General features: G+C 44.5%; 8 protein-coding genes across 8 annotated transcripts; all 8 read right to left on the reverse strand.

The window, feature by feature from the left end:
- Positions 1 to 6,521: 6,521 nt before the first annotated feature.
- LOC108050143 (apolipoprotein D) lies at positions 6,522 to 7,635 on the reverse strand. The gene is made up of 2 exons (XM_017131656.2): positions 7,432 to 7,635; positions 6,522 to 7,128 (listed from the first exon to the last, which is right to left on the reverse strand). The coding sequence occupies exons 1-2, from the start codon at positions 7,594 to 7,596 to the stop codon at positions 6,607 to 6,609; spliced, it is 687 nt and encodes a 228-aa protein (XP_016987145.1). The 5' UTR covers positions 7,597 to 7,635; the 3' UTR covers positions 6,522 to 6,606.
- A 393-nt stretch (positions 7,636 to 8,028) lies between these two features.
- On the reverse strand, positions 8,029 to 8,783 carry LOC108037397. Its single transcript, XM_044458680.1, has 2 exons — positions 8,621 to 8,783; positions 8,029 to 8,549 (listed from the first exon to the last, which is right to left on the reverse strand). The coding sequence occupies exons 1-2, from the start codon at positions 8,780 to 8,782 to the stop codon at positions 8,034 to 8,036; spliced, it is 678 nt and encodes a 225-aa protein (XP_044314615.1). The 5' UTR covers position 8,783; the 3' UTR covers positions 8,029 to 8,033.
- A 22,104-nt stretch (positions 8,784 to 30,887) lies between these two features.
- On the reverse strand, positions 30,888 to 32,390 carry LOC108050146 (allergen Tab y 5.0101). Its single transcript, XM_044458527.1, has 3 exons — positions 32,108 to 32,390; positions 31,652 to 32,052; positions 30,888 to 31,558 (listed from the first exon to the last, which is right to left on the reverse strand). The coding sequence occupies exons 1-3, from the start codon at positions 32,231 to 32,233 to the stop codon at positions 31,243 to 31,245; spliced, it is 843 nt and encodes a 280-aa protein (XP_044314462.1). The 5' UTR covers positions 32,234 to 32,390; the 3' UTR covers positions 30,888 to 31,242.
- A 577-nt stretch (positions 32,391 to 32,967) lies between these two features.
- On the reverse strand, positions 32,968 to 38,906 carry LOC108050145 (indole-3-acetaldehyde oxidase). Its single transcript, XM_044458526.1, has 6 exons — positions 38,674 to 38,906; positions 36,317 to 37,245; positions 35,967 to 36,200; positions 34,085 to 35,900; positions 33,405 to 34,025; positions 32,968 to 33,343 (listed from the first exon to the last, which is right to left on the reverse strand). Exons 1-6 carry the CDS (start codon positions 38,711 to 38,713, stop codon positions 33,162 to 33,164), a joined length of 3,822 nt encoding a protein of 1,273 aa, XP_044314461.1. The 5' UTR covers positions 38,714 to 38,906; the 3' UTR covers positions 32,968 to 33,161.
- Positions 38,907 to 39,691: 785 nt separating this feature from the next.
- LOC108050144 (indole-3-acetaldehyde oxidase-like) lies at positions 39,692 to 44,264 on the reverse strand. Its single transcript, XM_017131657.2, has 6 exons — positions 44,052 to 44,264; positions 43,184 to 43,918; positions 42,518 to 42,751; positions 42,012 to 42,456; positions 40,896 to 41,933; positions 39,692 to 40,824 (listed from the first exon to the last, which is right to left on the reverse strand). Exons 1-6 carry the CDS (start codon positions 44,262 to 44,264, stop codon positions 39,692 to 39,694), a joined length of 3,798 nt encoding a protein of 1,265 aa, XP_016987146.2.
- Positions 44,265 to 44,628: 364 nt separating this feature from the next.
- LOC108050141 (indole-3-acetaldehyde oxidase) lies at positions 44,629 to 49,280 on the reverse strand. The gene is made up of 6 exons (XM_044458636.1): positions 49,068 to 49,280; positions 48,197 to 48,931; positions 47,486 to 47,719; positions 46,981 to 47,425; positions 45,890 to 46,927; positions 44,629 to 45,761 (listed from the first exon to the last, which is right to left on the reverse strand). The coding sequence occupies exons 1-6, from the start codon at positions 49,278 to 49,280 to the stop codon at positions 44,629 to 44,631; spliced, it is 3,798 nt and encodes a 1,265-aa protein (XP_044314571.1).
- Positions 49,281 to 49,758: 478 nt separating this feature from the next.
- On the reverse strand, positions 49,759 to 54,587 carry LOC108050147 (abscisic-aldehyde oxidase). Its single transcript, XM_017131660.2, has 8 exons — positions 54,488 to 54,587; positions 54,318 to 54,421; positions 53,707 to 53,861; positions 52,910 to 53,644; positions 52,620 to 52,853; positions 51,472 to 52,563; positions 50,708 to 51,416; positions 49,759 to 50,650 (listed from the first exon to the last, which is right to left on the reverse strand). The coding sequence occupies exons 2-8, from the start codon at positions 54,355 to 54,357 to the stop codon at positions 49,851 to 49,853; spliced, it is 3,765 nt and encodes a 1,254-aa protein (XP_016987149.1). The 5' UTR covers positions 54,358 to 54,421; positions 54,488 to 54,587; the 3' UTR covers positions 49,759 to 49,850.
- A 1,523-nt stretch (positions 54,588 to 56,110) lies between these two features.
- On the reverse strand, positions 56,111 to 60,274 carry LOC108050142 (indole-3-acetaldehyde oxidase). The gene is given in 8 exon segments (XM_017131655.2): positions 56,111 to 56,910; positions 56,977 to 57,685; positions 57,743 to 58,252; positions 58,254 to 58,835; positions 58,886 to 59,119; positions 59,168 to 59,908; positions 59,969 to 60,123; positions 60,189 to 60,274. Coding segments are annotated over 8 exon segments (3,771 nt in total). The 5' UTR covers positions 60,229 to 60,274.
- Positions 60,275 to 60,948: the final 674 nt, after the last annotated feature.

Genomic DNA, 60,948 nt, shown 5'->3' on the forward strand with positions numbered 1-60,948 from the left:
TCGCTTTAATGGGCCCAGCGGATGAGTTATGTCTTAGTCGGACTTAGTTTGGGCTAATTAGGTTAACGCTGTGGGAGGAGTCAAAGTAGGGGATAGTTTTGACATTTAGTTTCTGCTTTCTTCATCCGGCTGAGTATGCTTACGGAATTTAAACATTTTAAGAGAAAATCATTCTTACATTTTGTTTTCGTACTTATATTATTATTATGTATTTTCAAAATAATGATATTAAATATTTTCATAGCTTTTAAGTTCCTAATCTTTTACACTTGATGTAAACCGATTTTAAAGTTGTAACAAGTTGAAGTTTAGTTAAAGTCTTGGTCTAATCTTCGACACTCAAAATATTCCAATATTTTTTCATAAGCTAAAGGTAAGGTAACTATAAAAAACATGTGAAGAGCAAATTCAAACTAGATCAGCATCAGAAATCAAGGCCTATCACATTCACTCTCCCTCTTCACCAACACAGTGCCTCTCCATAAAAGTATTCCTCAATTAGCCAGACTCCCACTCATTTAGACCTAGGACGTAGTGAAACTTAACTTCTTTTCTGGTAAATGGCAGGCATTTGTTCCCACATCCAGGACAGTCGGATCGTCAGTCAGTCAGCCAGTCTGGCAGTCTTTGGGAGACCAAAGAGCTGGAGCTGCGGTCGTTCATTTCACGGGCCGAATCATCAATAACTCATGCCAGGCCAATTTGTATACTTTGGACAGTTTTGTGTTCGGCGTTCCCTTCTTGACTTTTGGCCAGCAGTGGAGCAATGAGCGGGGAATAGGCTCGCCTGCCGAGACTGAAGCCACATTTCAAAAACAGTTTCCAGGGCATAAATCACTGGGGTGCTCTAGGAGTCTGAAGATTTCGGAGTGGAAACGGGAACAGTTCGATTTGCCGGCTTCAAAAGTTTCCTCCATCCTCTGCCGCTGTCTTCATTTCGACGGATTGTTTTTTTTTCGGCTCCTGTTGGTTCTTTATCATAGGGTAAATTGATTTTTTGTTTGGGCCTGGCCAAAAATAACGATAAATTGAGCAGATGTCACCGAGCGAGAAGAGTGGCCGAAACTACCGAGTTGAGTTGAGTTGAGTTATAGTTGGGCTTGATGTGTGGCTTTTAGTTACCTGCTTCCGAATTTGGCCCGGTCTTTCAATTTGGCCGGCTTGGCATATCGTCGCCTAATTTGTGGAAAATTGAGATTTATGGCCAGCAATTCGATTCGTCTAGTTCTTAAAGTTGCCTACCAAATTAAAGAAATCGAGGGCTAAGCGGGTTGAGCTGAGCCCTGTTAATTATGATTAATGACCGACTAATGACTGTTTTCGCCCTTCGCTGGCGTATCAATGTCACACATCAGCAGATTTCGCAGCTCGGCAAAGTTGCAAATTTATTGAAATTTTCTCTAAAGCAGAAAGCAATCAATATTCGATACTTTTTCTGTGCACACATTTAAATCCTAACATATTGCTGCTTAAAAAAGGAGGACAAACATAACGACAATTTCACGCTACAAATGTTTCGATTAAAAATGTTGCTTTATTTTTTTGCCAATGTCGTTATGGGGTTGCCAATAAAGCAACCACACCCCCACATCCTCGTCAATCCGCATCCACATCCACATCCGTCCCGGTCATATGTGCAAAGTGTAAGTAACAGGGAAAACAAAATACGGCGAATGGCGAAGCGGAAAGAGCAGGGAATAAGAATCCCCGGCAGCAACTCGCCGGACTCCATTTGATATTTGCTGAAGCACGACAATGAATAATAACTACACGGAATGCATATGCTGGCAAAAAAGGAAGCACCCATGGAAAACCTAGAAGGGTTGAGCGAAGCTCGCTTTGCAATTTAAAGATTTTCCCCTCACTCTTTTATTATTTGCCATTTGATTGAGGGTGAGATGGCAATGAACATCAAATAAATATTATTATTATCACATAGATAAGAAATCAAACGTATAAAGAAATATTTAATATTAAACAAGAAAGAGGAAGGATTTCTTATCCAAAATCAGACTATCCCAAAATCTGATGGTCACTTTTCTACCGCACAGCAATTACTTAAAGCGACCTGAACAGAAATTGCAATAAAACTTTGTCAAATATTTCATATAGGAGACAAAGTCCCTAACCTTTCTGCGCCTTTTCGTGTTGGTGTTTCTGTATTTATTTGCCACTTGCCAGAGACTTGTTTCATATTTATCAACGTCTGTGGCAAATAATTTTATTAACTTTTGCGCAAAACTTCAGCGATGCAATATTTGGCATTGGGAGGGGGGGGGATAGAGTCAGACTGTGAACTGTTCGCGAAAAGTTGCAGTAGGTACAGTTTCGTTGGCTCTTAAAGGACTTGGGGTCCAAGGGGGCAAAAGGACGAAGTCGGACATTGGAGCAGGGACAACTTTGCAATACTGGCGCAACACTATCTAGAGCGCATATTTTATTATTATCCTTTCGCACAAATAAATATACTTCTGTGCAAATTACAAAAGAGCGCAACTAACTGGTGACTTTAAGTTGGAAAGGCAACTATATCTATGGCCGTTACCCTTCGTTTCCCCTCCCTTCCCCACCTCCACTTACCGGACTGTGCGACAAAAAAGTTTCGTCCAGATCTAATCAAAAATTCACTTAAAAAGTTTGCACTGCCAGTACGAGGCTGAATGACTTCAAGTGCAACCTTCGTGTTGGTGTTGCTGTTGGTCGGGCATTGTTGCAGCTCCTTTGTTGCATGTTGCAGGAGTGGCGGATGGCGGCAGGACTTCCACGGCCGGCACTTAATGAAATCTTCCTTGGGCCTAGTTCTTTTGGCGAAGGAGTGGAGGGTTGTAGTAAATAAAGACGACATACTGGGAGGTGGGTGAACATCAAGGTATTTCCTTCGTCGAGAACAATAAACGAAATGCTTATGACGGATCCGAAGATTTTGCGATGTGTTTGAACTGCAAAAAATCTTAGAAAAACCATTTAAAAATAAGTCACAAATTCTTAAAACAAAGCTTATAATGTTTCAAACTTTAACATATATATATCGCCGTTTAATAAACCGAGTATCAATAAGCCGGAATTTGGCAAGAACTTTTCAATTCTTCCATTACCGAAACATTCTATTAAATTGCACTTCCACCGCCCGATTTAACACTCTGCGTTCGGAAAATGCAGCACTCAACTCAGCTTAAGTCAAATCCGCAACCACAACAAGGACTCCACTCTGATTCCTTCAATGCAAATTGCTGCACAATCAACGACAATCGACAACAATGCAGCAGCTTGAAAATCATATAAAATCCGTTAAACTTCGCTGCCACAGTGAGTGACACAAATGAAGTGTCAATTTTAATATCCCGAATGCAAAAAAAAAAAACCAGTAAATTGAGCAGACGGAGGAGGAGTCAGCCAATCTCCTGGGCACAACAATGGCCCACCCGACCCTTCACTTTTCCCCGCGCTTTTCCACTTTTCCTGCTTTTCCGGCACAAATTGCATAAAAAATTTCGCGCACTCTTAAAAAATTTTCAAGTGCAGTGCCAAAGTCACCGACTGGAGGTTGAGGGCCGTCTGGCTGGATTCTCCTTCATTTTGGTCCCTTTTCTGCTTTTAAATTTGCACAAAATTGCAAATAACTTGCAATCAAGGTGCAAGGAGTGCCGCAAGGGGATGGGGCATCCAGTGACTTTGGAGTCACAACAAAATGGCGAAGACTGAGTTGAGTTTCATTTCGCTGCGAAAGTCTGGGAATCAATTTAAGTTAACTCAAGTCTATTGTTTCAGCGCTGTTTGGTTCGCTTTAAGCTCTTCACATCTCCACATCCCCCCACATCCCCCAACTCCCCGTAATCTCCTCCAGTGTCCTGGGCTTTTGTCGTCAACTAAGGAATTTTTATGAGCTGCCTTGCCGTCGTCCTTCTGTCTTTCGGCTTTCCGTCGCGCCAACTTTAGTCCCGACTCCCGCTTGTTAATATTTCACCTAGATTGATACTGCAAAAAAGCAGAGTGGGCACACCAGGGGTATATGTACATATAGATATGCATATAGATATAGAAGGGGGGAGTGGATCAGGGATCGGGACATCTCGCCAAGTGGCTTCGTTGTGGGCACAAAGCAGCTAGGAATTTCATTATATGCACCCCGGGCCAAAGGACAAAGACATGTTTTTAATAGTTTCGCATGTTTGTGCAGCAGGCTTTCCTTTTTTTTGGCTGCCTCCTTGTTGGAGGCTCCTTTTCTCCTTGTTTTTAGTGCCGATTGTGTGCAGTATGCGCAAAGTTTGGCCAGATTTTTCCGCTTGCATTTTGAATAGTTGCATTTTTGAGCAGTTCGTGGTGCAGAGCATAAATTGTGGGCCTGCCAGGGGTTAATCGTAATGAGTTGGGGATTGTGTAGGTTGAAAAACTATCCGCAGATTGCCCAACAAGATACAAGCAGACTTTAGAGAAAGGTTGACAAAGGGTTGAAATTTTTGAATTTAAAAATTGTAAAAACTGGTATGAAAAAATATTGCAGTCTGCTCTGGAAAGGACAACAAACAAATACCTTGATTATTTATTCCATTATTTATTCGCATAAGTATTTTTGTTATCTCTCCACATTTCAAACCCGAAAGCTTGCCATTATTTATTCGCATAACTATTTTTATAATCTCTCCACATTTCAATCCCCAAAATAGGCAGTAAATTGGTTAACCTTTTTATTAAGCATTCCGATCGACTTATCTTAGTGAGTCCATCCAACCAATAACTTACGAGAGGGAGAACATTATTTATGAACACAATTTGGGGGCGTAACTCAATCGAAATCGAAACCTTGTTGCACATCTATTAAGAGCAAATGTCAAAATTAATTGGAACACGTACGCTGGGGTTCACTTGTTGGCTCCGTTTAACCCTTCCACCGATGTGCCACATTAACTTTCGTTTTCAGCTGGCTTTCCCTCGACTTATTTTCCGTTCCTTCAACTATGTTTTGTGTGTGTGCTGTTTTGGGGGCGTGGCCGGGCGTCTGGCGAGGCTGCGGATACTTTTGCAGCGTCATCGCATGATTACGTCGATTTCGGGGCCGAGTAATCATGTGGTGCACGAACACACACCCCAATCCCAGTATCCCATTACCCAGGGACGAGGAGCAGGAGCGGAATCGGTGGCAGGACCGGACACAATTATCGGGGCCAAAAGGGCTTTCAATTTCACTTGGTTAGCTGCAAGTAAACAGCTTTGCAGCTCCTCCTCGTCCAGTTGGCTTTGGGTGGCGCTCAAGTCAAGCATGCAACCACCGCAAGCGGCACGCAAACGCATCAAATCAATGAAAGTGCCCGGCCATCGAGGACTTTCCAGGACTCCCAACTCCGGCTCATTTGACCACGGTTTGCACTTCATTGATTCGCCCAAGAACGGAGGCAATTGAGAGCCAAATGGCACAGAGGAAAAAATGTTTTCCTTTTACAAATATTGCTTTGAAGGCGAAAGAACGTCGAATACAAATTCTGCTTAATAGGGAAGGTCCAAGAAGTGTATACCACTTTTGAAAGCAATAAGATTAAAACTATTGTTGCAAAATAAATTTCATTGATATCTTTATTTTTTTTAATATGGAAATACAAATTAAATACATTGTTCTTTAGGCGGTATAAATAAAATGTTCCAAGCTATCTAATAAAAGTCGTTCAATTCTATTTTAAAAATTTATTATAATAATTCATAACTTTATTATATTTAACCAAATATTTCTCAAGCTCTAATTTACCAGAATAAATACCAAAGCTGCATTTTAAAATTCTCCTTCTCGCAGTGAAAGCAACAATAGTTCGATCGCTACTTGAAGCATTTTCCATTTACTTTATTTTCCAGCCACTTTGCTGCATTGAGCTTATGAAAATGAAAATTGCCAAGAAAATCGAGCAACCAACAAAATTCTTTAGCCCGAGCTCCGTTCATATTTCACAGTATTTTCCTTTGGAATTTTGGGCTTCGTAATTGCTCTTGTATGAGCTTATTGGGGCATGTGCCCTTACTGCACCCTTCCATCTACGTCAAAAAGTGTATGAAATGCGATTGCATGACCTAATCGGAATACAAACCGCTTTTCAGCCCGAAGAGAGGATTCTACAACAGCTAAGAGAATGGAAAACAAAATAAACAAAGCTAGAGTAAAACAAGAAAGGAAATATAGTTCGGCAAGCCGAAGTTAATATACCCCTATAAGTCTAATTGTGGGTCACCTTTTTACAAGTCATCGGAAACATAGAATGGGTCAAAAAATTAATCTACCGACACAACGTTGAAATCACAAATTTAATTCTTAATTCTTAAATTTAATTTTTTGATCGTATGATATATTCTCCGATTTTAATATATTTAAAAAACCTTTAAATATTAATAATAATATAAGGGTATCCGACAAAAGTGGCTTAGAAGCTATTTAATTTTAATTACGTCTCAAATTATCTCATAATTTGTTTGGCCTGACCAAAAAGATAACAAATGTCGACAATATTTTTTTATAATGACCCCAAATAAAACAAAGTTCGTTTGAAATAAAAAAGACAATTATGATAAGAGTTTTTACTGATAGTTGTAGTAAAAAATGAATACTCAGTAAGTAAATAATATAGCCTAAGTACAAATTCGTATTCCCAAGCTGAGACCCCAGAGTAGAGTGATTGAGCCCACGAGAATTGCCAGAGGAGCTTGAGCCCTGGATGCATTGCACTCATCCGGGGACTGCTTGTCCCACGCAATCTGGGAAGCAACGCCGTTTTCCTCGGCCACAGACTGGACAAAGTCAATCATCTCCTGGCTGATCTCCCGCCTCCGAGTGAAGAGCTTGAAGAGGGGGACGGGCGAAATGCTTCCGAATCCGCAGATGAGTGCCAAGTTATCGTAGTCCGTGTACATCAACTTGTATGTGACCATAACTTTATCGTACTGCAGATTAAAGACGCCCAGCTGTGTGGAGTCGTCCCAGGGAAATTTGACCGATTCATTGGTGAACTGCCAATCATTGTTGACTGTGCTGATGAAGTTCAAGTCCAGCGAAAGGGTGTTGTTCTCGATCTCAGCGGGAACGGAGACATTCAGGCACTCCAGTACCTGGAGATTGGGCACTCGGGCAGCCTCATACCAGTAGCCAGATAGCTTAAATAAAGTTAGGGAATATTAGCGGACTTGAGACAAATCAATTTTTGATGATTAAGAATAAAGGATCGAACTCCTGAAATGAGAAATTATCCATCGACGATTGGCACAGCTGAACAAGCAGAAGCCATAGCGAAAATAGTAATTTCAATTGATAATTATTCAGCAGTTAATGTTACAATAAAGAGTTGTCTGGTTTATTTTTAAAGACATAAGCTATTTATGCCAACATACTTTCAATTCTAACTGCACCGATAGTAGCCAATTTTATTGTTTAATATAAATCTGATATTTTCTACTCACTCGTGTCAGGTTAAAGTTGAATCCGATGCTCTCGTTCCGGCAGTTAAAGCCTTCTACCGCCGCCGGCAACTTGGGCATTCTCATGCGACTACCAGCAACCATCAGTGGATTTCCACTGCAGCATACGATTAGCAAAATCGTAGAAATATATGTTTCAGCCCGCATTTCGATCCGTTCGCGGTTCCGATGTCCAGACAACTAAACGCTGTGTCAATCCCTCACAAGCATTTGCTTCTCTAATGACGTGCTTATCAGTTGCGTCGAAATATTAATGAAAAAATAGTAAATAAACATTCGAGTTTCTATATGCTATGAGTCACATTCGCTGATAGGATTTAGACTGCTATCAGACTATCAGACTATCTTATCGATAGTTGCACGTGCACTTTTTATGGAGATGTCCTTTTTCTTCGAAATCGCATTTAAAGCCATTTATTTTGTTGACACTTCTTCAGGCAAAGTTCGGTTTTCCAGTCTGAGCTTTTCATAAGAAACGCAAATTGAATGAATTTTTGGTTAGATATTTTTATACACACTTAAATAAAGATTTGACATAATTTTTTTAGTAAGGTAAGTTAAAGCTTTTTAATGGAACAGTCTATTTAGAAGCCAGCTTGAAACAAAACTGAAAAACCACAGCAAAAAGTGATGAGAACCATTAGAGCAGCCAAAGGAGCTTGCCCACTGGATCCACCGCACTCCTCAAGCGATTGCTTCTCCCACGAAATCAGGGATTCATATCCATATTGCTCGGCCTGGGTATTGATCAGTTCGTAGATCTCCTGGCTAACCTCGCGAGTTCGAGTGAAGAGCTTGAAGATCGGGATGACCGAGGAGCTACCGTAGCCGCAGAGTACGGCGATGGAAACGTAGTCCGTGGTGACCAGCTTGTAAGATACGCTGCCCGCGTCAAGATTGAAGATGCCGTACTGGGTGGAGTTGGTCCAGGGAAAGCTGACCTCCTCCTTGGTGAAATTCCAACCGCTGTTAACCGTGCTGACGTAGTTCAATTCCAGCGATAGGTTGTTTCTCTCGATCGTAGAGGGAACTGAGACATTGAGACACTCCATCACCTGGACGTTGGGCATTCGGGCAGCCTCATACCAGTATCCAGCCAGCTAAACAATTAAGGGATTTAGATGTAAATTTTACGGGAGAAGATACTTTGAACATATATTTTGTATATTACCTCTGTCAGGTTGAATTGATATCCAACGTCTTCCTCCTCACATTTAAAATCTGTTAAGTTTTCTGGGAGCCTGGGCGTCTTAATGGCAGTAGCTTTAACCTGTGCACATCCACAAAAGCAGATGGCCAGCAAAATAATCCAAGTAAATTTTTGAGTCTGCATTTCGATCCGTTCGCGTTCTTAGCTTGATGAGAACTGAAGACCCATAATTTTGTTCATGCTTTTTATTCATCATTAAATAAACAACATATAACTACATATAACTGTAGCTGATAAGATTTTCATTCCACTATGGGTATCTTAACAATATTTGCACGTTTCGCAAAGAAATTGGTTCTGAGTTCGTAATTTTATGGTCTATAGGAATGTAACGCTTTCTCATCCTAAGCCCAAAATAGTAAAATGCCAGCCAGCACTCCCTTAGCTTTTAAAATACGTCAGCATTGTCAAGACTGAAATCGTATTTTTTTTTCTTGATGACTGCAATATTGGTGAGTATTGCTTTGTGTAAATAATTTTTTTAAATTTTGGCAAATAAATAGTAATCTAGTTAGATAAAAAATCAAAAAGAACCGAAGTCGTACTTGAATGAGAAACTAAACCAAAAACAATGATGAACCAGTCATGTTACTTTAGAAATTAAAAACTTGCCGATCCCATTTTGCAACAAGGATAGAAACAAAAATCATTTTGCGGACTTTGAAGAGAAGTAAAAAGTTTGCCAGACAATAAGAAAAACTGATTGTAAAAATCACATGAAATTCGATTGTCGCTTAAAGTGAAATTGCACAATGTTTGCGATGAAATGTTGTCGCAGTAAAATATCGCTGCAGCCCCTTTCCTTTCAGAGTTGCAGTTGCACTTCCTCTGCACTTGCAACTCGTCCTGTTTTCCAGATTCAGGCACTGCTGAACTGACGAAGATAAAAACGCAATCAAACAACAACAAGCAAAGGCAAAAATGGCAACGGCATCTGTTTGTATTTGAGCCAGTGTGTGAGTGTGTGTAAATGCACTCGAGCACGCCCATCCAAGAAATCCAAAAATATTCCGAAATACGGATGCTTTCAATACCCTCGGATAAGAAGAAAGCAGTGCGAATTTCCAAATATTATTGATAATATATGAGTGTATTCAGCAAAGAGTAGATCGGATATAAATGTTTATATTTAATTGATCACATTGTAAGCAGTTTATTTAATCAACATTTATTTGCATCTTTGATAAGATAAGAAAACCAATTGAAATCCATCAGACAGCGGTTTCCCCGAGTTATTTGGTTTAATCAGCTATGAACCTCTTGCTAATCATAATCACTAATATCAGCAAATAGCAGATAGACTGGTAAGCCATAAAACAGGTGTGATTCATTGAAATACATATTAAGCTGAAAGAGTTCAATGTATAAATGATAATGTAGTTGTTGTACTCTTAAATAGGTTTTAATAAGTTAACTGAATGTTAACTGAAAGCATGCACGAATTTATAACTTGCAATCCAAAATGCACATTTTTTTATTTTTTGTTGCCAGAGTTTGTATTTGTGTCGATCTAAGATTATTAAATAAAACATAGGTATCAGAGCTACCTTTAAGAGATAACGCTATCTTTAAGGGGTATTGCAGTAAAACAAGTCGATGCTCCTCCGATAAGTTTACATTATCGCGCACTGTTGCGATGCGATACTCCCGATTCGCTACAGGGCATTTGCAAATGGATGACTCTGCATCGACATCACTTCGAATGTCGCTGCAGCGCTGCCAAGTTAACTGTGTTAAAGAGTTGTCATTGTGTTGTTTGCAGAGTTGTCGTTCGTGCGTCGGACCTCGTGTGTGTGTCCTGTGTCCTAGTGTCTGTGTGGGTTGGCTTTTGTAACTGTAAAGATATTGCAGTTGCAACGTGTTGAAGTGGCGCCTCGGTAAAATTGTGTCACTGTGATTGCATTTTTGTGACTGACATTCAATTGCTGTGGTGTTTGGCTTTGGCAACTCTTACCATGGTCCTTGTATATCTCTCTCTCTGGACTGATATACACCCGCCCACCTGGGCATGTGGGCGTGGTCCGATTTAGGCACTAACGCTTGTCAATATCAGACGGTTGCTAACATTCCCTCGAGTGTTATTCGAGTGTTTAGTTGTTTTACAAGTAATGGAGATGCAGCTCATAACTCCCGGTTAATTATCGGATATCGGGGGGAGCTCCCTGCTAATCCCTGTGACAATCCAGCCACCCCAGATTGGTTAGAAATCCCAATAAAGACCCAAGAGTCGCGCAATTAACTGAGCGACCCGCTAAAAAACTCCCCAATAATGGAAAACCCTTACCCGCCCAGGAAAAACAAAACACCCCACCCATCCCTTCGGTGCACCTTGCCCCGGATACTTGGGCTATGATTATTACTTATGATAATTCAACTTGACGGCGCAAAAAGAACTTGACACCACCACCACCGAAAAGGAAAGGAAAATGCTGCCAAGACAACACTGAATATTGAAGGTGGGGGGTTGGAGGGAAAAACAACCCCTGAGGGGTGAAAATGTGGGCAAGTGGGTTTTATGTTCCGGCGACTGCAATCGAGACTTCCGCTCCTTTGTGGCGGCGATTCCCAGGACGATCATGAAAAACTCCAACTAAAATGAAACTGTTGCGTATTTTGCATTCGGTCCAGGACGTGTCCTCCTCATCCTTTATTGTTTTCCGTTTTCAGCCGCTGTCTTTTTTTGGTTTCGAGGGTGCGAGTGCGTCGCATTTGCACCTTCAATTAATATACTGGCAGTCTGGGACCTAGTTCAACCCTCGTCCCCCTGACTTTTGCTCTTTTTGTGATTTATGGGGGTGCGCTGGCAAAACAAAATTAAGCCAGCGGACGAACGACATTTGGCGTCAGCATCTTAGCCTACCCCTCTGCCCTGCGACTGCCACAGAGGTTTGAACTTTTAATTAAAAGTCACTTTTGATTTATAATTTGCAAGCGTTTTCAAGCTTTTCATAAACAAAGGGAGAGTCCTTGTTGTCCAGAGTTGACAGCCATCAATGAGAAGGTGTGACCCAACAGAGTTGTCAGCCGTCTGAGTGGCAAGCAGATACGATCAGTAGATTTTACACCATATAATAAACATCTTTAAAAAATCTTTTATTTAAATCCTGTTAATACGTATTGTTAATTATTATGTTTTTAAGTTATTTTCACTAAAGTTAGAATCAGAAATCTATTGTCAGTTGTTTCCAAATCTCATATATTGTTAAGACTTTAAGTGGCAAGCAAGGTTAGGCTTTAAGTCGAATTATATTCAAATCGTACTTTTCGTATTGTAAAAATGCAAATGTAAAGTTATGTAACTCGAACTCTTTTGGTAGCAGAAGTTTGCTCGAGCTGTGTAAGTTTGACTGAATCTTTACAATCGGATTTGAATCTAATGGCAACAGTCAGTCTGCGAATCCGTTATATTTCTGTTTATAAGCAGCTCCACCGAGTTAATAAATTCCGGGGGAGTTCTGGCCACAATAGATGCGTAAAAAACGAAATCCACCACGCATATTGGTAACCCTGGCAATCAAACGTTTGTTGCCATATTGTCGCAGACGCACGTGACGCCCAGAAGGAGATATATGACTGGAGGGCTCGAGATGTGGAGTTTTGGAGAGGGGCGATGCCTAGTGACGCGTGTCCTGTGCATAATCGGGATTTGCATGCATCAACTGGAACGGTAACGGCATTATGGCCCAAGGAAATACATCATCAAAAGGAGCCGGACAGGACCTTTATGGTCCATCTTCCAGACAATACACAGGAAAAAATAAACTATAACTTTAATTATATTTATTATAATTTATTATGAATCCAGTTTATTTTATTAATAATTAAATGAACTTGGATATTGTCGGGTGAGCCATAATTTTATGAAATTAATTTTTTGACCCTTAATAATAGATCATATAGATTTTCCCTTGTGTACTATTACTCGAAGAGTTGGGAATCACTGGTAGCAACCACCTTTCTGAAAAATGCGCTGCAGGTCCTTTGATGCGTGAACTGTTTGCGGCAAATAAAGTGAGGACTGGGGTGGGACCGGGGCGACTCATCCTCCAGTGACAGAAGGGACGCAACCTTGACAACCGAAAGTTGCATGCACTGCACATTGCCCTTAACCAAACCCAAACGCGTGTCCTTCTAATAAGCCTAATGCATGGGAAAGTGGATGGGGGCGGAGGTCACACCAGAGAGCTGACAATATTGGTAATATTTTAAAGTGGACCCAGGCACACGACCCAGACGACGCTTGTTGTCATAAAGAGACCTTTAATTAAATTCATATTTGGACACACAACATTGCTGATTAATGGTCGAGGGGGTGACCGGGGCGGCAGGGGGGCGGTCGGGGGACAGGACGCGTGTCATCAGCCATTGAAAAACAATCATGGGAGTCATAATTGTTTGTATTGCCTTGCATTAATCTAATTGGATTGCTTTGGGAGTCTTTGCGGCAGCCAAAAGAGGGCCTTATATTTCAATTTAATAAATTTTAAATTATTAAAAAAAATGCTTAATGAACAATTACTAAAATCAAGGCACAAAAAATATTGTGTACAACCAAATCATTAATTAACTAATATTCAAATACTTTCTTTTAAGACAGTAAATCAAGGCACAAAGAATATTGGGTACAACCAAATCATTAATTAACTAATATTCAAATACTTTCTTTTAAGACAGTAAATGCAAAATATTAAAATAATAATAAAGTCCATTTGAGCAAATATCTTTAAAGTCCCCAAACGGTTTAATTAGAAGTACCCAAATTAATAAATTAATATAATAGTTCGAAACACATTCTTAATATAGGTTCAGAAAAGAGATTTGGATTACATTTCGGCAGGGCTAAGAAAATGATCGGAGGTAACATTTCCAACCTCTCTTCTACTCATTATTTACAATAATATAATTTGCAGTCACTACTCGGACTTCCTTGGGAAATGCATCAAGTAATCTGAGTCTGACCGGCTCGCAAGACATGATTTTCGGAGAAGCTATGCGAATGGGTATCCTTGTCCCGTACAGAAAGCATCTCCGGCATGTGTTGTTCATATTTGCATAAGCTTCAGCCCCGAGCATATTGCGTCCTCCGTTTGATGCCTGTCCGTGCTCCTCCTCCCTTCTGCCTTCTGCCTTGTGCCTCTGCCGTTGCTGCATCATGGTCATCATTACTCAACTTCTGGGTCCTGAGTAAATACTCGTAGCGGGCACTTTACGACCTGGCTCCGGCTGATGGGCGTGGCCGGGCACAAGGTAATGCACGGCGCTTGTCCGGAGATGGAGATGGCCGTAAACAGCAACTGCTCATGCTGCTGCTGCTGCTGCTGCTGCTTCCATACGCAAACGTGCCGAGCATATTGAAATTGCTCACCGAAATCCAGCGAGCTGTTTCCTGCATGCAGCAGGGCGGGGCATTGCTGAAATTTGAAAAATGGTCAAAAGTTGTTTCCTGTTTTTACCTGGCTGACGGGCCCTACGGCCCACTTACCCAAAGCCATAGATATATATCGGGCCAGGCCGACATATGCCAAAGATCACGCGCGCGGGGCATCCGAACATAACGCAGCTGGGTTTAACCCAGTTCCACATCCGGTGCTCCTTCGAAAAGCACGTGAGTCCCGGCTAATCATTTGTCTTCCTCGACTGCATTTTCGAACTGGGCTTCGGATGGCAGGGAAGGAGTGGATAACTGCAGGCGAGTACCAAGTTTCCATTACGCACTGACAGTTGATTGCTAAGTTTATTATTGCTTTCGTTTGCGTTTCCGTTTCCGCTCTGCGTTCGCTTATGAATCGCCAAGGACTTGCGCAGCTCAACTATTTATCAAGTGTTGACCTTTGATGGCATTATGGAAGCTCGCAGCTTTTCCCAACTTCTTCTTTAGTTTTCGTCTGCAATCATTTGTTTTCCACTGACACATTCCGAGAACTTTAGCAAAATGAACTTTAGTTTTGGAGAGAAAATGGGATGCGCAAATCAATTTGAAATTGCAACTGTCTTTCCACAATTTTTTATATAAAGAAGGAAAAGAATATTACTTAACTTTTAATGGTGTAAAGGCCATTGCATACATTTTCTTGTAATTATCACATTAAATGCACTTTAATAAATCTAGGAAAATTAATTCTGAACTGTAATCACATTACCCTCTATCGGCATGGGACAAATTGACACATCCTTTGGCGAAAGTCCTCGACAACAGCCAGGATGCCAGACACAAAGGACCAAAGCGGACTAAACTTGGAGTGGAGCTGCGACTGTGACTGCAAGTTGCATGAAATTATGCTTTAATCTAATTAGCATAATTTGGCTGCCCTGATGGCGATGAGGATGACTATGATGACGATGATTATGATGATGGGTGTGATGACTATGTTTTTGTGGGGCTCCAAGGAGCCATGTTGCCGCAGTCCTGGCTGGCGACAACAATTGAAATTGAAACTGCATTATGCACAACAATGGCAACAGCAGCAACAACTATTTGGTTTTCTGTTGCTGTTCTGTGAGCTTTTTTCGCATTTCATTATGGCATTTTTGGTTACACTTTGTTCCGGCGCGTCTGTTGTCGTTTTTATGGTCGTATTTGCATTGCCTTTGTTGCTGTTGTTAATGCCATTTTGATTATGATTATGAAATTTTGTTGGCTTCTCCGCCAGCTTCCTTCCGCCCCTGCCCCCCGCCCTCTGCCCTTTGCCTTAACTCCTTTTCCATTGGCAGCAGCCAGTTTTGTTTACATGGCTCGTTGTCGGCGCACGCGGCGTATACGCAATGCCGTCCTTCTGCTGCCGCACCCGACTGCAATCCGGCCCGTCACGGGTCCGCTGCCACCACTTAAATTCATATTTAAATTACATTTGTTTATATATAAATCCCCCCGTCGTTTTGTGTGCACTTTCATTTGCATTCGCCGGCTTTGTCTGCCCGACAAATTTTCCCCCTTCTCGCATTGTGTGCTTTCACTTCTTCGCCGCGTCTGCTTACATTTGTATTTCCATTTCGTTTACCAAATTAATTTACTCAACTTTCTTTTGAGCAACGAAGGATGAACAGCATTTGCGTGTAATTTTTGGGGAATTTATTGTTGCCAAATATTATTTAGTTAATAATGCAGTGAAAGGATTCTTGGAATGTTTAATTTGATTTAGTTTGATTCTACGCTTGGCATTATTAAGTTCTAGTTAATACTTCACCTTTTGATATCCGTATTTAAGTAGTTCAGTTTAGTTATCTGGATATCTAATCTATATTTTCAATCGGAATTCATGTTTGGTTACCTAATCAACTTATATGTGTTTTAAATGGGGAGTCATGTAATTTTGATGAATCTGTTACTTTGGAAAAATCCCCCCATTATGCTGACATTAATGTCCCTTTTTTATATCAGCATTATTTAGAAAGAACATTTAAAAGTATCAAATTCGAAACCTCATTATTTCTGACACATCCTTGACTCTCGATTGCCAATTTCCACGTCGGAAGATCCATATAAATTTGCTGTTGTCTGCATCCTGGTTCATAAAAATAAGCTCTTTTTGGAGCCACTCATATAATTACACTTGCAAAAATTAACTGTGAAAAAGGCAAAGACAAAGGATCGCTCGGCGGGCGGTGGAAGTGGGTTGGAAAATGGCGTCTGGTGACATTGACAGTTGGCGGAGTCGCTGATGTCCTTGCTGGGCCTCAGCCATATGCGCCCACGTATTGCACGTATCATAAAAAGGATAACAATATAATCAGCTTAATGAGTGGCTCTGGATGCCGCGACTCCTGCTGCTGCTGCTCCTGCTCCTGCTGCTCCTGCTCCTTCCCCGCATCCTGTTCCTGCGGATGTGACAGAGCTTTACTTTTACTTTTTTTATGCACTGCTTTGTTTTTTCCTTCGCAATGGGCGGTGATGTTGGTGGGCAGGAAAAGGGGTCCTTGCCGCCGGCTGTGCGTTGTCGTTGCCGCTGTTAAGCTTTGTGTAAGCAATGTACTTTGTCTGCCATTTCAGCCCCCCTTCCCCTCCCCCGCATTGATTTACACACAGGAGGGAGGGGGGGTCGAAGTTTAAAACAAGCAAACGGAAACGGAAGTGGGCTGCACGTGATGCTCGTTGAGGTGCCCAAGAGGAAGCCAAGGACTCGTCCTGCTCCTTGTTGCTCTATCACAAACTTGACTCCCTCGTACGTGTGATCTGTATGTGTGTGTTTGTGTGAGTACTGTGTATGTGTGCGTGGCGCACAGCTGTTTTTTATTACACTTTCAATATGGGTAACAGGATATGCGGCATCTTGGCCTTGCAGCTTGTTTGTTTCCACTGTAAATTGGTTAAAAGTTAATCCGCAAATTTATGACATGCCAACAGCCATTTTGGCTGTCTAGGCCGTGCCACAGTGTGCGTGGGTTTGTACGCGTGTGCGTGAGGCTTTCCCGCCTCCTTGTTTTCCGTTTTCCCCGTAATGTGTTTTCCTCGCTGCGGAACGTGTCTGACTAGCTGGCGGCTAAATGGATAATGGCAATTGCACTTTGAACTTGTAATTAATTGTAGCGCCCATTTTCTTTTATTAAAAGAAAACGTTTATCTACGCCGGTGTGCGGATGTAATTGGAAACCATACTTCAAAAAAGTCTCAAATTAAAATGCGAAATATAAATTGGTAAGGGATGAGAATAAATGTTAACTGTGTTTTAATGGTTATATAATCACACAGACAACTTATTACGGAAATATTAAATGACAACTATTACCTATTGTTATATACTATTAATTATGGTGAAATATTTTATACAAAAACATGTACTTAAACATATACTTTTAAAATAAATACAGCCGAAAATACCTCTACTACGAGAATTCTTTATGTATACGATTTTAGCTAATTCAAATAGCATTAAATTAAAAACCAAACAATATCTTTAAATTTCAATGCCAATAACAAGAAGAATAGGATGAATACATATACTGAAAAAATATAAATTATTGTATATTAAATATATCTTTTGATATCAATGGTAACTTCAGCAATTACTAAGATATTGAAAATTAATATAAAAATTGTTAAATTAATTTTCCTTTCGAACACATTTATTTCCACAATGACTACAAACTTTGCGATGATCTCATTAAAGCAAATGCGAATTATATTTTATGTTCTACTATATTTCCTATTTCTTTTCAGATTTTAAGTGAGGCGACTTTAGTTTCTCTCCTGTAATCCTGCTTCTAACCACTTTGAATTTTCAAGTCTAGTAAGTCTCTCAATCTTCCACCCCAACTTTCACTTTCTGTCTGCCAATCCTCACTGGTGGTCTCAATAATAATGTTGATTTTGTTGGCTTGATTGGCAAACGGTTAATGAGCATCGAGCTCGTTTCGGGATATGCAAAATATGATTTAATTATGGTGGCCCGGAGGTGGCAGCATTCTGCGGGGCATAGCAATGCACAGGGGAATGCCTCAAAAGGCCAAATTAGGCAACCATTGTTGGGCAATTCTCGAGCAGTGGCAGGATGCTTGCATCCTTTAAAAAACACAGTAACCAGCGGCGGAGGTGGGAGAAACGGGATTTAAACTGCGCCGCCAGTTAGGGGTGGGTGGCGAACCACCACCGAACCACGGAATCCACCAAACCCAACGTGCCACCGAATCCACCCTCACTGTCAGTCAGTCAGCGTCAGTCAGCGTGCCACTTGTTCGCGCTGTCACGGTGAATCCTCCAAGGACTTAACCCAATTTATGAAAATTCGTTTTCGCTCTTTTTTGTGTGGGCCGTGGCAAAGCAAAATATTTGATTTTGTTTTGCACTTCATTTTTCAGCTGGCAGGAGTGAGGAAAAATCCGCCAGCCACCAGTCACCAGTCACCGCCGCCAGGACGTGGAGTGTCAAGGATAACGTTGGCAATCTGATGGGGTTGCCAGTCGCCCCGTCGCCCGTTAACTCCTGCACCACCAATGTGACAGGTTCACGTTGGCGTTACATTATTTTTGTCGCATCCTCCGCAACAAGGAGCAGCAACAGGCCACGTTCCGCTCATCCCGCTCATCCCGGCCATCCTGTCACCTTAACCAGCTTAATGAACAACTCATTAATCATGCACATTTCGCATTCATAAACTTGCCGCGACAAATCAATCCATCAATCAATCAATTGGGCCCACTTGGCCTGGCCGCCCGACTTTCACCTCAGACAGCGAAATGCTTTTGTCACAACACTCTCGACTCGGAAGAAAGAGGCTTTAAAATGTTATATGCCGCATGATTGATGCGGTCGGGGCTCGAGCTGGTTCTAATTCCGTTCGCTATAGGGCTAAATTCGGAGTGGATCCGGGGTGGAAAGCTGCCAGCCATTCCGTTAAGATTGATGGACTTGGAGTAGAACTGGTATTACGGAATCGAAAGCTGATTGGGAAGTGTCGTGTTAAATGGGACTGCGCTTTAAGGGATATCCCTAACCAACCTCCAACTAAATCCCGGCAAACCACATTTCAGCAGCTCGCTTTCCGAGAATGGGAATCAGCTATATCAGCAGAAAACGGAATGCAAAATGCAGGAAAAGTCCTTGCTGCTGGAATAGATACACAGATATATACCGACACTCTGGCAGATGCTTTATTGCAGTTTCAGCAGCAGCAGCAGCAGCTCCTGCTTTGTCCCTGCCGTTATCGCAGCTTTTCAAATGACATTTAAATATTTTCCACAAAGCCACAAGCTGTCGGCGAATATGGAATAGTGGGAATGTGGCCAAGGATGCCGACTCGTGCCACAAGGAGCTGCAAAAGATGCTGTCTGACAGCGCACAAAGCTCAAATTAGTGGCGGCCTCGCCCTCGGCACTCTCTCCTTTCGCCGTCATCAAAAAATCCATTCTGGTGTTATCAAAAGATGGCTGAAAAAGAATATTATATCTATGGCTTTTCGTGCGACATCAAAGTGCCTCATTTTTTTTTTTGCCTAATGGATGGAAATTGCTTAATTACTTGTAAACATGAATTGCCAACACCTCCCAGTCCGAAACGGGCCACTCCCGACCGACCTAATTCAATGCTATTAACGCCTTGACGCCCGCCAAAATTGAATATCAACCGCCTGAGCCCAGGACACTCTTAATTTAATTAGAAGCCCGACGCACTCCGAGCTCTATGTAAATGATGTCAACTTTTAAAGTGAGAACTTCAAACGAATTTCCCCAGGATCAGAGCCGGGGCATACATCATTTGCATTCTCCTGGATTCGGGGTCCACGAAGGATGTTATTTTTACACGCCAGATATTTATCTATGTAATCCGGTGGGGGACAGGGGATGAAAGTTCGCGTAGTAAAAGATTTGGGTCGAAGGAAAACTGATACAACGTAATCGAATTAAAAAGTAATGGGGCTTCCTTAGAAAACCGAAACTTTAGTTTATAGAATAAAATAAATTTCACTTCTTATATATGTAATACTCCATTGAATAACAGATATATAAGGGAAGGAAATCAAACTTAAAAATTCGTATTGTTTATTGAAGTAAAATCAAATCTTAGTTTATATTTTTTGCGTACTTCAATTTTGGGTACAGAAGTAACTAACCGATTTTAATCAAATATGATTTTAAAGTAATTTTAAATGTTGATATCTTAAGATGATTTAAAGTTCTGGTCATGTTGCAATAAAAGCATTTATTGCCAAAAATTGAATGTCCACTACAAGCAATAATGCAACAAGAAAACCCATTCACCACGGGTCATTGTCTGCATTGCGTTATTTATTCTTTAGATAATCACTTTTTTATTTAATCTGAAGTCGTCTGTTTTCGGTTTTTAATGACACTGACGTGTCAATGCGGCAAATAAAAAATACAGCTTCTAGCGAGCGATGTCCTTTGGCATTGAGTCAACTCCTGGCTGGGCTGTCCACTTCAGGGCCAAGTTGTCTAGCCAATGGATGAATGTCACCGTATTGATTTCAGACTCGGTTTTCTTTTTCGCTTTCCACCAATCATTTGAGGGCTTTAAATTACTTTTCAAACTGCCAAAGCAAAGTAGGAGAACACACAGAAAAATAAAAGCAGATCCGTGTCTGGGTTTATATTACTATGTTAATTTAGTCTTTTCAAACGAAATAAATATAATAAAATTGTCTTTTAATTTGAAATGATGTGATTGAATCCTAAAAATATAAGGTAAATAAAATGTTGGATGTTTAAGAAAATAGAAGCGTGGCTAAATGAATATAAAACAATTTTATTTGAACGAAATCCATCTAGTATTTTGTGACTGTGTAGGCAATAGGAGAAATTCCCGGGCCAAGCCTGTAATAACTGCACTCGGAATCTGTTTATGATTGACATTTCGTGGCAAAGGCGTCTAGACTACAGATAGGAACTTTATTTTGCAATTAAAATTGCCTTACGTTTGCAAGTGAGTACTGCTCCCGTGAGGTAGTTTTAATCGTGTAGCTTAGCTTAGCATTCCCCAAGACTCGCCCTTCTAATGCATATAGCTCCATGGATTGTGTGGAGTGTTATCTTTATCGCATTGTTAAGTGTTGGCACGCTTTAAAGTGACATCCGCACAGCTGCTGTCCATGATCCACCCCACCCACTGGGCCACCCACTTCCACCCACTGGGCCACCCACTGGGGCGGCCATAAAGCTCTCGGCGATATGTTTGCAGCCCGGCTCGAAGGCACTTTTGCTTTATGCCCGGCCGAATAAAACTTTAGTGCTCGGAACGACTGAGACGCCAAGGACTCGCACACTCGCACTTGACTCGAAACTAAAATCTAATAACACTTTTAGCACAAAATACATGTTAATGTGACCCCAAGGACTCGCCGCAGGCCCACATAAAACCAAATGCAAAGTCACGCATCCAACTTCTAGGAGCGAATGCCTTCCAGGCAGGATGCCTTCTGGTCGAAGGAGGCTTTCATATTTTTGTGCCGTGCAGAGGGTCTCGTAAAACCGGGCTTGGCCTGCCAACCTGTGCCAAGTTTATGCGGCAATATTAGCCGTAGTAAAAGTTGAGTTTTTAAACAAAGTCCAGAGATGCCTCTCGTCCCGCCCTGGTTTATTAGATGACCGGGCTCTCTCGTAAACTTTTCCTACCACCGGGCATTAAAGTAAAAATGCCGTAAGAGAAACATGTAGCCAAGTAAGAGGCAAAAAACTTTTAGATCCCAAAAAATGCAGAACTTTCCATTTTTTTTAGGGGGTAGTGGTATAAAAATATATTCCTTATACTTTGTTTAATATGCGGCCGCATTGAAAACTTTCTTTGCAAAAGTTTCCGGACTCGAAGTGAATACCGGAAAACAAGAAAAAGTTATAATTGTTGTTGAGGTAAGATATTTGTTAGAGGAATTTGTGTTTATAGAGAGGTCAGGCATCAACAAAAGTACATCATTGATGAAGAGGCCGCACTCCAACTTAAAGTCAGACAACAAGAAATTCGGTGCATTTCCGGGGACTCGGATTTAATAAGGATATTTCAACCGCAAACGGGATGCAAATTGGCGATATGTAAATGTGGCCAGCGGTTCATTATCGCAAGTGCCGCACCGCAACACTTCAGAGAGGAGTGCACTCGGATATGCGGATATCCCGGCCATATTCATATCCTTCGAACCTCTGATATGCGGCCGTTTGACAGCCAGGAGTTCCGCCACGGCCATTGCCATTTTTGTTAATTAATTCGGCCATTAAGGGCTGTCATACTTCAAGTGCCGCAGTTCAGCTGGTTAACCTGCTCGTCGCAATTAGCAAACCGAAATGATCTTAATGGGTAATCCGAAACCAGCCTGCTGATTATATGATACGCTTCGCCACCAATCGAAGACAAACAAGCCAAGCACAAGTATCACTTTGGAAGCCGAAATCAGGTGAAACCGATACAAATCCGGATACACTTGCAGCTGGCAAGGACCAGGATCCAGTACGTGTAACTATGCCCCGATTGCCGACCGACATTCCATACCAGAATCCCGTCTCCATCGTCATCGCCATCGTCGTTTTCGTCATCACCTGGCAACCGCCCATCTAATGAGACATCAAAGCAAGGGCAACCTTCGATTTGATTTGTTTCTGGTTTCGGCTGCTGGGGTTCTGAATTTTGGGGAAAGGGGGCAGCGTATCTGGCAGATACGTGTTCGCCTCAGATGTACGTGTTGCGGATTAAGTGAGCCGCAAAATTCGGTTACATTCACCTGAAATCAATACTACGGAGAAAGTTTCCACCTTAAAGAGCTCTATTGGGGTGAAATGGTTTTTGGACAGGCTTAAGGGGTTGTTGCGGTTTTACTTAACAACTTTAATTAGTAAGTAAACATAAGTTTTACATTATAATGAGGCATTTTGTAGCAATTAATGCAAAGACTATATAATATTAATAAGGAAATGCTTTTGTTTTACTTTGCTGATAAATAAAACCCATTGTAAACTTTCATTTGAGGAAAGATAGTTGATTCATACATTCAATCTCTTTTTATATTATTTTTTCACAAGATTTTATCCTCTTTGCTTGGACCATTAAAGGCTGTCAGCTGCTGTGCCAGTGGCGGTAACTTATGGCCTTGTTTAATGTGCAACAAATGAAGCAACAAGCCAGAATCAGACCTCAGATCCTGCCCGGTCCTGTCCAGGACATTCAGCTGGCAGTTTGCAGTTGGCAGTGGGAAATGCGAATGCATTTATTTATTTTAATTCCGCCACAACACTTCCGCTGTGCAATCAATGCATGCGCAGGCACAATGAGACATATAACCATATGCATACATGTAAATACATATCCTTTTATAGAGGCGGCAGCTCTTCATATATGTGTATTTATGCATATCGTCCTGCGTCCTGCGTCCTGCATCCAGTGTCCAGTGTCCTGGGCCAAGGCAATCGCTGATCACTTTTCGCACACAAAGGCACAAAAACAATAAATGCAAATGACAATGACGATGACGTCGAGGAAGAGCAGGGCGATAATGATGAAGCCGCGACAATGCCGCTGTGGATGATAATAATGATAATGATGATGATGATGATGATGACCAGGACCAGACGTCGTCGCGCCCACCAGACGCCATTATTGCCCCTGGGGCCACGCCCCCTTTTGGCCATGAAAAAAATGGGGCGTTTGCAGCAGACACGAAATGCATTAAAAATTCACAATTTGCAGATTATTTTTAACGATTTTAAATACACATAAATGAGGCCCTGATGCTCGTGTCGCGGTCTGCCAAATGGATCACACACGTATAGTCTGGTCTGGGGTTTTTTCGGATTCTGGTTCCGAGTCCTGAATCCTGGCCACCGACCGGAAGTTGCAACTGCAGCAGCAGCAGCATGGGCGGAAGTTGAACCGAACAAGTGGATGTTTCAGGCAGCACCGACAAGAGATACTAAGCCGGGGTTATTCAACCGATGAATTCAGAAATCAACGAGAAATGCAAATGCTCGCAATTAAATTTGCCTACTAGTAGATCATGCCACCCGCATTTGCTGAATAAACGGAAATTAAGGAGTACTAAATTAATGAATAACCATGAAGAATCAATTTTGAGCTATACAAGAAAGGAAAGCTAACTTCGGGCGGAGCCGAAGTTGATATACCCTTGCAGAATACTCTGTAAATTATATTCTCCAAAATTATTCATATGATGCATTCTTAATACTCATAAAAAATCCCAACTTCCTAACTTAACAAACACCAAAGTTATTCCGATCAATCAGTTATATGGCGGCTATAGGATATAGTCGGCTGATCTTATGAATTTTGGTAGGTCGGATTTATTGGCCAAATATAAAACCCATAGAAAATCCCAACTTCCTAACTTAACAAACACCAAAGTTATGGCATTTCCGATCAATCAGTTATATGGCAGCTATAGGATATAGTCGGATCCCGGCCGTTCCGACATATATACTGCGTGCAAAGAAAAGAAGGGTGTGTGCAAAGTTTGAACTCGATAGCTTTAAAACTGAGAGACTAGTTTGCGTAGAAACAGACAGACGGACAGACGGACAGACAGACGGACAGACAGACGGACAGACGGACAGACGGACATGGCTATATCAACTCAGGAGGTGATCCTGATCAAGAATATATATACTTTATAGGGTCGGAGATGTCTCCTTCACTGCGTTGCACACTTTTGACCAAAATTATAATACCCTCTGCAAGGGTATAAAAATCAACTCTGATAGCTTAAATTGATGCGAATGTATATGTTAGATGTATTTAATTGATGGAAATGTATAGAAGTATGGCAGAATATTTGTTTGATTTCCAGTTGTCTTATTTAGAATATATATTCATATTTTGATAATTCGAAATATGAAAAAGAAATTAATAATTTTTTGAGCTCCACCACCTCTGCCCATTCCCCAGTTTCAATTATAATCCACAAACAATGCAAACACTTGGCATTTAGCCATTGGATTTAATTAAATTCAATTTTGAATCAACGCAATTCCCAATGAAAGCCAGTCGAGAACCGACTCGAAGTTCCAATTCGGGGAATATCCGGCCAAAAGTTCAACTCCTTGAGGATTGTGCGGTTCGTAATCAGGCAAGCCAAGGCGAATTTTCCGCCAGCTAGGAAAAGCTGATTGCCACGGCTTCCATTTGTGATTGTTGTTGTTATGCGTTCTATTATAATAGTTGTTGTTGCGGTTGTTATTATGCGCTGCACTTTAATTACACACTTGTGGTCATTTAAAATTATTTCACTGTAGTTGCTCAGCGGCAGCTGCCACAGAATCCACGAGTCCCCCTTGTTTTTGGCCAACCACCCAGTCGCCCAACCCCATTTAACGCCACTTTCTTTTGCTCATTTTCCCAGCTTATCTGCGGAATGAATATAAAATAAAACCCAAAGAAATGAAAATGAAAATGGCAAAGTTAACACTTGTTAAACTTTCAACGAGATCGTACTTCTTCCTCTCTCCGCTTCTGCCGCTATTGTTGTTCAGAATTTTTTCTTGTAAATTATACGAGGGGGGGGAAGTGGCAACAAAGTGGCCAAGTGCCCGGGCGAATAATTAGCCAAATAACCGTGGGGCATAAGTTCAAGTGCAACAAAGTTTTCGCCACTAAAGCAAGAGCAACAAAGTTGCCACCGAGTGATAGACAAATCAGCGGAAATCAGACTGGGAAACTAGTTCACAATGTTGTCGCTCTGAAATGCAATATCCAACATGTTGACGGAGTCGCATCTTGGCCCGTTTTGACCCGGCCAACAACATGTTGCCAGTCCAATTGACAGCAATTGCAAAGGCGCTTGGCATGCATCGCATGTCGCCGGCGCGAGACTTCCCAAACCCATAAATTGTTTATTGCCCAGAAAGGTGGGCCGGGAATCGGGTATCGGGGATCGGGGATCGGGGATCGGGGATCGGGGATCGGGGATCAGGAATATATATCTGCCATTTAACACTCGCTCCTCGGGCAGCTGAAGTTTTTGCCCAGTTTTGTTGCGTTGGCGTTGATGTTTTGCCGACTTCGCTGCCGGTTGACAAATGTGCCGGCCACATGCGCCGCTTAACTAAAAGTGTCGGCCCAGCCGGTTGGGATTAACTCTGGATAATGGTCGGGAAAAGGAATGGGGCTTTAACTATCAAGTTTCTACCTACCTCGATGCCGACCAATCAATGCGGAATACGTGCGAAGTTAGTTCAAATTAATATGTTGGTGTTTCAGACAGCCGCAGCTCTAAAATAATGCATTATTAGAAGGGTGTTTGGTTATTACCATACTGTTGGTTTAACAAAACTATAAATATATACTACAAAATTTATTTCCTATGTGTACATTAAAAAAATATAAATATAAAAATCGGAACTTAAATTTATAACTCCAAAGCTATTTCTAAAGCCGGAAAAATAATAATTAGTTCATAAAATAAAGTATTATCTTGCAATACAAGTAAATCTTAGTAAATACAAAATACTCTCAAGATAAGGATTCAAATAAGTTTAAATATATATACACATACAAGAGTATCTTCATCGTCGCATGCTTAAATTAACTTTCCTTTGAGTCTCCAAGTGGTTTGGTTCAGTTGATTTATTAAATACTTCTGCTGAATGCGATTGCAAGAGACTTTATTTGCTGTCCCTTCGATTATGAAATGGCAGTTAGAGTCTGATTATCAAATCGATGTATTGCAGTGGTTAACGGATATTGAATAAACCACTCGTGACTGCCATCCTCCATATTAATTCTCGACCCCCCAGGTTGCCCTAACTGATACTAAGGCCAACCGCAGCAGACACCACAAAATGATGCCATTCCCCCATCGCCGGAAAATCCCCTTTCCGAGCCTTTTGGAAAACCACAAGCGTCCACAGCTGCTGTGGAATGGCCCAAGGCGAAGTGGCAACGTGCGAGGGACTCGCGACTGTCAAATTAAATTAATAAACACAACAATTGGCAGAGGCGAGACGGAGCTGAAGTCCTGCGAGTCCTGCGAATCGTGCGAGTCCTGGCCAACTGTCCACTCCCACATTTTCGGGGGCGAATGGCGTCGGCAATTGTAAATGAAATTTTTATCAAATTGAGTTTCGGGCAACGGCACTGCGGCAAAGACTCAACTTTTGGCATGCCACAGGCTATAACGATCCCCCGCCAATCCCTTCACTTCACCCGCTTTTCGTCTCCGGCCAGAGCATTTTGTATTAATTACAACATAGCCAGCGGTATTGGCGCTACAAAAAGTTTCAACATAATTGATTTCATTTTTATTCTCGCTTTCTCCGCCGGCCAGCGAAAGCTTTACGGTCATGGCGTGTGCAGTACATGCACCCTCGAGTAACTCGTCGCTACCACCGATTCCTGCATTAAAGTGCAAATAAATTGATTGAATTATTGGCTGGACCAGAAGATGCGTCCTCTGTGCTGAAACTTACTTTTTAATTTACTCAGTAAGCCGAATAAAAGAAAAACAATTGATGCGGCTTAGTAAGGCTGTCACGATTCAGGACTTTTGGTTGCCCCTTAATTTACTTAAAAACATTTTCGAGGGGAGATAAGTTTAAGTTTAGTTTAACCTTTAAACTACCTTATGTTTATTATTATTTCAAATTGTTATTCTGGTAGTTAAATTGTTATTTTGAAATAGAATCAAGTATGTAAGTAATACTACAAATAATACTTTCATAAATATAGAAACAGTATAAAAAAGATGCACTTTTCCTTTGACTTTCTGACTTTATCAAAGAACTTACACTTATACAGCTCAATTTAATACAGGGTATATAAGCAAATGGCCACCAGATTGGTTTTATTTTGTGTGAGTTTTTACACTGTTTTTTTTTTTTCATTGGACTGAGCACATTCTGCTATCATTGTCCTGCGGCAGTGCGTTTGGTTGGATATTCCTTTTTGCACATCCACAGATTGAGTTACGCCCGCTTGTCCTTTGCGAACGGCGTCGGTGTCCTTGTCGTCGCCTATCAGTCGCACTCGTCCGAATCGGATTCTCGTCCTGGCAGAGGGATCCTGCAATGGCCATGGCCGTGAACAGGACGAGTTTTTTTTTCATCTGCTGCTCAGGACTTCCCACTTTGGGTGGCACTTTGGTTTGGTTATTGAAAAATCGGATATTGCGTATTTTTTAATTATGAACGAAGAGACTGAATATTAAGTCCCATTTGGATTTAAATTTAATTAAACTTCACTTTGGGCATGTTGCCTTTTTCTTGGTCTTTGAGGGATTGTTAAACGAAAGCCGGTCTTATTTCGACATTTTAAACATTAAATAAACTTTAAAGCACAAATACCTCCCCATCTTTATCCAATCTGAATTTCTCCTAATTCCCAGAACATGTGCATACATGCAGAAATATTTTAACCCGCTCGAGCAGTGCAAAGTCCGTTGAACAAATAAACTTGAAAATACATATCATAAATGCATAGTTTTGGTTCTTTTTTCAGGGAGACTGCCAGACTTTGCTATTCATGTTTGGCCAGACGCTCGAAGGATCGTGGGGCCATGGAAAGGACCATGGGACAATAGCCAGGACCAATGGCAAGGACAAGCTGCTGCTGCTGCTGCTTCTTCGCCCGCCACTGCAGTGGCAAGCTCGAAATTTTAATGATATTAAATACATACAAAGCTGTGCCAGTTCGTATTCACGTGTGTGTATCTGGGCACAATGCAGTCGGCATTAAGTGGAAAAGGATGCGGCAAAGGATACACTCACACATGGCTAAGGATAGGCAGACATGCATGCGTAGATTTTATGTATTTGGCTCACGATTTAAGCTTCTGAGGAATAGGAGAAGGAGCCGGTGAAGACGTTCGCTGCGGCATAAAATCCGACAATGCGAGTGAGTCCTACCCACAGGATATGCGCCAAAAGCAGCCGACAATCAAGCCAGCCCGAAATGATGTACTTAATTCTTCGCATCTACTTTTTTTAGCGCCGTTCCTATTTAATAAACTGCATGCAGTTTTCCGCTCTGCTCTGGGGGAAATGCAAATGAAACTGCAAGGAGGAGGGAAATTCGGAGAGCGAAATCCGTGGCGCTGCCACCAGCTGCACCGCAGGAGTCTAGAGTCTAGACCTTGACGGCCACATCGCCGTCCTTGTCGGCGGTGTCGACTCCGATAAGCATACGCCCTGTGGGCGCGCCAGATATTATAATACGTGGCCATTATCCCGGCTCTGCCGGCGATAAATCACACCGGGACATCTTTGTGTGCCAGCAGCAGACGCAACACCATTGCAGACCACCAGCAGTCCACCAACACCGAGAGAAAAAACTATAAAAAAAATATTTTTTTTGAAATTCCCATCCCAAGACTATTTTATAAAATAAAATTTAATTTTTCTGTTAAGAGATTTTATTCCGACGTTTTAAACAAAAATGTTAGAATAGTTAATTTCATTTAATTTGAATTCAAAAAAATCATTTAACTGATATTAACAACAGCATTTAATTTAAAATTAATAAATCATAGGTAAACAAGACACCCTTTTCTGCACCTAACATGTTCATAAATAGTTCAAAACATTTTAAAGATTTTTCTGTGAGTGTAAGAGCAAAACCCATTGAAACGGTTGTCCTGGAAACTGGAGCAGTTGGAGTCGGACAGGCGGTGCTGTGCCGGTCGAGCAGACGTTTGCCTGGCCATATCTGAGTCGCTGCATCGCGGGCACGCTCATAAAATGTTGCGCCTGCTCACACCCCGCAATCAGATGCCACCCCCTCCCCGGGGTCGACAAATTTGCTTAGAATTTGAAATGCAAGCCAGACAATGGCCGCAGACAGAAAAAGACGGACGGAACGAGGATGCGCTGGCCATGAAAAGGAAATAAAATCCGAAAGTGGAGAGGAGCCGGTGCAGAAATTGTTACTCCGGGATCTGCATTATTATTATTATTATTTCAGTCGCAAGTTCAAGTTCATGGTTGACTCTTGACTAGAAATGGAAACTCCTTATAATGGGGCATTGAGAGACTGCCGGATAAGAACACCCCTCTTTCCATCTAGAGAAATGATTTGATAAGAAGGCTCTGGTCATGAGGACTTTGTGGCTTCAATATGTCTTAAATTGGTTTTAAGATCATTTTGACTACCTCTCATTTGTAGTAAAGTCTTTAACTTATAATTTTTCATGTAAAAATCACTTTTACTTAAACATGAAGCTAATCAATGTCTGGATTAAAGCCGCCACCCTAAGGATCGAACTCTGAAAGCTGGCCTCGCAATTAATTTCCTTATGTACATCCCATAAGCAGTTTATGCCGAGTTTCGCTCACCCCTTCGGCTGCATGATTGGCCCTTCTGGGACGGCCATTTCATCTTGTCACAATGCCAAACTCATCGCTTCATGGGATCTGCCCGGTTGTATGTGGCCCTGGTGAAACTTTTGAATAATTCCGTGGACACTCAGCAGCATGCTCCATCGGCGCCCGCCCCAGAATGCAGCTATGCCAGCCAGGACTGATCCCTGCGCCCCATCCGTACTATCCCCTGTACCCCCTCCCTCGGACCGTTTTATGGCCATGTCCATGTCTGCCGTCTGCTCTCGTGGCCTTCAGACGCTCATAAACAAGCGACACAAGTTGGACACTGCCAGCGGAGCATCATCAAAAGTGGGCGGAGCGGGAACTGGACGGGATTGCGACTGGGATTTAGCGGAGGGATGCGCGGAAAGGATCTAATGTGCTGGGCGTGGCCCTGCATTTATTCGTGTGTAAAATTTTAATTGAAATATATATTTAAGCAGGGAAGAGGCAGCGAGACAGCGACGAATGTCATTTGTAGCTGTAGCTGTATCCGTATCTGTATCTGTCGCTGGCCGTGTATCTGCATCTCGCAGATGCGGATGCGCGTGTGCCTCGCTAATGTTTTCATTTGCATGCGAAGGACATCAGCCCGGAAGCGTGTTTATATGCAAATGTGTCCTGTGATTATCGAGGCTGCCCTGAAATGTCTGTTCCTGCTGCTCCTCCTCTTCCACGGTTACGTCTGGGTGTTAACTATTTGTTTTTGTGCGCAGATTTTGTTTGGTTATCCCGGGGCGTGTACTTTTGTCTGGCCATCAGCACTCTTAAAAGTGTGGGGGAATGCAGACTACTTTATAACATATTTTAGTGTTGCCAATTTAAAAGTTTACTTAAAGCATTGTCTACTTGGCCGGCACATAAGTCTGTCGACCTTTGGATATATCAAGGGGCAACTGGAAGACCACAGCATTAGCCACCGGCTTTTCATTTTCGTAATTTTCCCCAGCGGCACAGAGTGCCAGATAAGTGGGATCAAGCCGTTTGCAGGCACTGCCCGGTCGCATCGACATCCGGTAAACGGGCCGCTCCACGAAAAGATCCGTACTAAAGGCGCACACGAAGGTGAAGTAGTGTACGGAGTTCAAGGTGAATCGCATCGCCGAGCAGCCCACGTGGGTATTTCGGTCAGCTAACAGGAGCAATGCCTTGGCGGTACCACTGGAATTAAATAAATATTAGCAGATATATATAGTATCAAACTAGTTCAAAAAGGGGATCATTTTTATAAATTTCTTTGCAAATCAACCCCACCTTTTCTCCAAAGTATTCGGCATATAGAGGACCATTTTCATATTGATGTTTTCCACGTATTTTGTCCAGTCCTGGATAGTCCGTAGCATCAGCTCGAGGTCCTCGTAGTCGTTCAAGTTGCCCAGATAGAAGGTGGATCCAAGGTTGGTGCCCACGTAGTAGAATTCCGGCGAGCTGAGGCAGAACTTGTGCGTGGAGCAGGTGATGGCCGCCAGGCGGGCCAAGTCCTCCAGATCGTTGGAGTAACTCAGGCGGGACATCCGGGCCGCAGCTGCCTGAAGGTACTTCTGCTGTCCACTGGCCGTATAGTTGCGAAACTCGTTGAAGGCATTCAATAGCGCATTACGGTACATCGACATGGAAAGAGTCCTGGCACTCGGCGGACACATAATACTGTATTTCTATGGGGTAAAACAATGAAAGGGATTACGTTTTATACACTGGTTCTCTGCTCACAGATGGATTGTTGCAGGCTAGGTTATTCTTTCCACAGTAGCGCATCTGGCAGTAGTCGATATAATAGCCCCATCCAAAGGGTATGAAAGTAAGTAGTGCTACGAGAATCAACCATTTTAACTCCATTTCTGTTTAAAGAATGCAAGTCTTACTATAAAAGGTGAAGCTATGCACCGACTAGCTTTTGGCTAGACACCATATGTCAAGCTTAAAACACATTTAAATATCAGTTTCTTCTCGGGAAAATAACTGGAAAACAACGTGCAATTAAATTCTAAGTATTTTGTCGGTTTATAGTTCTAAGCCCCTTTTTCACAATAGAAAAATACAATTTCGATATGGTGGATCCCTGTGCAGGTGCATTATATAAATTAAATAATACGATAGATAAATCGCCAAAGCCTTTCAAGTAGATATAAAACGAAATGATTAAAGCTGCTACATTCTTTGTGGAGTGTGTCAATCGAACAATGTCGTTAGGGATGTGCTCATTAAGAGCACAGCAGTTGGTGATATTTGAAAAATCCATTAGAGTCGCCTGTCCTTCGACCACAACCGCAAGGCAACTCCTGCCCCGCCCTCTTTTCCCATCCCTTTTCCTTTTCCCGCTTCCACTTCTCTTCTGGCCAACTCACACTTAACGCTCCGCGTGGCATAAAATTTCTATACAACAATTTATGTTAAAATTAATGAAGAGCTCGTCGCGGGGTGTGTCCGGGTGTTGGGGTGTTGAGGTGTTAAGCATTAAAACGAGCCCGGAAAAATGTAAATTCCGAATGCCTGGAGCTCTGGACAGGAACAGGGACAGGGGCTCCTGTTGACCCAGGTCGACGGCTGGCCCGCAATGAATGTCATTTGGATTAAGCGTTGGATAAGTTTTTAATTTATTGTGCACACAACACAATGTCTGCTAGTCTCTACAGTCGGCGGATCCGCCAGGTTAAGTGGGGGTGTAAGTGCAGGTTATCTTGGCGTGCTTATCGGAGCGTTCCCATCGCGGCCACGTGCCGTGTCTCACGCTCAGGAATACGATTCCATGTACTCCATGTCCCGCTCAGTTCAGCTTGAGCTGGTTGGGCTCGGTGCCAGCGTGGAGGACCAGGTACTCGGGGGTCATCGGTGCGGTGAGGGTCACCCACGATTTGGGCACGCCGGCGTCATCGCGAGCTGATTGCAGGGCCTGCTGCAGGGCGAAGGCCACCGCGATGGACAGACAGATGGCGGGCTCACCAGTAGCTAAATGAAAAGGAATTCCAGTTATTTGGATTAGAATCCGAATCAGGTTCTTCGAACTCACCCTTGGACCTCATGAAGCCCGCCTTGTTGGGACTCTTGGGCAGCAATTCGATGCGCAGATCCGTGGGAATATCCTTCGCTCCTGGCGGCTTATACGTCCAGGTGCGATTCGAAAGGCACTCGCCGGTCTGTGGATCCACAATCACCTGTTCGCTGGTCCAGTAGCCCAGGCCCATCATGAAGGCGCCCTCAATCTGGCCGATGTCCACGTTGGGGTTCAGACTCTCGCCAGTGTCCTCCAGAAGGTCCACGCGTCCCACAATGTAGTTGCCCGTGAGGACATCGAACTCCACCTCCGTGAGGCACAGACCGCACACGGAGTAAGGATCCATGTCGCCCTGTTTGCACTGGTCGCTGGCGATGAGGTTCACCTTGCGGTTGTAGGCCTCCTTGATTAGCTCATGCCAATTCTCCGGCTTCAGCTCCTCACGTATTGGCTCCAGTCGCTGGTTGAGGGTCTCGCAGGCCTTGCGCACCGCAAAGCAAAGTGTTTCACTGCCCACCGCTCCTCCAGTGACCATGGAGTTGGCTCCGTTGATGGTATCGCTGGCCTCGATGCGCACCTGTTCCATGGGGATGCCCAGGGTGTGGCCCACCACCTGCGATATCTTAGTGTTCATGCCTGGCAGAGTGAGAGATTGAAATTAGGACTTAGGGTCTCTTACCAAAATCAACACTCACCTTGTCCCATTTCGATGCCTCCGTGGGAAACCACCACGGTGCCGTCGCTGTGGTAAATGGCCACGGTGGCGGGATACTGTCCGAAGTAGCCGATCTGGTACTCCATGATGCACAGCCCCAACCCGCGCTTGCGCCAGCGGTTTTCCTTGTTGTGGGCAATGACCTCCGCTCGGCGTGCCCTGTACTTGGTGCTCTCCAGGAAACGTGGCATCATGTCGCCCATCTTGTGAGCCGGCAGCAAGTTGGCAAAGCGCACATCAGCCGGATCCACACCGGTCTCGAAGGCAATGTGCTCGATGATGTTCTCCATCATGGCGATGCCCTCCACCGAACCAGGAGCACGGCACGGGGTGTTGGTCGGGGAATCGGTGTAGACCAGGTAGCCATCCAGCTTGTAGTTGTCGCTAAACTCGTAGCAGTTCTTGGACAGCAACACGGTGTGGCCAATGGGTGATTCGTTGGACAGGTAACCGGCATCCTCGTAGAATCGCATCGAAATCCCCGAGATTTTTCCCGATTTCTGGACAAAGAAGTCGTAGTCACTGTGGAAGGCCCAGCGCTTGCCCACACTGGTCATGATGGACTCCAGGGTCTGGACGAATCGAATGGGTCGGTTCAGCTTGTGGGCTGCAACAGCGGCAGCGGCGGCGGCCAGATTGCAGCGGGTGGCCTTGCCGCCGTAACCTCCTCCAATGCGACGCGTCTTCACCTGCACTTCGTTGTTCTTCAGGTTGAGCACATTGGCGATGTTGTCCTGGGTGAGGTCCATCCATTGGGTGGCGGCGTACACCTGCATGCCGCCCTCGAAGGGCAGCACCACAGTCGTCAGCGGTTCCATGTAGTAGTGGTACTGCAGACCCATGTCCAGCTGCCCGGAGGAACTCACGTCAAAGGATTCCTCCAGTTCGAGGACATCGATGGTGGACTTAACCTTCTGCTCGAGGCGCTTATTGTTGCCAGCTTGGGTACCGACCTTGCCCAGAACGTGTTTCAAGGTGGGCAGCAGCTCCTCCGCTTCGCCCTCGTAGCTCAGTTTCACCAGCTCTGCGGCACGATTGGCCAGGGCATTGGAGTTGGCCACGATCATGCCCACGGGTTGGCCATAGAACTTGATCTCCCCAGTGGCAAATAGCTCCTCGTCTTGACTGAAGAAGAAATCATCCCTGACCTTGGGCCCAATGTAGTTGGGACCAGGAATGTCCTTGGCATCCAGGTAGGCCACCACTCCGGGCAGATCCAGAGCTGGCTTTGTATCCACATTGGTAACCTTGGCGCCAACCTTCTTGGCGGTAACAAATGCCGCCCACAGCTGGTTGTGCTGGGTGGCCAGATCGTTGGAGTAGGTGGCTTCGCCGGAGCACTGGATCATACCCTCGTGCTTCTCCGTGGCCTTGGTCACGGGATAGTGTTCCTGGAAGGTCTCGAAGCTTTGTTGGCCTCTGGACACGGGCCTTACAAGAAGGGAGCTTCCTGTGAGGAATCGACTGGCCAATCCCTGTTTTCGCTCGGCCGCTGTCTTCAATAGGAACTTGTAGAAGAGACCGCAGGCCAACTTGCGACGGTAGATGGGAGAGGCATCCGGTAGGATGGCATCGGGTTGCAGCAGGGTGGACAGCTGTCCGAAAGCCTTGTCCACCAAGCCGTTATCAAAGGGATTCTTTCCCAGGATCAACTTCTCAATCGCTGAGGCATGCACAAATTCGGGATTGATCCCTCCGAAGCAAATGCGGGCTGACTTTACCTTGGAGTCCTCTGTAAGCTCCAGGAGGAAGGCCGCGTTTACATAGGCATGGGCGTTCTGGGCACGGGGCATAATCTGTTTAGAAAAATTGTTATTGATTACAAATTGTTTCTACTCATATCAATTATAATAAAAACTCACCTTGTAGGAGTCAAATGCAAAGTTCTCCTTGGGGTAAGCGGGCAGAACTAGACCACGGATAATCTTTCCCTCCATTGAAGCGCCGAGATAGCTGGCCAGGCTCACCGTCTCCTGCTTGTCCACCGCCTCCTGGACGATCACACGGGCATCTAGGGCCTCCAGAACGATGAACACATCCGAGGGGAACTCGGGGTGGGCATGCTTGATGCTCAGGTTGCCCGCCAAGGTGCCGGCCTGGGTTAATGCGAAACGGGTTGATAAACAATAGGTACTCAAGGTGTTTTTATAGGGGTTTGATTAGATATGACTGTAGGGCTTACAAGCGATAACACCACTTTGATTTGACTTACATTGCGCACTGGCACATTGGCGATCCAATCGAGGTGTTGCCACACCTGAGACAGGTACTCGAAACCCTTCGTTTTCTCCAACTGCCGGCACAGCTCCATGGTTTCGCTGAGACTCAGGTTTCCTCCGAGGGTTAGGGAGGAGTTATCGGAGCTCAGCTTGTAACCCTTGAGTTCTGCCAAACCAGATACGTCGATGAATGCCTTGATGTCCTGTCGACGTCTGTAGACTCCGTGGGCTGTGTTTCCAGCCACCAGCATGTAGGGTAGCTCCTCCTTAACTGCTCCCTGCAGAGCGGCAAAGAGCTCGCCCAGATTCGACGGCCAGCTCCAGCGACTGCCATCCGGATACAGTTGACTGCCCTTCGGTTGCTGCTTCTTGCAACTACCGGCGCAAGTTTGGCCCGTCTTGGGGCACGTCTTGGTGCTCAGGTCCTCAATATCGGCGCACTCAGCCGGCACCTCGATATTGCTGTCCACGGCAAAGGACTTCATGGCGTCCAGAATGGGACGGTAGCCGGTGCAGCGGCAGATGTTGCCACCGAATGAGTTCTCAACCTCTGCCATGGTGACCTTGCCACCATTGGACTTCAGCAGACCGTACATGTTCATCACGAATCCCGGCGAGCAGTAGCCGCACTGGGTGCCGTTCATTTTGGCCAGTCGCTGCTGGATGGCATGGTAGCCGGTCCGCTTGTTGCCCAATCCCTCGGTGGTGGTCACCTCCAGGCCCAGGCAGGTGTTCAGCAGAGTGAGGCACGAGTTGACCGCCCAGGTGAGCGGCTCTCCGGTCTCCGGATGCAGTCCGCTCAAGGTGCAGACGCAGACCCCGCAACCGCCCTCCTGGCACATGAACTTCGTACCCGTCAGTCCGGCGTGCTCCCGGATAAAGGTGTTCAGCGATATATCCGCCGGGAGAGCAGCCAGATTAACTAGAGGGGAGCAAAATGTGGGGCATCAGAGGTTATACATTCGAGGTGTTATCTTATCAGGTTAAATCTACTGCTCGTAGCGGAATGACTTTTGCTTTTTTCAGTTTGTAAGAACATATTTACTTCTCAACTGCAAGTGTTAAGTGTTTTTTTAGATAAGTTTTTAAGAAAAAAAAACAGATAATTGTGTTGTATTGATTAATGTATGTAACGAGAAACAAAAATAAAACTTCACTATGTATGTAAACAATTTATTCTTTTCAACAGTTTTGATTCCAGCATTCTCCTTCAGGAAACCTGAACTTAGAAATAAATAAAACAAGAAAGGAAAGCTAACTTCCGACGGAGCCGAAGTTGATATACCCTTGCAGAATATTCTGTAAATTATATTCTTCAAAATTATTCATATGATGTATTCTTAATACTCATAAAAAGTCCCAACTTCCTAACTTTAAAAACACCAAAGTTATGGCATTTCCAATCGTTCAGTTATATGGCAGCTATAGGATATAGTCGGCCGATCCTTATGAAATTTGGTAGGCCGGATTAATTGGCCAAAAATAAAACCCATAGAAAATCCCAACTTCCTAACTTTACAAACACCAAAGCTATGGCATTTCCGATCAATCAGTTATATGGCGGCTATAGGATATAGTCGTCCGATCCTTATGCAATTCGGTAGGTCGGATTAATTGGCCAAAAATAAAACTCATAGACAATCCCAACTTCCTAACTTTAAAAACACCAACGTTATGGCTTTTCCGATCGTTCAGTTATATGGCAGCTATATGATATAGTCGCCCGATCCGGCTCGTTCCGACTTATATACTACCTGCAATAGAAAGACAACTTTTGGGAAAGTTTCAAGCAGATAGCTTTAAAACTGAGGGACTAGTTTGCGTAGAAACGGACGGACGGACGGACAGACGGACAGACGGACATGGCTAGATCGACTCTTCTGGTGATGCTGATCAAGAATATATATACTTTATAGGGTCGGAAATGTCTCCTTCACTGCGTTGCAAACTTTTGACTGAAATTATAATACCCTCTGCAAGGGTATAATGATATAAAGGTGTTCAAAGTTCATTCTGTGAAGCTCAATTAAATAGTAACTTAAGGTAAAAACACAAAAATAGATGATGCTTTTATTTTTATATAATCATTATCGCTGCCATAAATAAGATAACAAGAACACCAAGCCTTTGAATTATTTTTCCAGCAAAAAAACTAAATTCTCAGAGTCACATTAATAATATTAATTTGACATGAATTAAGGTTACTTTACTTCCACAAATGATCTAACTAGCAGTTATTTCGTAGTCGAATTTCTCGACACTATTGTTCCAGTTCGTTGTCTCTACAATCTTGTAGATGAGAGCCCCCATCAATCGAATGGCAATTAACTGCCCACACACGCATACACACCTTCCTGACTGGTGCCGTTGATTGTAATTCTTCCAGCCATTATCTGCTTCTTATATAAGTCCTCGAATCACTTTAGAGCCGTTAGGGAATTGTGAAATTAATTTCAGCCTTTTTCGCCTTTAATTGACTCCAATATTCCTCAAAGTTGTTCTTTAGTGGGTTCTGGAAATTATGTATTTCACCATATGAGGCAACACTGTGTAGTTGTCCGTTGTGGGCGAATTCCTCGCCGATCTCCGAGCGACTGTAGTTTGGGGCCTTCCGGAGTCCCATATATATTCGTTCTCCGGACCCCGAAAGAGAGTCTCTACTTTCCAAGTTCAAGTTCACCTGCTCCCGCTCTTAACTACCGTGCTCTCTTCTCCGCTCACCATTCGGCATTAGATTATAATAACACTCTGGAACGTTATCTAACGTCGTTCTTAATTTCTCTCCCCCTCTCAAAATAGAGAACTTTAACAGTACAGGCTGGTTTAGCTGATTTTGTTTTGCTCAGTTTTCTAAACAAAAATGTTTATGCATAATGATAAGGAATGAGCAGAAAAGGGTGATAGAGGGAACTGAAACGAGTCGAAAGCTCATTTTAACATATAACTCACATTCCAGAGAAATGATTCTTATACATGTTTTTTTTTGCTATGTAAAACAATTCTTAATAACATTCATTATTTGAACATTTTAGAATATAGCCGAATACAAACGATTCTCTGTAATATGTTTCTGTTGTTAACATCTTACTAAACAGTATTACACGAAATCATTCCAGATGTATTTATTAAGGAGTGGCCCTGTGTAAAAAACTTATTTTTTAAGATAAGACGCGTAATTTTCATATAAGATGTTTCATAAATAAGACGTACGCAAATATACATACATGTATAAACAATAAGCTATTTACATATATTGAAAACATAATTTTTAATATACATATGTACATATATAAGTATACCAGCTCCCTGTACCAACTAAGCAATCAAAAACACTCAAAATGAACACAATAAAATAAAACTCTTTGAATTCATTGCAAGGCAAAAGCCTCCACCTGACTTCCGGAGTTCAGTACCACCGTCTCCGGCGTCGTTGGAGCCCCCAGTCGCACCCACTCCCTGGGAAGCCCCGCATCCTTCCTGGCCGACTGGATGGCGTGCTGCATGGCGAAGAGCACTCCGACGGCCAGGCACAAGGCGGGTTCCCCCGTGGCCTTGGATCGCATGAAGCCCACCGGGTTGGGACTCTTCTGCAGCAGCTCGATGCGGAAGTCGATCGGAATGTCCTTGGCCCCAGGTGGGTGGTAGTTCCAGGTGCGGTTCGTGAGGATGCGACCCGTCTGGCGGTCGTAGACCAGCAGCTCGGTGAGGTAGTAGCCCAGACCCATCACGAATGCTCCTTCTACTTGACCCACATCGATGTGCGGACTCAGGCTCTCTCCGGCGTCCTCCAGGATGTCCACCCGACGGATCAGATGATTACCTGTTAGGATGTCCACTTCCAGTTCGGTGAGACTCAGCCCGTAGATGTTGTAGTTGGGTATGTCGCCCAACTTGTACGATTCCGTGGCCACGAGGAAGACGGACTGCAAGTAGGCCGCTTGGAGCACCTGCAGCCAGGTGGCATTGGCTCCAAGTCGTTCCTTTACCGGAGCCAGTCGTTTGTTGAGGGTGTCGCAGGCCTTTCGCACCGCCAGTCCCACCATCTCGCTGGTCATCGAGTTGGCCGTCAGCATGGAGTTGGCTCCACTGACCGTGTTACTGGCCTCCACTCGCACCTGGTCCAGAGGAACTCCGAGCACGAGGGCTGCCACCTGGGCCGCCTTGGTGTTCACCCCCTGACCGATCTCAATGCCTCCGTGCGAGATGACCACCGATCCGTCCTCGTGGTAAATGGCCACTGTGGCGGGATAGTTGAAGGCGATGGTGGTGTTAAGGGTGAAATTCATTAGGGCCAATCCCAGACCCCGTTTGCGCCACCGGTTCTGTGCGTTGAACAAATTGACCTGATCCCGCCTTTTCCGGTATTCCGTGGATTCCAAAAACTTTGGCAACATCTGAACCATTTTGCTTCCGGGCAGAAGATTTACCAGACGAACATCGGCGGGATCTAACTGGCAGGTGAAGGCAATGTGCTCCAAGGCTGTCTCCGTCATTGCAATCCCTGTGAAGGAGTAAAAAAACGAGATTTCATGCACTGTTGCTCAATTTTTTACTAAATAAGTTTTGACGTACCCTCAGCTGTTCCAGGAGCTCGACACCACGTGGAGCTGGGTGCGTCTGTTAAAATAGCACTGCCTTTAGCCCGGAGGTTTGAGTCATTCAGGTTGTACACATTTTTAAGGGTTGGCAGTGTCAAAAAGTCTACGACATTCTCGTTTAGACTACAGCCAGCATCCTGGTAGTAGTTGTTGGTCAGCAGGATGATGGATCCGTTGGCCCGGGCACGGAACTCGTAATCTGATCGACAGGCCCAGCGTTTCCCGATAGTTTCCATCATGGACTCAATGGTCTGTACAAATCTGACTGGGCGCTTTAACTTGGCAGCTACTAAGGCAGCGGCACAGGCCACCATGTTGCACCTGGTTTCCTTGACACCATAGGCTCCACCCACTCGTCTAACTTGAAGCTGAATGGAGTTGACACTCACGCGCAGCACTTGGGCAATGGCTCCCTGGGTGCCATCCATCCACTGAGTGGCGGAGTACACCTGAAGGATGTCATCCAACGGCACCACGATCGTCGTTTGGGGTTCCATTGTAAAGTGGTACTGGGATCCCATTTCAATAACGCCCCTTCCCTCAACATCTCCTGGAGCGAGAGGAGGTAGCTTAAGTGGTTCCATCTGTTCTTTCCTCAAGCTCACGATGCGATCTGTCTGCCCCTCCGCCAGCACTTGGTTCATGGTGGTGTAGATCCTTCGCTCGTCCTTGGCATAGGTGACCTTCACCAAGGTGGCGGCATAAACAGCAACATCGTGGGATAGAGCTGCAACTACTCCTAAGGGCTGATCATAGTACTTAACCCGTCCAGAACCGAAGACCTCCTCGGCTTCTGGAGTCAGTTGACCCAGAGTGATAAAGTTGTTAACCCCAGGAATGTCCTTGGCCGAATAGAAGGCCAGCACCCCCTTGCACCGAAGGGCAGCGGAGGGATCTATCTGCTCGATGGTGGCTCCAACTCGCTTGGCGGTCACAAATGCACAGTGCACGGCGTTTGAGGTGGTCAGCAAATCGTTCATATACATTGCCTCGCCAGAGCATTGAATGAGTCCTTTAAAACTCAATAAATTATTGGAAAAATTAAAACCAAATAACAAATAATTTAATTAACAATTTAGCAATATCATACCTTCCAGCTTCTGTACAGGTTGCGTGACCGGATAGTTTTTCTTTATGGTCTCAAAGGTTTGACTGCCCGAGGATAGAGGTCGTTCCAAAAGCAATCCTCCGGTGCGATAGCTATCTCGAACTCGGTCCTTGGGAGCAGTGCCCAACAGGAATTTGTAGAGCAAGGAGCAGGCCAGGATCTGTCGATATTCCGGGGAGGCTTCCGGTGGCCGTTCTTCGGGTTGAAGACTGGCCGGCAGTTGTTGAAAGATTTGGGCGACAGTGGCGGGATCGTAGAGATCCTTGCCGGGGAGCAGCTGCTCCACTTGCTCATCGTGGATGTAATCCGGTCGAATGTTGCCGAAACAAATGCGAGCAGAGCGCACAATCCTGCGCTGAATGTCCTGCCATTCGATGAGGAAGCCAGCATTTACATATGCGTGAACATTTTGCGCTCTTGCTAAGATCTGGTTTGTTGAAAAAAATCTCATGTATTAGTATTATGTAGGGCCAAAAAAAGTATACCACCTTGTACGATGTGAATAGGTATCTGTCCTTTGGATATGCTTTCAACACAAAAGCACCCAGCACCGATTTGGGAGTGGAGTCGCCGAGATACGACTGCAGGCTCATTATCTTGTGACTACTGGCATTGTCGTATACCAGGACATGCACATCCAAAGCCTCAAATGTGATGAACACATCAGACGGAAATTCGGAATGCTGTCTCTTGATACTGATATTGCCTGCTAGAGTGCCGTTCTGTCCAAACAACACAAAATACATTTTAGTTATATAATAAATATTAGGGCCCGTTAGTCTAAATTCAGTCTACATGACTGTAAGTTAAGTTATATTCATAAGATTTGATATACTTATTGTTAGTCTCATATAGAGAAGATTCAATAAATAAAGCATATATTTACAAAAAAAAAAAAAAAAGTTATATTATTAAAGAATTAGTAAAAAGTGGTTTTGAGAAAAATATCTTTTTCAGCGTCTTAGGCCAAACATAAATTAGATTTAGGAAACTTTGCAAAATAAATTACACAATTTTGAAGAAAATTATAGTCTAAACATTAAGAGAGTGTTTATTCAACAAAAAATAAAACGGAGAGGTATTGCTATTCGCAGACTTCCTCACATTTCTCAGGGCTTTTTAGCGAAGAAAAAGTAATTACGAATTCTACTCACATTTCGCACTGGCACATTGGCAATCAGGTTGAAGTGCTGCCACAGTTGAGAGCAATACTCGAATCCAGGTCTCTTGGCGGCCAGCAGGAAAACCTGCATGGCATCGGTGAGAGTGACATTCCCGCCCAGCAGCAGTTGATCCGCCTCGATGCTGTACTGCCTCAGCTCCGGCACCAAGTTTACGTCGATAAAGTGGAGGATGTCCCTCGGTCGCCGGTAAACTCCGTGGGCTGTGTTCCCTGCCACCAGGATGTAGAGTTCTCCGTTTCCCACCTGGCCGAGGGCCGAGAAGAGCTCCGCCAGCGACTTGGGCCAGTACCAGTGGCTCCCACTTTGGTCCCTCAGCGGAGGTCTCGAGCAGCTGCCCTTGCAGGACTGTCCAGTCCTTGGGCAGAGCAGCTCGAAGGAGTCCTCTATATCCACGCATTCGGGAGGAACCTCAATGGTGCTGTCCACCGCGAAGGACTTCATGGCATCCAGGATGGGGCGATAGCCAGTGCAGCGGCAGAGGTTCCCACCGAACGCATCCTCCACCTGGGACATGCTCACTTGGCCACCATGCTGCTCCAGAAGTCCGTACATGTTCATCACAAATCCGGGAGTACAGTAGCCACACTGGGTGCCATTCATCTGCGCCAGTCGCTTCTGAATCGGATGGTAGCCGCTAACTTGGTTGCCCAGTCCCTCATCTGTCATGATGTCCACATCGTCACAGGTGTTCAGGAGCGTCAGGCACTGTGTTTGAAACCAATAATAGTATATACTTATGAAAACCACTACTTATTTTAAGAGACTAAAATTGTTAACTTTAACTAAACTTTCAATTTTTGATTGGTTTGGTGATCAAGCTTCGAGGTCTGTTGCTCACCGAGTTGGCTGCCCGCGACTGCACCTCCTGGGAGACAGGGTGTCGCCTGCGGATGACGCAGACGCAGGAGCCGCATCCGCCCTCCAGGCACATGTACTTGGTGGCCGTCAGGTGCAGGTGCTCCCGGAGAAAGGCGTTGAGGGTGGTGTCTGGGGCGTAGTCCGCCGCCTGCACCTCATAGGGGAATCCATTCACATTGAATTTGATGCTCATCGCTGCAGAGTCGTCATACGAATGGAGATATTTTGGCCAGGCGTTTCTATTTCAAAGCTAAAACCTGATTACACGATAATTTGGTTAAACGGGTTCGAACCGATTTATACCATCAAAACGGACACTGTGCAAAATCTTTTGAGTCTGCAAATTGCATATTAGTAGACTTTATTAATTTTAGGTAATCCGAAATTTAAAATAAGATTTTTCGTTTATTTGTTAAGTTGAGTTTTTTTTTTAATAACATGAATTATATTTCGTATATATAAATACAAATATGTGTAACTCTTATCACCAGAGCTCCCACCACATAACATACACCAACATTCTTAAACCTAAATCAATTGGATCAAAATGAATTCAATTATTGCAATGCAAAAGCCTCCACCTGACTTCCTGAATTCAGCACCACCGTCTCCGGCGTCGTTGGAGCCCCCAATCGCACCCACTCCCTGGGAAGCCCCGCATCCTTCCTGGCCGACTGGATGGCGTGCTGCATGGCGAAGAGCACTCCGACGGCCAGGCACAAGGCGGGTTCCCCTGTGGCCTTGGATCGCATGAAGCCCACCGGGTTGGGACTCTTCTGCAGCAGCTCGATGCGGAAGTCGATCGGAATGTCCTTGGCCCCAGGTGGGTGGTAGTTCCAGGTGCGGTTCGTGAGGATCCGACCCGTCTGGCGGTCGTAGACCAGCAGTTCGGTGAGGTAGTAGCCCAAACCCATCACGAAGGCCCCTTCCACTTGACCCACATCGATGTGCGGACTCAGGCTCTCTCCGGCGTCCTCCAGGATGTCCACCCGACGGATCAGATGATTACCTGTTAGGATGTCCACTTCCAGTTCGGTTAGACTCAGCCCGTAGATGTTGTAGTTGGGTATGTCGCCCAACTTGTACGATTCCGTGGCCACGAGGAAGACGGACTGCAAATAGGCAGCTTGGAGCACCTGCAGCCAGGTGGCATTGGCTCCAAGTCGTTCCTTTACCGGAGCCAGTCGTTTGTTGAGGGTGTCGCAGGCCTTTCGCACCGCCAATCCCACCATCTCGCTGGTCATCGAGTTGGCCGTCAGCATGGAGTTGGCTCCACTGACCGTGTTACTGGCCTCCACTCGCACCTGGTCCAGAGGAACTCCGAGCACGAGGGCCGCCACCTGGGCCGCCTTGGTGTTCACCCCCTGACCGATCTCAATGCCTCCATGCGAAAGCACCACCGATCCGTCCTCGTGGTAAATGGCCACCGTAACAGGATAGTTCAAACCCACGGTCGTGTTCAGCGGGAAGCTCATCAGCGCCAATCCAATACCACGTTTGCGCCAACGGTTTTGGGAGTTGAACAGATTGATTTGAGTCCGACGCTTGCGGTACTCTGTTGAAGCTAGAAATCTGGGCAGGAGTTGCACCATTTTGCTTCCAGGCTGAAGATTAACCAGACGAACATCCGCGGGATCTAGTTGGCAAGTGAAGGCGATATGCTCCACGGCGGTTTCGGTCATGGCAATGCCTGCAGATGGTAAAAACAAATCATTTGTATTGTCTATTATAAAGTAAAAATTTATGAATTTAAGGAAACAATAAAAACTGTTCATTATGTTGTAGAATAATATGTAAGCATAACTTTATTTGACTTACCCTCCGCCGTTCCTGGAGCTCGGCACCAAGTAGAGCTGGGTGCATCTGTTCTGATGGCGTTGCCTTTAGCCCTAAAGTTCGAGTCGGTCAGGTTGTAAACATTTCGAAGGCTTGGCATTGTCAAAAAGTCCACGACATTCTCGTTGAGATTACAGCCGGCATCCTCGTAGTAGTTATTGGTCAGCATGATAATTGAGCCACTTGCGCGGGCTCGAAACTCATAATCTGAGCGGCAGGCCCAGCGTTTGCCGTTGCTCTCCATCATGGACTCAATAGTCTGGACAAATCTGGCAGGTCTTCTTAGTTTTGATGCCACCAAGGCCGCGGCACAGGCCACCATGTTGCACCTGGTGACCTTCGCTCCATAGGCTCCGCCCACTCGTCTAACTTGCAGTTGAATGGAGTTCACACTTACGCCCAGCATTTTGGCAATGGCTCCCTGGGTGGCATCCATCCACTGGGTGGCACAGAACACCTGCAGAATATTGTCCAGTGGCACCGCAATAGTCGTTTGCGGTTCCATGGTAAAGTGGTATTGCGATTCCAACTCTAGTATCCCCCGTCCAAGGACATCGCCAGGTGCAAGAGGGGGCAACTTTAGGGGTTCCACGTGATTATTCTTCGAGCACACAATCCGATCGGTTTGCTTTTCCGCCAGCACTTGGCTCATACTCGTGTAAATCTTCCCCTGATACCTCGCATATGTGACCACCACCAAAGTGGCGGCATAGACAGCTGTATCGTGGGTTAGAGCTGCAACTACTCCCAAAGGCTGATCGTAGTACTTCACCTGCCCAGCAGCAAAGAGCTCATCCACCTCGGGGGTGAACTGATCCACAGGAACAAAGTTGTTTGAGCCCGGTATATCCTTGGCCGAATAGAAGGCCAGTACCCCCTTGCATTGGAGGGCAGCGGAGGGATCGATCTGCACGATGGTGGCTCCAACTCGCTTGGCGGTCACAAATGCACAGTGCACGGCGTTTGAGGTGGTCAGCAGATCGTTCATGTAGGTGGCCTCGCCAGAGCATTGAATGAGACCTTCAAAAAAAACATTGTTATTAAATAAATTCATGTTTAAGAATTAGCATTACCTTCTAGCTTCTGTACAGGTTGCGTGACCGGATAGTTCTTCTTTATGGTCTCAAAGGTTTGGCTGCCCGAGGACAGAGGTCGCTCCAAAAGCAATCCCCCGGTGCGATAGCTATCTCGAACTCGCTCCTTGGGTGCAGTGCTCAACAGGAATTTGTAGAGCAAGGAGCAGGCCAGGATCTGTCGATATTCTGGGGAGGCTTCCGGTGGTCGTTCTTCGGGTTGAAGACTGGCCGGCAGTTGTTGAAAGATTTGGGCGACAGTGGCGGGATCGTAGAGATCCTTGCCGGGGAGCAGCTGCTCCACTTGCTCATCGTGGATGTAATCTGGTCGAATGTTGCCGAAACAAATGCGAGCAGAGCGCACAATCCTGCGCTGAATGTCCTGCCATTCGATGAGGAAGCCAGCATTTACATAGGCATGAACATTCTGTGCTCTTGGCAATATCTGTTATTTGAGAAACAAAGAAAATAACTAATATACCATTCAATGAATTGCATTACTTACCTTGTAAGATCTGAACAGGAATCTCTCCTTTGGATAGGCCTTGAGGATAAAGCCACCCAGCACCAGTTTGGGTGTTGTATCCCCGAGATAGGACAGCAGGGTCATAACCCTTTGGGTAGAGGGATTGTCGTAAACTAGGACATGCACATCCAAAGCTTCGAATGTGATGAACACATCAGAGGGAAATTCGAAATGCTGCTTCTTTATGCTAATGTTGCCCGCCAGTGTACCATTCTGTTAAAATATTAATAATCAGTAATAATCAGTCCCTAATTTAAAATTCTCGTAGTTTAATAAAGTCAGGACGAAAGACCAATAAAATATATTAAAGATTTCTTTAAATGTCAAGTTCAATTTTTTTCTGTGTGTCTTTAGCTACTTAAAATGATTTACTATCTTTGCTGTGAAAGTAAACTGAGTTTTTAAAGTTAGCTATAAGAGAGTTGTTTGGTTTTGACGGGAAATTGGTGAATGACAATAGACATTGAATTAATTTTACAAAAGTTAAGTAACTTTGCATTCTATTTTATAAATATATGATGGAGCTAAGTATATTTGATAATTATCGTAAGAATAATTGATCATCTAAATGTGAATGTAAATCTAAGAAGAAAGAGCATTCACATGTCTAAACTTCAATTATTTTCGGTTATCTTCGCTTTGTCAAACGACAAAACGAGTTTGTGGATTTATGGAGTGTTTTATACTCACATTTCGCACCGGTACATTGGCAATCAGGTTGAAGTGCTGCCACAATTGAGCGCAATACTCGAATCCAGGTCTCTTGGCGGCCAGCAGGAAAACCTGCATGGCATCGGTGAGAGTGACATTCCCGCCCAGCAGCAGTTGATCCGCCTCGATGCTGTACTGCCTCAGCTCCGGCACCAAGTTCACGTCGATAAAGTGCTTGATGTCCCTCGGTCGCCGGTAAACTCCGTGGGCCGTGTTCCCTGCCACCAGGATGTAAAGTTCTCCGTTTCCCACCTGACCCAGGGCCGAGAAGAGCTCCGCCAGCGACTTGGGCCAGTACCAGTGGCTCCCACTTTGATCCCTCAGCGGAGGTCTCGAGCAGCTGCCCTTGCAGGACTGTCCAGTCCTTGGGCAGAGCAGCTCGAAGGAGTCCTCTATGTCCACGCACTCGGGGGGAACCTCAATGGTGCTGTCCACCGCGAAGGACTTCATGGCATCCAGGATGGGGCGATAGCCAGTGCAGCGGCAGAGGTTCCCACCGAACGCATCCTCCACCTGGGACATGCTCACCTGGCCACCATGCTGCTCCAGAAGTCCGTACATGTTCATCACGAATCCGGGAGTACAGTAGCCACACTGAGTGCCATTCATCTGCGCCAGTCGCTTCTGGATCGGATGGTAGCCGCTAACTTGGTTGCCCAGTCCCTCGTCCGTCATGATATCCACATCGTCACAGGTGTTCAGGAGCGTCAGGCACTGTGTTTGAAACCAATAATAATAGTATATACTTATGAAAACCACTACTTATTTTAAGAGACTAAAATTATTAACTCAAAGTAAACTTTCAGTTTTTGATTGGTTTGGTGATCAAGCTTTGAGGTCTGTTGCTTACCGAGTTGGCTGCCCGCGACTGCACCTCCTGGGAGACAGGGTGGCGCCTGCGGATGACGCAGACGCAGGAGCCGCATCCGCCCTCCAGGCACATGTACTTGGTGGCCGTCAGGTGCAGGTGCTCCCGGAGAAAGGCGTTGAGGGTGGTGTCCGGGGCGTAGTCCGCCGCCTGCACCTCATAGGGGAATCCATTCACATTGAACTTGATGCTCATCGCTGCAGAGTCGTCGATATGAATGGAGATATTTTGGCCAAGCGTTTCTTTTTCAAATCGCAGCTGAAACCAGATTACCCGTTAATAAGGCCAAACGGGTTCTAGCTGATTAAAGTGCCATCAAAGCGGACACTGTGCGAAATTTTGCACTGTGATAGTCGTATTTTTACTGTTTGATTAATGTATTAAAGTATAATGGCAATCTCCTAAAGCATGAAAAATAAATATAACATTTTAAAGCTAATAAAATTCAATGCTAAATTTTCCTCAGTGCAAAAGTTTTCTTATGCAAAAATATTTTCTTGATTAAATATAAAATAGATCACAAAGTGTTATAAAGTCACATATGAATGATAAACTTATCTGGTAAATTATTAATGGATATGATATAGTCTTAACATATTCCGATCGCATTTCAAAAATATTTCGCAAAATAAATGTCAATGTCACTAATGCTTGCAATTAAACAACAAAGTAGTAAAGTATTGATAATTGTATATATTTTAAACATACATGTAGCATAACAAATATAAGTATAAAAATGTTCCAAAAATTCACCCAATCAGAGATCTACTTAAGTCTAAAACCGGCTGCTTCGTGTCCTGCGTTGAGCACCATCGTTTCCGGAGTTGTGGGAGCTCCTAAGCGCACCCACTCCCGGGGAAGCCCCGCATCCTGGCGGGCTGAATCCAAAGCCTGTCGCAGGGCGAAAACCACACTCACAGCCAAACAGCATGGTGGCTCTCCAGTAGCCTTGGACCTCATAAACCCAGCTCCAGTCGGATTAGGTTTCTGGATCAGCTCAATGCGGAAATCGATGGGAATATCCTTGGCCCCCGGCGGCTTGTAGTTCCAGGTTCGGTTGGTCAACAGGCGACCTGTCTCCCTGTCGTAGACCAACTGTTCACTCATCCAGTAACCCAGACACATAACAAAGGCCCCCTCGATCTGTCCAATATCTATGTACGGACTCAAGCTCTCTCCTGCATCCTCCAGGATATCAACCCGTTTGATCTGACTGTTTCCAGTAAGCACATCCAACTCTATTTCGGTTAGAGCCAGGCCGTAAATATGATAGTTCTCCATATCGCCCTCTTTGTAGTGATCCGAGGCGATCAGGTTGATGGACTTATCAAAGGCAGCCTTCACGGTGTCCACCCAACTGGCATCCTTCTTCTTCACCGGCTGCAAACGAGTGTTGAGGGTCTCGCAAGCCTTACGAACCGCATAGCACAGACTTTCACTTCCCACAGCTCCTCCGGTGACCATTGAATTGGCTCCATTAATGGTGTCAGAGGATTCCACCTTGACAAAACTTAAATCGACTCCTAGGGTATAGGCAGCCACCTGGGCCACTTTTGTGTTCATACCTATAAATGGAATAGAAAGTCAATCAAAGTACATATGTACCAGCCCATTAGACTTACCCTGCCCCATTTCGATGCCTCCATGGGTAACCACAACTGTGCCATCCACATGATAGATTGCCACTGTAGCCGGATACTGTCCAAAGTAGAAGATGGGATAGTCCATTACTGCCAGTCCAAGGCCCCGTTTCGTCCATCGATTCTTGGCATTATGCGACTCGATCTCCTTCTTTCTCTGCGCATATTCCCTGGACTCTAAGAATTGAGGAAGCAATTCTGATATCTTATTTCCAGCTGGTATGTTTGCCAGTCGCACTTCGGCAGGATCTTTCTGGACTTCGAAAGCAACATGCTCAACTATGTTCTCCATCATGGCGATTCCCTCCACGGAACCCGGAGCCCGGCACCAGGTGGAACTGGGGGCATCAGTGAGCACGGCATTGCCGTTGTTTCTAAAGTTCTCTCCAGTTAGGTCATAGCAATTAGTGGCCGTGAAGGTCGAGTGACCCTCTATGGGGCTTTCATTGGGACTCCATCCAGCGTCCTCGTAGAAATCATTCGTCAAGCCCACAATCTTGCCATTGGACTTAACATGACAGTGATAGTCGGAGCGACAGGCCCATCGCTTGCCATTACAATCCATCATGGACTCCAGAGATTGGACGAAGCGAACGGGGCGATTTAGCTTATAGGCAGCTAGTGAAGCAGCACAGGCCACTTGGTTACCACGAGATATCTTCGATCCATAGCCACCTCCCAATCTGCGGACCTTCAGTTAAAAGCGTAGGGTATCTTTATGCGATCAGTAGTAAAGTGAACCTTACCTGTAACTGCACATCCTTAGCCTTCACCTGGAGCATATGAGCAATCACGGACTGAGTGTGATCCATCCATTGGGTGGCCGAGAAGATCTTCAGTCCATCCTCAAAGGGAATGGCCACAGTTGTCTGGGGCTCCATGGTAAAGTGATACTGCAGACCCATCTCGAAGATTCCCCTCACATCTTTATCAGGTTTATCCGTGAATTTGATCTTCTTTGAGTCCGAATTGGACACAGGCACAATGCGAGATGAGTCCGGGGTAGAAGATGCAAATACATCTCCCAAGCTCGGAAGCAACTTAAAGTCCGCGCTGGGATTGCTGTAGCTGATCCTCACCAGCTTCGTTGCCCGCTGAGCTTGGTCAACAGTCAGAGCCACGACTACTCCCGCTGGCTGTTCCGAATGGCGCACCAGTCCCGAGCAGAAGATCTCCTCTGCTTCGTACCCAAAACTGGGCTCACAGAAGGTGTTCGTTCCGGGAATGTCCTTTGCGGAGTAAAAGGCCACCACTCCAGGTTGCCTGAGTGCTTCCGAGGCATCGATCAGATCAATGGTGGCTCCCACTTTGGTGGCCCCCACGAAAGCACAGTGCAATGTGTTGGAGGTGGTCAGGACATCGTTCATGTAGGTGGCCTCCCCTGAGCATTGGATCATTCCCTCCACCTTTTCCACAGCCTGGGTGACTGGGTAGTTTTTCTTCTGGGTCTGGAATACTTGCAGACCAGAGGAGAGTGGTCGCAGTAGGATCTGCCCTCCACTTCGGAACTTCTCACCAACATCCTCCTCGGGAGCGTGTTTGAGGAGGAACTTGTAGAGAAGTCCACAGGCCAACTTGGAGCGATAGATAGGACTGGCATCGGGTAGCACCTCGTCTGGCTTAATCAGGTCCTCCAATTTGGTGAATGTCTGCTTCACTAAATTGCTTTCATAGGGATTCTGTCCCACCAGCAATTTTTCCACAACTGTAGCGTGTACAAAATCTGGCCGAATTCCCCCGAAGCAAATGCGTGCAGACTTCACCTTGGACTCAGTTTCCAATTCTAGGAGAAAAGCCGCGTTGACATAAGCATGGGCATTCTGGGCACGAGGCATGATCTGTGGAGGGGTCGTTTTGTTAGGGATAGAATTTTAAGTCTGAAAAGATTTCATACCTTATAGGAGTCGTAAATATATTTATCCTTCGGATAAGCAGGAAGTATAAAGGCCTTTAGCAACAGCTTCCTATCATTTGTGCTTAGATATTCAGACAGGGACATTTCCTTCTCTTCGGTAGCATTTTTCAAGGCCAGAACCTTAGCATCCAGGGCCTCAAAGGATATGAAGATGTCCGAAGGAAACTCGGGATGCTGCTTCTTAATCGAAATATTGCCAGCCAAAGTTCCAGACTGAAGGAATGGGGAATGAAAACAATATTCAAACTTTAAAGATCACCTCTACTCACGTTTCGCACTGGAACATTAGCAATCAGGTCGATATGATTCCACAGGACCTCCAAATACTCGAACCCTGGTTGCTTGGAAGTAGTGCGAAGGATTTCCATGGTCTGGGTCAGACTGAGATTAGCTCCCAACTTCAGTTGCTGCCCCTCGGAGCTGTGCTGATGCAGTTCCTCCACTCCGTGCACAGCGATGAAGTGCTTGATATCGATGGATCTGCGGTAGACTCCATGAGCCGTATTGCCAGCCACCAGCATGAACTCATCTGAATCCTTGACCTTGTCTAGGGCCGCAAAAAGCTCGGTCAGATTCTTGGGCCAGTGCCACTGACTTCCGTCCTCATAGACCAAAGTAGATGGGTGACAGCTGCCACTGCAGGGTTGCCCTGTCTTTGGACAGTTTCGAGCCTTCAGATCCTCAATATCCGCACACTCTGCTGGAATCTGAATGTTGCTGTCCACGGCAAAGGACTTCATGGCATCCAATATCGGACGGTAGCCAGTGCAGCGGCAGATGTTGCCGCCGAAGGAGTTCTCCACCTCCGTCATGCTGACCTTGCCATCGTTCTGTTCGAGTAACCCGTACATGTTCATCACGAATCCCGGCGAGCAGAAGCCGCACTGGGTGCCATTCATCTTGGCCAACCGCTTTTGGATTGGATTGTAGCCGGTGCGCTGATTTCCCAGTCCCTCGGCGGTCACGATCTCCAGCTGGGCACAGGTATTCAGCAGAGTGAGGCACTATGAAAAGGGGGATAATCATAAGAGATCGATTTGAGGGATTTAGGGGGATCTGATCCTACCGAATTGACAGCCCAGCTGCGCTTTCCATCGCGCACCACACAAATGCAGGCGCCACATCCCCCCTCCTGGCACATAAATTTGGTGGCCGTAAGTTGGGCATGCTCCCGGATAAAAGTGTTCAGCGTAATATCCGGAGCAAAATTGGTTAGATTCACTGCGGTGTAAAAGGGAAGATAAGAAGAGATGATGAGAGGTTGCGCACAAAAAGTTTATGAACAAAACCTGTCTGTTATTCCGTGAAAAAAAATAAACAATGGGAATAAAATTTGCACTCTAATTTGCTTTGCCGATTTTGTATATACCAAAATAATTGTAATTAATTTTAACCTTATTCAAGCTGGCTAACGCTTACAGCCGTGAATCTAGCGGAACTAATGATCTGCTTGGTTTTTTAGTAGACGCGTCGTAACACTTGCAAAAATAAACACCCACTTAACAACCGCAATTAACCATAGAACTTTGAAGATGAATGATATCTTGAGGATAAGGCATTGTTACACCATAGTAAATACTTTCCTCTTTAAATACTAGAATGTTCTTATTAATAAACATAGAAAAAATGTATATTTCACGCTTTTAATCGATTCCAACCATGATTAATTCAACTTACCTGCATACGACACTCCGTTGATTGTAAATTTCGTAGACATTCTGATAGATTTCTCAACAACAACAAGGCAACAAAGACTGAAATGTCAGCTTTTCAAATGTTTTCTATAAATAATTCAATTAGTTTTGACACTGGCTGAGGTTTTCCATTATTTTCCATTGGTTGCTTACTTTTGGCTCCGGTCGCTCCGAGTGCCGTTGCTCAACTGATCAAAAAATCGCGTCTTGGGCCCGTTCCCCGTTTTTTAGATTGCAATTTTCTCGGCCGCCGTAAACAAACAAAACGTTAGTTTCGACACACACATGCACACTCCGTGTGAGCTAACAACAATTTGAGTATATTTTCGAGCTTGACGATCGACGTTAATTGCAGTTTGGAGACTGGTTGCTCCTCGGTTGCGATTTCAGCTTGTTGCTTCGTCGGCCGATTTTGGCAGCTGTGAAGTAGTCACGATTTTTGCGGGAATAGCTAAAATAAAATCAGAAAAAAGGGGGCATAGATTCGGCATAAGAAAGCTTTGGATACCCTTCCAATATAAAGATTCAAATTTTTAAATAAAACGGGTTTGCTTTAAGCCATTTTAGATAGAACTACTAATTTTAATTCTTTGAAAACTATGTTTAAAATTAGGCAATGAATATTTTACCGTTAAACAAATAAACATTTAATAAATTGTTTAGAGATTTTTGTTACACCAAAAATAATAACATTGATCTGAAAACTGATACTACTCAACTCAAGGGTATTAAAAGGAACAATGAATGAAAAATAATATATCGCTGACGCAAAAAATAACTATTATCAGCCCATTGTTTAAATTAAGCATTTATTTTGATTGCATATGCTGAATTTTTGGGTGGGCTTCATGAGCACTACACTCATATTTATTTTTGCATTGTAGGCTATTATATTATATTCGACAATAGGCAGACTCTTTAATCTGCTTTTAATTTGCGTCGAACACCATAAAAAACAATAACAAAGAGCCAATACAAATCACGTGTACTCTAAAAATAAAAGAGAGTGTGAGATAAAAAAAAAAGAGAAGAGGGAAGCCGGCCGGCAAAACATATAAAATTTCCTCTCCCATTCTCACTATTAAATTTAAAAGCTCTCTGCTTTCCAAAAAATAAATAATTTTAAAAGCTTTGATGTGAAATAACTTTTAGCAAAATCTAGAAAATCAAGCTTTTTGGTGTCATTAATCATGTAGCAAAATGCTTTGCTGAATGAAATAATAAGCAAGATTAACAATCAAAAGAAAGAAGCAAACTAATATATTCTTGGAGCTGTTATGCTTAAAACACGATTATTTAGAAGTGTACCACTTTGAAATCGGATGTCTGAAAGAGAAATTGTGGGCTTAGAAGAGCAGGATTTAGTGCAGGAAAGGAAAGATTAAGGAATTTGACAAAAAATCGACCCAAAAATAAAAATTAAAGTGAAAACACAGATTTTTAGACGATTAAACCACAATCATTTCGAAGTATGCCTCTTTGAAATCTGAAGACTTTAAGAAAAGTTATGAACTAAGGTGTGCAGTTTTTAGAAACTTTTCTGCAAAGCCATTTTTAGAAAATTTTTAAAAGGGACGGACGGACAGATTTTTTTGGCTATATCGACTCTCCTGGTCATAATAGGGTTGAAAATGTGCCCTTCACTGCAAGGCAAAACTTTTGGCAAACAAGTGAAATATATTTTATAAATGAAAGCAAAAGTTTATTTGCATTGAAGCATATACATATTAGAATTGAAAAAGCAATGCTCACAATGGTAAGATCCTTTAAATAAATCTATTTCAACTTGAACTCCGCAACTTGGTGACCGGCATTGAGCAACAATGTCTCCGGCGTTGTGGGAGCCCCCAGGCGAAGCCATTCCCGAGGAAGTCCTGCATCCTGGCGGGCAGATTGCAGGGCCTGTTGCAAGGCGAATATCACGCTGACTGATAAACAGCAGGGTGGCTCTCCAGTGGCCTTCGAACCCATGAATCCTGCTCCACTGGGTCGCGGATTGTGCACCAACTCCACGCGGAAATCGATGGGAATATCCTTGGCACCCAGTGGCTTGTAGTTCCAGGTGCGGTTGGTCAGCAGTCGTCCGTTGTCGCCCTCGTAGATGAGCAGTTCGCTGAGCCAGTAGCCCAGACCCATCACAAAGGCACCCTCCACCTGGCCGACGTCTATCCAGGGACTCAGGCTCTCTCCCGCATCCTCCAGGATGTCCACCCGCCTGATCAGTATATTCCCGGTCAGCACATCCATCTCCACCTCGGAGAGAGCCAGTCCCAGGACATGATAGTTCTGCATGTCGCCGGTTTTGTAGTGATCCGAGGCTATAAGATTGATCAACTGGGCATTGGCTGCCTCCACGGTCTCCTCCCACGTGGCCTTGGCCTTCTTCACCGGCTTCAAACGAGCGTTGAGGGTCTCGCAGATCTTGCGCACCGCATAGCAGATACTCTCACTGCCGATGGCATAGCCGGTGACCATCGAGTTTGCCCCGTTGATGGTATCCGAGGACTCCACTTTGATGTAGCTCAAATCGATTCCCAGGGTATAGGCCGCCACTTGGGCTATCTTCGTATTCATACCTGTGTCGAAATGAAAGGGGAATCACTATAAAGGAAAATTTCAAGAAACCTGAATCTTTGTCTTACCCTGACCCATTTCGATGCCTCCATGGGTGACCACAACAGTGCCGTCCACATGGTAAATAGCCACTGTGGCCGGAAACTGACCAATGTAGATGACGGGAAAGTACATCGCGGACAAGCCCAATCCCCGCTTTTTCCAACGATTGTTGGCGTTGAACGTCTCGATTTCCTTTTTTCTGCCGTAATACTCCCTCGACTTTAGAAATTCTGGCATCAATGTAGCCATCTTACTCTTTTTGCTTATGTTAGCCAGTCGCACATCGGCTGGATCCTTCTGTATCTCAAATGCCACGTGCTCAATGATGTTCTCCATCATCGCAATACCCTCAACAGATCCGGGAGCTCGACACCAAGTCGAACTGGGGGCGTCTGTGAGTACGGCATGTCCACTCAGCTTGAAGTTACTGTCCGTAAACTCATAGCAATTAGCTGCTGTAAAGGTGGAATGTCCTTGGACAGGACTCTCGTTCGCATTCCAGCCGGCGTCCTCATAGAAATCGTTGGTGAGTCCCACAATCCTGCCATTGGACTTGACGTGACACTGATACTCAGAGCGACAAGCCCATCGCTTGCCATTGCAATCCATCATGGACTCCAGAGTTTGGACGAATCGAACAGGACGATTCAACTTGTGAGCAGCTAAGGCAGCAGCACAGGCCACCTGGTTTCCTCGGGAAATTTTGCACCCGTAGCCTCCTCCCAATCGTCGAACCTGTAATGAAAATTACTCAATGAATAAATCTAAATTCATCAAAATAATCTACATTACCTGTAATTGGACATTCTTGGCCTTCATCTGGAGCGTATGAGCAATCACAGACTGCGTCTGATCAATCCATTGGGTAGCCGAAAAGACCTTGAGGCCATCCTCGAAGGGAATAACCACCGTGGTCTGCGGCTCCATGGTAAAGTGGTACTGCAGACCCATCTCGAAAATGCCCCTCACTTCCAAATCAGGCTTGTCCGAAAGTTTGACATGCTGCAACTTTGAAATGGCCAAGGGCAGAATGCGAGCAGGATCTGGAGTTTCGCAGGAGAAAACATCTGTCAAGCTCGTCATCAACTTGAAGTCGGAGCGAAGGTTGCTGTAGCTGATCCTCACCAGCTTGGCAGCCCTTTGAGCCTGGTCAGCAGTTAGAGCCACCACTACTCCCGCTGGCTGTTCGGAGTAGCGCACCAGTCCCGAGCAGAAGATCTCCTCCGCCTCGTAGCCAAAACTGGGCTCACAAAAGGTGTTCGTTCCGGGAATATCCTTCGCAGTGTAGAAGGCCACCACTCCCAGGATTCTGGAGAGCTTCAGAGGCATCGATTTGATCGATGGTGGCCCCCACCTTGGTGGCACCTGCGAAGGCGCAGTAAACGGAGTTCGAGGTGGTCAGCACATCGTTCATATAGGTGGCCTCTCCGGAGCACTGGATCATGCCCTCCAGCTTCTGCACCGCTTGGGTTACTGGGTAGGTCTGCTTTTGGGTCGAAAAGAGCTGCAATCCGGAGGAGAGTGGTCGCTGGAGCAGCTCTCCCCCGCTTTTGAACTTCCCACTGACATCCGAGTCGGGGGCGTGTTTCAAGAGGAACTTGTAGAGCAGACCGCAGGCCAACTTGGATCGGTAGGCGGGACTGGCATCGGGCAGCACTTCATCCGGCTTGATCAGGGCCTCCAATTTGCTGAACGTCTGCTCCACCAGGTTGGATTCGTAGGGACTGTGTCCCACCATCAACTGTTCAATGTCTGAGGCGTGGACGAAATCTGGACGAATGCCTCCAAAACAAATACGAGCAGACTTCACCTTGGAGTCGGAATCTAATTCCACAAGGAATCCTGCGTTCACATAAGCATGCGCATTTTGGGCACGTGGCATTATCTGTAGGAAAGTAAATCTTTTTATTTAAATCGTTTACTAATAATTATTACCTTGAAAGAGTCGTATATATAGTTATCCTTTGGGTACGCAGGCAGTATAAATGCCTTGAGCAGAAGTTTTCTATCGGCATCTCCCAAAAATTCCATTAGTGAAATTTCCTTTTCGTCATTTGCACCTTTCATGACTACAACTTGTACATCCAGAGCTTCAAATGATATGAAAATATCGGATGGAAACTCGGGATGTTGTTTTTTAGTTGAAATATTGCCAGCTAAAGTGCCTGACTAAAATTGATAATATTAAAAGGAGTTACGAAATGGATGTACACTTACATTTCGAACGGGAACATTGGCCACCAGGTCGATGTGATTACACAGCACCTCAAGATACTCAAAACCTGATTGCTTAGAAGTAGAGCGAAGGATTTCCATGGTCTCGGTCAAACTAAGATTAGCTCCCAATGTCAATTTCTCTCTTTCAGAGCTATGTTGATGCAGTTCCTCCACTCCATTCAAATCGATAAAGTGTTTGATATCCGGGGATCGCCTGTAAACACCATGAGCCGTATTACCTCCAACCAGCATAAATTCATCTGATTCCTCGATATTGTCCATCGCCGCGAACAACTCCGCCAGTGAATTTGGCCAATACCACTGGGATCCATCCTCGTAGATTAGTTTTGACTGCCGACAGTTTCCCTTGCATGTTTTTCCCGACTTCGGACAGTTGCGAGCCTTGAGGTTCAGATCCTCCATATCCACACATTCCTTCGGAACCTCAATAGTGCTGTCCACCGCAAAGGACTTCATGGCATCCAAAATGGGACGATAGCCAGTGCAGCGACAAATGTTTCCCCCGAAGGAGTTCTCCACCTCCTCCATGGTCACCCTGCCGCCGTGCTGCTCCATCAGCCCGTACATGTTCATCACGAATCCCGGCGAGCAGAAGCCGCACTGGGTGCCATTCATCTTGGCCAGCCGCTTCTGAATCGGATGGTAGCCACTCATCTGGTTGCCCAGACCCTCGCAGGTAATGATCTCCAGCTGGGCACAGGTATTCAGCAGCTTGAGGCACTGGAAAGCGGTGGGAGAGGTTGGTTAGTGGTGGAGTGATTCGGCTGATCTCTGACCCACCGAATTCACTGTCCAGGTGCTCTTCCCATCGCTGACTGCACAGGCACAGGCCCCACATCCCCCCTCCAGGCACATGAACTTCGTGGCCGTAAGTTGGGCGTGCTCCCTGATGAAGGTGTTCAGAGTTATGTCCGGAGGGAGATCACTAAGGTTGACTGAGACATGGGATGGTTAAGTGATTGGAGGGCAGTTTATTTGCATCCTTCATTCTTTATCCTACCCGTATAAGGCTGTCCATTAATGGTAAATGTGGTGGACATTTTGCTTTAATTTTAAATTTAACAAATGATTTTTTTTTTTTTTTTTCACTTCTATCTGCAGTAACGTTGTCTGCTCAACTGACGCTTTCTGGTTCAAAACCTCCTAATATTGGATTCAGCCAACTATAGACTTATTCTATATTTGCCTTTGTCAACCACTAAATAAAGAATAATTTGCTAAAAATCATTATAAATTGCATTTTCTCGGTTTACTGATTTCAATTAACTTTTGTTGCGCTGTATTTTCCATTATTTGGTATACCGTTTAGCAGAGGTAACTTATTCCATTAACCATTTAAAGGGTGTTTAATACTTTTGTATAAAGGCTTAAATGCATTTGGGCATTTAGTCAAATTGAATTTTTGTGTTGCCAACATTTTTGTATATTCAGTTTTATTATGCACTTTTAATCCCTAACAAGCCTTAATGTTTTTCATTATTGGCTCTCTTATCGCCTTTCGGATTTTGTATCTTGACGCGACTTAATTAATTAAATACATGTTGCCTCCTCGTTGTTTCTCTTATTAACCCTGCCCAAAAGCGGAGGTGAAAAGAAGCCGAATAAAAACTGTCAACTCATTGGTAAATCATTTGTCAAAATATAAATCGATGTTTCCTTTCGGAGAACGGTTGGAACGGGTCAGCCACGAAAAAATGTTACATAATCATGCACAAAACATGCAGAACAAGAACCAATCCAACAACAAAGCAGCCGTTCCG

This window comes from Drosophila rhopaloa, unplaced genomic scaffold, assembly GCF_018152115.1.
Source record: "Drosophila rhopaloa isolate 14029-0021.01 unplaced genomic scaffold, ASM1815211v1 contig_167, whole genome shotgun sequence".
NCBI lineage: Eukaryota > Metazoa > Arthropoda > Insecta > Diptera > Drosophilidae > Drosophila > Drosophila rhopaloa.

Coding starts and splice junctions, on each gene's coding strand:
- LOC108050143 (XM_017131656.2), bottom strand. CDS start 7,596: ATGCGGGCTGAAACATATATTTCTACGATTTTGCTAATCGTATGCTGC. Junction 7,129..7,431: donor TCAACTTTAACCTGACACGA/GTGAGTAGAAAA, acceptor ACTTTATTTAAG/CTATCTGGCTACTGGTATGA.
- LOC108037397 (XM_044458680.1), bottom strand. CDS start 8,782: ATGCAGACTCAAAAATTTACTTGGATTATTTTGCTGGCCATCTGCTTT. Junction 8,550..8,620: donor ATCAATTCAACCTGACAGAG/GTAATATACAAA, acceptor TTAATTGTTTAG/CTGGCTGGATACTGGTATGA.
- LOC108050146 (XM_044458527.1), bottom strand. CDS start 32,233: ATGGAGTTAAAATGGTTGATTCTCGTAGCACTACTTACTTTCATACCC. Junction 32,053..32,107: donor TAGCCTGCAACAATCCATCT/GTGAGCAGAGAA, acceptor TTTACCCCATAG/AAATACAGTATTATGTGTCC. Junction 31,559..31,651: donor CCGAATACTTTGGAGAAAAG/GTGGGGTTGATT, acceptor ATTTAATTCCAG/TGGTACCGCCAAGGCATTGC.
- LOC108050145 (XM_044458526.1), bottom strand. CDS start 38,713: ATGGCTGGAAGAATTACAATCAACGGCACCAGTCAGGAAG. Junction 36,201..36,316: donor CCAATGTGCCAGTGCGCAAT/GTAAGTCAAATC, acceptor GCATTAACCCAG/GCCGGCACCTTGGCGGGCAA. Junction 33,344..33,404: donor GGGCTTCATGAGGTCCAAGG/GTGAGTTCGAAG, acceptor CTTTTCATTTAG/CTACTGGTGAGCCCGCCATC.
- LOC108050144 (XM_017131657.2), bottom strand. CDS start 44,264: ATGAGCATCAAATTCAATGTGAATGGATTCCCCTATGAGGTGCAGGCG. Junction 43,919..44,051: donor AGTCGCGGGCAGCCAACTCG/GTGAGCAACAGA, acceptor TTTCAAACACAG/TGCCTGACGCTCCTGAACAC. Junction 40,825..40,895: donor AGCTCCTGGAACAGCTGAGG/GTACGTCAAAAC, acceptor ACTCCTTCACAG/GGATTGCAATGACGGAGACA.
- LOC108050141 (XM_044458636.1), bottom strand. CDS start 49,280: ATGAGCATCAAGTTCAATGTGAATGGATTCCCCTATGAGGTGCAGGCG. Junction 46,928..46,980: donor ACCTGTACAGAAGCTAGAAG/GTAATGCTAATT, acceptor TTTTTTTTGAAG/GTCTCATTCAATGCTCTGGC. Junction 45,762..45,889: donor AGCTCCAGGAACGGCGGAGG/GTAAGTCAAATA, acceptor TACCATCTGCAG/GCATTGCCATGACCGAAACC.
- LOC108050147 (XM_017131660.2), bottom strand. CDS start 54,357: ATGTCTACGAAATTTACAATCAACGGAGTGTCGTATGCAG. Junction 52,854..52,909: donor CTAATGTTCCAGTGCGAAAC/GTGAGTAGAGGT, acceptor CCATTCCTTCAG/TCTGGAACTTTGGCTGGCAA. Junction 52,564..52,619: donor ATATTTACGACTCCTATAAG/GTATGAAATCTT, acceptor ACCCCTCCACAG/ATCATGCCTCGTGCCCAGAA.